We start from the raw sequence: 72,089 nt of genomic DNA on the forward strand, positions 1-72,089 counted from the left end.
TCAGCACTTACGTACCTATAACACTGCGGGTCCAACCTAGCACCACTGGTCTAGATCCCACGCTTACCAGTCCACACTAAGGTGTCTACAATGCAAATACCCATGCATCAATATTTAAGCTTTAAAAGCCTTAAATAAGCTATTCCATACTTCTAAATATTTTTAGGAAGCCAAAGCTATACATGCGTCCGTCGTCAACCTTTGCTGTCTCTTGCCTCAAAACTAGGCCACAGCTCCGCTACGATGCCTGGACCTCTATTTCACTTTCGGATTCCCAATAGGATGCCTAAAATTCCCTAGATCAAAGTTAGAAGTCTAAGAAATTGAGAGAGAAGAGGGATTTGGTGCGCCTAAAAATGAATCTCGGATCCCCTATTTATAGACGGATTTCGGATCGTCCGAACCCAGTTCGGAGCCTCCGAACATGACCGGAGCATCCGATCCTGATTTTGGATCATCCGAAGTCCCATCCACACGTAAACAATGACATCACCTTGCTGACGTAGATGATGATGTAAGCCCTAGTCCTGATCGGATTGTTCGAACCTGCCGACGGAGCGTCCGAACACGTTTGAAGCCTCTGATCCTGACTTCGGATCCTCCGATCTTTCCTAAGACTTGGGACCTTCTTGGCCATTTTCAAGCATTCTGGATCCATTCCGGACTCCGTAAATCCATCTGGAATTGCCTTAATTATGTTTTACTTAATCCAAACATGATCATTGGATTTATTACAATTAATCCTTAATTTTGGATACGGGTCACTACAGATTTAGTTGTCGGAATTCCAAAACTCAATTTAAAATTAGATTCCGTTTGTGATACGTGTAATCTTGGCAAACACACAAAAGAATCTTTTAAAATAAAAAATTTTGTATCTACTTCTATGCCCTTTGAACTTCTCCACCTAGATCTATGTGGTCCCCCGAGGAACGCTAGTCTAGGAGGAAAGTTTTATGCATTTGTTATTGTGGATGATTTCTCACGCTTCACGTGGACATTGTTTCTAGCCCACAAAAATGATGCATTTGATTTTTGTTAAAACTTTTGTCAAACGTGTTGAAAATGAAAAAAATCTTTCAATAAAACAGATCCGTAGTGACCACGAAAGTGAATTTCAAAATGAAAAATTTACAATTTTTTGTGAAGAAAAAGGCATCGGTCACAATTTTACTTGTCCTAGGACTCCTTAACAAAACGGGGTCGTTGAGAGGAAAAATAGGACACTTGTAGAGATTGCAAGGACCATGATATCTGAGCACTCTCTACCAAAATATTTTTGGGCTGAAGCAATGAACACTGCCTGTTATATCATCAATCGTGTATCAATAAGGCCAATTCTCAAGAAAACTCTTTGGCAATGTTTGGTTCAATGGATAGGATTATTGAATGATTAGTAGACGAATGATAAAAGATATGATAAGTAAGAATTGGTAATTTATGGGGAAAATAATATTCTGTTTGGTTTAATTTTTAGGAATAAGATTAACAAGGGATTATATTTGATGTACCAAAAATACCCTTCATTTTCTTTTGTAATAATTAAATTAATATATCTTTTTTTCAGTTTTCCCCAATCTTCTCCACCTTTTTTCAGAATTGGTAGTTTTTCGTTTGAAGGCCGACATTTTAGATTTCCCAAAGCTCTCTGTGTCGCTTTGAACCCAGGGCAGGAAGATCTCCAAATCTTTGCAAGTTTTTGTGTCAATCGTTTCGATTTCTCTGGTTCAGCTTCATTCGAACAATAAGTTTTTCTTGTACGTTTTACAAGAATTCGATGTTTAATTTTTATCATATGATAAATATTTAACTTGGTTTTGTTTAGATTTTGATTTGTTGATGTTGAAGCTTTTTTCTTTTAACACACGTTCGAGATTTACATATTTCATTCGAACATAACCTATTTTAATTTGAGCTGATAATGAATAATTTTGAAATAATATAAGCAATACTCGTGATCTTTTTTAAGCCAAATAACACACAGTGCATTATATAATAATAAATTCTTTGTGTCCAAAATTTCAACTTAACCACAAATTTTTTTGTTTGGTAACTTATTTGAAATACAATCTAATGTTTAACACAGCTTTGATGGAAGTGAAGACACCCCCACAATGTGAATGTGGCAATGGGTTGATGCTATTACGTAAAGCTGGTGAACATTCAACCGGCCTGGGCACTATTACTTCATATGTCAAGCAGGTTTGAAACATCAAAACCGATTTTTTTGGTATGATGAGCTTAATGTGGGAAACGTTTATGGGAATGAGGAACCATCTTCCAAAAACAAAACTGGTTCTAATTGGTCACCAAACCCGACTTCTCCTTGTACTAATAGACTGCATCGGCACACATCCACATACCCTGGATCTTCTAGTGCACAATCTGTTATTGTGGACAATATCGATGGGGTGGACACTCCACCGCATGTTGAAACCCAACCGGTGCAGTCAGCTACCACAGTTGGGATCCAGACTAATGCAATGGAGCAAAAACCTTTATCTGCGGCACAAGTTTGTTGTTGTTATGGGTGCTTTTGCACATTACTTAGCATAATGTTATTTATCCTCCTTCTTATTGTTATTTCTAAGTAATTACACATCACACGTGGTGTGTATGGTTATTGTTATGTAATATCATGGAGGGTAATGTAGAAGCCGTGGAATAGCGATGTTTTAGATGTTTTATGTCATTGACTCCACCTTAATGTTCTCTTTTTTTTATGAGATATCATGTATTTGGATATTTAATATTGGGATGTTTTAATATAAATTGTGGTGTTAGTTTCATTTGTGCCTGGGTGTATTTAGATGTTTTAAATACTTTCCAATGTAATTTGAGCATTAACTCATAATATTTGTTAAGTTCATCTCCAAGGTGGTCTGTAATCGATTCCTCGGATATGCGCAAAAGTTCGAGAAATTCGAGAGTTTTCAATATGGTTGGCCGTATTGGAAAGTTGGAGTTCATCTCACAATTTGTTACTTGCATTTTATCCTTTATGTTTCTTATTTAATCTTGGTTTATTAGGTTGTACTTTGTTGCAGATTGGGTTTTTATTTAACTATGATCGATTGCATCTACGAGGAGTTTTGCATTCATGCTGAAACCTTAACTCAAAGTAGGTATTTACCAACTTTTCTCCCATATGTGTCATTCATTTATTAAAGCCCCAGAACTGCAAGAATACGAAAAGTAATGAAAGATTGAATAAAAGTGCCAGCTTTAAAATGTACTTCTGGACATTCCTATATTATAATTGTGCTTTCATGTATTTATTACTTTTGAAGTTGTCACGTAGAATCCCCTATAGTATGTATGTGTAGGGGTTGACCTAATCTGCCTACATTATGAAATCCATCCATTTCTATATCTTGGAAGGTATGCATTTATTGTGGTAGATTTGTGTATAATAAATGATTTTGTTTCTCTATTAAAGGGGAGGATGTAGATGCATATGCGTACTACAATTTACCCCAAACTAAAAGTTTCTTGTTCATTCAGACTTTGCAGGTACTTCAATGGCGGAGAGTTTCACAAATTCTTCTCAAGCTTCTGTGACAAGAAAGTATGAAATACCTATGGTTTCCCTCTTATCGGACGAAGAACTAGATGTCCCAGCACAACCTCCAAACGCATCAAAAAGTAAGAAGACTGAAGATATGCCTTCTTCAGTGTGTTCGAAAACAGCAACCCCCAAATCAAAGTCATTTGACTCTTTGGTCGACATATACTATGGAGAAATGACCAAGCATGCGCCAAGCAAGAAGCACATCTTTCATGGAGAAACTAGTGTCGTGAAAAAGCGTGTTGCACCTGTGGCAACCAGTAAGTGTGAACAAGTTATCGTCGTCGATACGTTGGAATGATTGAGTGACTGAAGTAGTTATACCCTTACCTAAGTTATGTACTCAAACCATCTTTTTTGTTCTTTTGGCATGTACCCTAGTCGTATGTCTATTCGATGGTTATGTGGACAAGACAAGTATTTTATTTTGGTGTGCCATAGTAGGTGGGGTGTAAACTTATTTGCATCATTTTGTTATCAAGCTTTCGTGTTTTGTGTTGAAGAATTATTAGTTTTAAATTCTACTTTTCAAGTCATTATAATTTTTTTTCGGTTTTCATAACATGTAATATGTTATTGTTTGTCCATACTAAAAACCAAAAAGTTAAACCTATGTAAAGGACTTTTTGGGTTCAAAATAATCTGAATCTCATCTGATGTAATGTAGATATGGCTCACCATTTTTGAATTGGATTAGTATGTGGAGAACACATTTATTGTGGTCTATACTTTCATTGGAGTAATCGGCATAAGTGCAACAATGATTATGAAATACTGCATTACATCATATAGAACGGCATAAGTGCAACAGTGATAAATCTTACATTCGGGTCTCGTGTAAAAGACAATTAATTACTGTCATTTCTAACACTGCAACTTATAAGTTTTTCATGAAATATTGCAGTACATCAGATTGAGATTATCGGTTTAAGGACAAAATAAATTCAAATCGATCAAAATAATTACATTGAAATCCAAAATATCAATCCAGAAGTGTTGCATCAAACTTCATGTAAAGCTGCAAATTCCCATAGCAAAAGTTCAGTGCATCCAAAAAATGTCTTCAATGCGACTTTATATCTTCAACCATCCCTTAGCAACCGTCTTGCTAAGCTCAATCTTTCAGCATGACCATATCGTAAGAACAATGATAACTTGGCATGGTTGTCCACCAATAACTCCGTGACAGTAACTTTCTCGTCTTCGGTCAACTCCGGAATGGTTTCCATCACCTTCAAGACGCTATCTTGCGCAATCGACATCTTCTCATCCGCTGCATCTTTCTCAGTAGTCATTTGTTTGATTAGCTGTGTCAGTGTATCTTTGGCGACGACAATAAAACTGGTTATGGCTTCGACAATCGCATCATCGTCATCAACCATTTTCTTACGTTTCTTAACCTTCGATTTGACACCAGCAGCTGGTTTTGATAAAGGTATGACAGATTTGGACATTGACTCGGCGTCTCCCTCGTCTACCACAACTATATCATCCAGGCTCATAACAGCTATGTTTGGTTCATCGGGACTCATGGAAAGCACGTGTTGAACTGTAGAAACAAAGTGGTCACGTGTCTCGCCATTTGCCCGATCATTTCCAAATATTTCTACCCAGTCATGATAATAAGTCCACCTCTTATGTCTAAAAGTATGTAGATTGATGTCTGCCTGCAAGTTCAAGAAAGGAAAAACATTGCCTAAAAGAGTTATGTACAAAAAGTGTCGTGTAATGACATAAAAAATACCTTAATAAGTGCTTCCCATGTGTCGCTTGAAGCTTCAACGGTCTTCTCGGTTTCATTCCATCCAACGCCACTTTTACTTAATAGTGCTACCAGAGTACCGTATAGTTTCTTCCACACGTGAACTTTGGAGTTAATATGCGGATTCCCACGCAAATTTGTGTCAGGGAATGCTGATTTCAAACGAGTTTCAAGAAAACCTAAGTACCCTGGCCGAAATCCATTTCCGCTCTTCCAACCTTCAACAGAAGCCTCTTTCAATGCTTGTATCAAAACATGTTCTTCACGTTCACTCCATGTACGTCTCGTCTTATCAGTCTTTTTTGCTTTGCCAACACGGCTCTCGACAGTAGCTCGGCTTTCCATTCTTATGAAGTTATACTCCTGCGTAAAATACAACCCAAAGACTAATGAAATAAAAAAGTCTTCCTGTTATTGAAAACAAAATAACACAGTGCTCTAATATGCTAAACTTCATAAATGAAAAAGAGATCGAACACAACAAGGCCACCACTTCAAAATTGTTCAGAAATAAAAATGCATAAATGAAACAAGTTCAATACTTCAAAGTTGTTCACAAAGTAAACATCATCAAATGCAACAGATACACCACTTCAAGGTTGTTCAGAAACGAGACCAAATCCAAAGCAAACAATTACAACAGTTGGATATAATTAATTAGAGTTATTCCACATTGACATAGCAAGGTTCTCCCTCCAAGCTTCCCAGACACCCGATGACTCAAAGTTGTCGATAAAATCCTCTTGTAACTCATGGCCGGGACTGACAACCTCATTGGTCACTTCATCGATGGGATCTTCGGGCATTTCAGACCTGATGAAGTTATGTAACAACATACATGCCAATATGATCCTATTCTGCGTTTTCAACGGATAGAATGAAGGACTTTGTAGTATGGCCCATCGTTTTTTCAGCAAACAAAGGCTCTTTCAATCACGTTTCGAGCTTGAGAGTGTCTCCAATTGAATAATTCCTTGTAATTTTGTGGGCCAAGTGCACGGTTTCCCCAAGCATCCCTATGGTACCTTACTAATCTATAGGGAGTCAAAAATCCCTCGATATTGGCATATCCGTTGTCACATAGATAATAGCAACCTATAAATAACAAAATACTTATTATGCTATAAAAACAATATATACGATTCGAAAATTAAACCGAAAATCATAGTAAATAATATTATAATATATCATAATAAGTAACAAAAACTGAGATGATGAACAACCTCTTGGAACCTTAAATACATCGTCGCCAGTCAATGCATCGCGAAGAACTCTAGCATCTACAGCAGATCCTTCCCACCCCGTAAGTGCATATATGAATTTCATGTCATGGTCACAAAACCCAAGGACATTCACTGCAATAGTTCCTTTTCTTGTTCTATATCGTGCCTTCTCAATGGTAGGTACATGTACGCTGACATATGTTCCGTCCAACGCTCCAAGACATCCCTTTAAAATATATTAATATAAAATTTATGGTTATGATTGTAGCTATACTAATATGTAATAAAAGTTTCAAAAGCCCAAAATTAAATAGTACAAGGAAATGAACAATGGTTGAGGTTACCTTGAACCATTTCCAAGATTCGTCAGTGCAAGTATCATCAACAGGAGAGGGCTTGACCAACAATATAGGATGTAACATGAGAATTGATTGCAACACTTCATGGAAATAAGTGCTTATTGTATGCCCACTACGTACATAGTCATGACCAACAACGCGATTTTTCTTGTGATGAGCCAATATAGACAAAAACATTGCAACCTTCTCCTCAATACGGACATATCTAGACTCAACTAGCCCTCCAACATGAGTTAACAAGAAATACAAACGTGCAAATGCATTTCTATTCATTCGTAAGTTTACCACGCACTGAACATCCCCTATTTCAATAATCCGGTGCAAATGGTTCATTTGCACATTTATTCTCTGCGTCATGTTGTACGAAGCTGCTTTTCTACGAATATCATGAAGTCTTTTTGCGCGTTTTTTTGTCGATATCGTCTCAACAATAACAAAATCAAGAAGGACTGACATAGGAATTGGTGCAGGTGCAGCATCACAAAAAGTACAATGTGTCTACGTTTAATGGTCATCTCTCAAGATACTTCTCACTACACTAAATTAAATTTCATAAGGTGATTAACAACATAAATATAAAAAAAAAATAATACAAGGAGAACTTAAAAAATTCTACAATGCAAAGTATGAGTTACTGGTTCATCAATAATTATGTATGTATGAACACATACGTATATATATATTTAGCATTCACTTACAAATTTGAAGAAAAGAACACATCAATAAATGAATATATTCAATGTTCACATGGTAAGAAATTTGACACAACTCACAGGAAACAAAAAATTTAAAACAATAACTAATACAAGCCATAGCTAAAATTATTCCCCCAGAATCGTTATCAGAATACAATTAGGAAGGCAAGATCAATATGAATTTATGCTGTGAAGTAGACTGAGAAAATAAGTTATTTGTCTATGGCAACAAATCTTAAAAATTCCAGCGGTATATATGAGTGCAAAAGAATATGAAGTGTTCCGTGCGGATGAGAAATAACTTCCTCACGAGGTAATAGAAAAAATAGAAAACGAAGCGATGGAGCAAACAAAACACTTCCCAGAAATTAGAAACCGAGGAAAAAACAATTTACCAAATTTCTATTTTAAACAAAATTAAATATGAATTTGTGAATAAAGATTTTCAAGAAATATACCGACACAGCAACCTTCCCCTGCCTTCTGCAATTTTCACAACCGTATAAAATAATGCAAGAAACAACAATATATTAGCACCATAACCCATCCAAAATCTCACGAAAAATATTTATGGAGTGGATTTACCTACCTTCGAAAGATTCACCGTGGGAAGAAGAAACCCTAATGAACCCACTATGCTTTTCTATTTCGGGTTGCTTGGTGTATCTTTCTCGTATGTGGTTTTGAGGCGAGTGAAGAAGGGTATTCTTGAAATTTAGAAGAGTGATAAACGATGGGAGAAATTATACCAGGGGTGGGGTGGGTTTAATTAACCAACTTGAGTACCACCTTATCCTTCCTAGAGTTGATTGAGTTGTATTACTAAAAAACTTACCAAACAATAGATAAAAATAAAACTCACCCATAAACCTAGCTAATCATTAGTACCAAACATTGCCTATATGAACTATGGAGAGGGAGAAAGCCTAACATTTCTTATTTTTGGGCTTTCGGATCAAAGTGTTTCATCCATAACAATGGTAATAACAACCTTGGTAAATTTGATGTCAAATCCGACAAAGGTATTTTTCTTGGGTATTCTACTTCTAGCAAAGCCTATAGAGTTTTTTAATAAACACACACTATTAGTAGAAGAATCCATGCATGTAGTCTTTGATGAATCTGTGTCTATTATTTCTTGCACTAAAATTGATGATGTAGACCTACTTGAAGAAGATATGGCTTCCTCAAGCCTAAATGATGAAAATACTACTATTGAGGAAACTCCTCTTCCGAAGGAATGAACACTTCACAAAGAACACCCAATAAATCTTATTATTGGTAGTCCTTCGAAGGGAGTAATCACTCGTTCATCTCTTAATAATATTTGCAATCATCTTGAATTTGTTTCTCACGTTGAACCTAAATGTATTGATGATGCATTATTAGATTATTCTTGGATTATAGCCATGCAAGATGAACTGAATGAATTTAAACGTAATGATGTATGATTTCTTGTTCCTAGACCGCATGATAGATCGATCATTGGTACTAAATGAGTTTTTAGGAATAAACTTGATGAGCATGGTACAATTACTAGAAATAAAGCTAGACTTGTAGTAAAAAGATATAGTCGAAAAGAAGGCATAAATTATGATGAGACATATGCGCCTGTTACAAGACTAGAATACATTCTCATGCTACTTTCTTTTGCTTGCTCTAGAAATTTTAAGTTATTTCAAATGGATGTCAAAAGTGTTTTCTTGAATGGTGAATTAAAACAAGAAGTTTATATTGAACAACATGTTGGCTTTGTTGATCCTTTATTGTCTGATCATGTTTATAGACTAAATAAAGCTTTGTATGGTTTGAAACAAGCTCCTAGAGCTTAGTATGAAAAATTGTCTATTTTCCTTATTTCAAATGGTTTTTCAAAAGGAAAGATTGACATTACTTTATTTACCAAAAATGTTAAAGATGATCTCTTGATTGTGCAAATCTATGTCGATGATATAATTTTTTGTTCTACTAACGAAACTATTTGCCAAGAATTCTCTAAGCTTATGCAAGATCACTTTAAGATGAGCATGATGGGAGAGCTTAATTATTTCTTTGGATTGCAAATCAAACAGTGCAAATATGGTTTCTTTGTAAACCAAGGAAAATACATTAAGGAGCTTCTAAAGAAGTTTGGGATGGAGAACTCAAAACCATCATCTACACCAATGAGCACATCAATCAGACTCGACAAGGATGAAAATTGTAAATATATAGATCAATCTTCTTTTCATAGTATGATTGGCTCCTTACTTTATGCAACTTCTAGTAGACCTGAAATTATGTTTAGTGTTTGCTTGTGTGCACTATTTCAATCATGTCCAAAGGAATCACATTTATTCGCCTTAAATGAATTTTTAAATATATTTCAAACACCCCAAATCTCGGCTTATGGTATTCCAAAAATTTATTCTTTGATTTAAAAGCTTACTGTGATTCCGATTTTGGTGGATATAAGGTGGATAGAAAGAGCAATAGTGGAACCTATTTCTTTTTAGGAAACTGTTTGGTTTCTTGGTTTTCAAAGAAGAAAAATTGTGTTGCGTTATCAACGACCGAAGCTGAATATATGGTTGTCGGTAGTTGCTGTGCGCAAATTCTTTGGATGAAGCATCAATTGCTCGACTATGGCGTTTCATTTTCAAAAATTCCTATTTTTTGTGATAACACTAGCGCCATATGTTTTACAAAGAATCCGATTCAACATTCGCGCACCAAACATATTGGCATTCGTCATCATTTTATTCGTGACCTCATCAAACGAAATGAAGTTGAACTTCAATATGTTGACACAAAAAATGATCAGCTTGCTGATATTTTTACAAAACCACTAGATGAAAACATTTTTATTCGTTTGCGTGGTGACTTGGAATGATTGAGTTGTAATCGCATGTGGACATAAATTTAATTTAATGTCATGTTGAGGGGGAGCATAACAATTTTAGAGCAATTTAATATTGGATAATGCAAATTAATTGTATTTATTCAATACTATACGCTCACATTTTGTTAATTATATAAATTACTGTGTTCTTAGTGACTTAAGTGTAATTCATATAAATTTAGGAGTCGAAATCTGCAAATCTTCTTCACTCATTTTGGAACATCCGAACTATGTTCGGACAATCCGATTATAACCCGCAAATTTTTTATCGACGAAAACGACTCTTAGATTTATATATTTGTTGTATTTAAGTTGTCTTTGTAAATTTTTTGCTTATTAATGAAATTTTTATTACATTGTGTTTATTTATTCTTGTGCTTTTTGATTATCACAAAAAGGGGAAGAATTAGTTTGGTTAAATGCATAAAAGGCTTAAAGGGGATATAAAGGAGAGAATAAAATTGCATATTTATTTCCTATATAACCAAGTTTTGTGATTATAAAAAAGAGGAAGATTGTTACGCCTTAAACGTATACAAATATCATAGACAAGATTAATGTTTTTAATGCGATAACTTATCTTGTTTTGATAATTACAAAACTAGGTTATTTTTACTAATCATTTACAATGAGAATTTGCAGATTAGATTTTCATTGACAGATAAATTCTTGGAAGCTATTTTGAAGCTGTTAATGAATTTCTGAAGTCTTGTACTGCTCATAGAACATACGCAATGTTCTATAGATAGTACGCAACATTCTGACAATGGATATGAGGAAAAGTAACGAGAAGAAGCGAAAAGATAGAGATGCAAGTTCAGAAAATTACTGAGAATTTTTTAAACATCTAAATCCAATATACACCGCTCATAATAAATTTTATGATGTTTTAAAGTTGCTGTAAAAATTTTAGCTCGATCCAACGGTTATATTGTGAGATATGATTTTTTGAAGTTTTCCGCGCAGTATGCAATGACGTCGAACGGACACAACGATCTCAGTCAAAAGGACGCAACGGACGCAATGATCTCAACCAAATTTGCACTATAAATAGAGGCATCCCGAGGTCATTTGGAATCAAGAAACTAACCTTAGAGTCTCTCATCCTTCAAGAAATATTCAAGCAATCTTTCAAGCATTTAAAACTTATTTTGAGTCCCTCAAAATATATTTGTATCGAGTTGTAATAAACGCTTGAAAGTTGTTGTTGTATTCACTCGAGTGTGAAGCCCAAGTTGTTTCGAGTTGTGAGGCTATCCTTGGAGCCCTTAAGGCCAAGTTGTATCGAGTTGTAAAGCTATCGGCACGGTGATCGTATTATTGCACGACTATCCTTGGAGCCATCAAGGCCAAGACGTTTGAAGTGCTAGTGGATCCTTGGTTAATCGACCTTAACCAAGAAGGGGAGACGTAGACGATTTATCGTTGAACTTCCATAAACATATCCTATATATTTTACTACTTTATTTACTTTACCGCATTTATCTTGATTCCTTTAAGTCTTCTGCTTGCGTAATTGCATAATCGCTTTAAATTGCTAAAGTTGCCAATATAACCTAAACCCCCCCTCCCCCAAATTAGGTTCTAACAATTCCTCTTGCATATCTTCTATCCAATTATTGTCAGTCAAAGCTTCTTCTATTTTCTTAGGTTCAAATTGGAAATGAATTCAGCATGCAAGAATTCATCAAGCATCTGTCCTCTGGTTCTCAGAGGTGTAGATGGATTACCTGTTACCAAATTTGGTAGATGAGTCTTGGTCCACTTGTAATTTGATCCCGTTGATCTGTTGGATGATGTTGATCTGATTGAACTGGATCCTCTGGTTTGGATCTGTTGTACCATTATTATCATGTAGGTGTTCATCTGGTATTTCTAGTTGATGAATGTCCTCGAACTCAACTGGCTATATTGGCTGTACTAGGTGTTCTAGTTCACAAAAGATCTCTTTGTTTCTTCTGATATGGATTTCTACATCCTCATCTGTTTCTATTGTTGAATCTTCCAATCTGTTGCAAATATCATTTATACTTGAAGACTCATTAGAATTAGATGTTTCTTAAAAAACAACATGAATTGATCCTTCAATTGTCTGTGTTTTAGTATTAAACACTCTATAGGTTTTGCTAACAGATGAATATCCAAGAAATAGACCAGCATCTGATCTGACATCCAGTGCAGTCAGATGAGTCTTACCATTGTTATGTATAAAATATTTACAACCAAAAACTTTAAAATATGATATCACAAGAACTTTGCCGTACCAAATCTCATAAGAGGTATTTCCAAATCTCTTACAATCTCTTACTATTCTATTAGGAAAGAGGGTAGCATAAAAACCGATCGGTAGGTTCGATATGGCATGCTAAAAAAAAACAACAAATATATTGTTATTTGACACGTTTTGGTATGGAAAATTTTTTAAAAACAAAAATTTGGATAAAAAGGAACGGTTGCACTCTTCCACTCTTTATCGTGGGTGCATGGACAATGGAAAACAGGACCAACCATTTTCTTTTTACCTCCCATTTTCAGAAAACAATTTCTTTTTCATTCATTACTTTGAAATATTATTTTATTGTTTTACATTATCCAATTCTGAGAAAGTTTTCGATTTGCATTTCCAAACACGAATTCATTTACGATTTCTCCGACGCCGATCAAGATTTATTAATAATGTCGCCGAATAACTTACAACAACAAACTGAAGTATTCAAGAATATTAAAATTGCCTTGGACCTTTCATTTCTATAAGTATCTTTTCTTCTCGGATTTTTCTTTCTTTGGGACTTATGTGGTATCTACGTTTTTAACTTAACAATTTTTGTGGATGTGTGAACTGTAGATAGTTTTGAATTCCCAGAAAAAAGAATTTGAAATTGAACTTTGGTCTTAAATGCCGAGTAAAGTAACCAACGACACTTGACGCCTCATATACGGACGCTTCGGCATAAACTTTTGCATTATTCCTCTTCTCTACAGGCTTACAAATATTTAATATAAATCATTTTTTCTCAGTTTCATTGTCGGCAAAAGATCGGAGATTGAAAGGATGCAAGCAACAAGTTATAAAGAGCCGCATGCAATAACCGACGCCTCATCTACAAAAATTTGGGTATAAACTATATGTATTTATATTCTCAGCGTCAAGATTCTGTAATGCGCAAATATTTTTTTATTTTAATAAAATAATTATAATTAAATTGCGAAAACTGTTTTTAGTCCCCTGCTGTTAAACTAATTTATATTTCTTTTAATACTCTCATAATTTTTTATTAATAAATTCTTTTGTATATACACGGATAGATTAATTTTATGTGTGATGCAAGAAGAGGCAATTTGAAAATTTTTCCTTTTAACAATTTCAAATTACTTTGTATGGAGCAATACTTTGTATGATTTATAAAATTGTGTTTTTATGTAGTAAGGAGATAAAATTTTACCTTTGTTTGGTTATTATAATTTATAATGTAGTTAAATGTAGATATGACATGCAAATGTGGATAATGGAAGCGTGAAATATTTTACTGTAATTACATTACATGAAGAAGCAAGATGGCACGACTGTATTTTTATTATATACGCAACTTCTATTGGTTTTCCAAATTACAATAATTAATTAAAACATTTAAACATGATAATTGCATTTTCATGATACATGAAACACGTGTTCTTTGAGATTTTGTTGATCTGATTTCATTATTTTATTGAGTGATAAATGGCTGATTTTTTATGAAATATAATTGATTTGGGTGATACATCGGTGATGATAGATAGGTTATTGATTTACTCATGCATTATTCTATACACGAATTCGTATGCTTCATATATTATGTTACATATGCAACGCGTGTACCCCATCTGCTAACTCTGAATAGCAGACGACATACAAATATTTTAGTTTCTATTCTTCTTATTGTTTTTTCTTTGAGAGTTATTTCTTTAAATTTTACGAGACATAATATCAAAAATTTACGATCAAAGCGATGTATATGCATCTGTCTATGGATACCTTTAAATTTCATGGTTGATTACGCAATGTTGAAGCTAGCGGATAAATATAAATTTTATTCGTGTGATTTCATAATTGATCAATATTATAAATGTTATTTAGTTCAGAATGAAATTTTTGTTACTTTGTCGTGTTTCACGATTTTATTTTATTTACACATTTTAATGTTTCTGTGTTTTCTTTTGTAGGTGTCTTAATTCCAAGTTTTCAAATAATGATGATGACTACGTGATTTAATGTTGTTTTCTTCTTAGTAGCCTAAAATTTATGTTCTCAAGTTTTTTTTAATTAGTGAGAATTAATTTTCATGAATATTTTTTCTTGCAATTTTACTGTTGGTGCATCATGAGTATGTTAATCGTTTTCATTGTCTATTATTTTGCTAAAAATTACAACATCATGATATTGGATTTTATGCATCAACGACTCTTTGGTTACTACAATTACTACAAGTCCACACATCAAAATATAAAATGGAGTTGAGGGAAGTTTAATTTCATAAATTTAAATGCAAGAATCTTTGTCACGTGTAACTAAAGAGATTGCTTATTCCGTTAAACATGTATATATTAGGATTGTATTTTCAACTTTTTTCCGTTCAACACATTTTTTAAAGGTACATGATGTTTATATATGTGTTTTAAATATTTTAGTTATCTTATTTGACTGCATTAAATTTATTTGGGAACATGTATTAAGTTTCGCCTAAACATGTTTATCACATTTTTTCGTTACACACGCAACGCGTGCGTTGGGTTTCTAGTTTTTTATTAATCATCGATATGTTCTGAGTATAACATGTTGTATTTACAGATTCTGTCCAAAATTGTTGTGAAATGCCAGAGTCAACAAGCATTGTTCTAGAAGCCTCTTTGATAGTGCGATTCTTCCTTTCTGCAACACCATTTTGTTGATGTGTTCTGGCTGCAGAGAATTCATGTTTGATTCCCTGATTTTCTAAATAAGTAGACAGAGTTTGATTTGTAAACTCAGTTCCTCTGTCACTTCGAATTTTGTCAATCTTTTGATATTTTTCATTTTGAAAACATTGAAATTTTTTGATCAGATGAGTGGCAGTTTGATCTTTTGATTTGAGAAAAATCACACAAGTAAATCTTGAAAAATCATCAACAATAACCAAGGTGTATTTCATTCCCCCTAAGTTCATTATAGGTATCGGACCAAAGAGATCTATGTGCAGTAACTCTAAGATTCTGGAATTAGTTACAACCTTTGTTTTTAAAAGTCGATCTGAATTGCTCACCAGACTAACAAGCAGAACAGATCTTGTCTTTTGGAAAACTCAATCTTAGGTAGACCAGTAACCAAATCATATTTACTCAGATTGGCTATTGCTTTGAAGTTAAAATGATTCAATCTCTTATGCCACAACCTGTTCTTGTTCATATTTGAAGCAATCAAACAGATAGGATCACTTGGTTGTGTAGACCAGTTAACTCGATAAGTGTTTCCACTTCTTTCACATGTCATAATGGTTAGTCCAAATAATTCTTTAACAATACATGTATGTTTGTGAAATTCCACACAATAATCATAGTCACATAATTGACTTATGCTAATCATGTTGTACTTTATATTTTCTACTAGCAACACATGTTTGATAACTATCTTACCATGGAAAAGCCTACCCTTACCCATAGTCATACACTTTGAGTTGTCTCCGAAGGTGATTTTTGGTCAGCCTTGAGAAAATTCAGATAGCAGTTTGATTTCTTCAGTCATGTGTCTGACACAACCACTGTCCAAGTTGTTTGACCAGCTCACTCCTTTTGATCTGAAATAATGAAAAAATGATTTTGGTACCCATGCCTACTTCGGTCTACGCTGGATTAATCCTTTGGGAATCCGTACTTGGATTATACTTACAGATTTTCCATAGTATAGACCCCTAAGATTTGGTGATCTATCTGTTACCTTTCTTGCATTGTGATGTGGGTGCCAAGTATGATAGTCAGACTGATTTTTCATATTAGGCTTCCAATACCTCTTAAGAATAGGTTTGTTTTTTAAATATGGTCTATGTTTTGCCATCATAAAGTTCTGTCTTTCTTGACCATTTCCAAACCTATTGGGTCTGGTCTTAGTCATTCTTGATTTTGAATTTCCAGGCTCAACATATCCCAAACCCTTATGAAAAAGTTTGCTATGTTGAGTTATTGGAGGTTTAACATGAATTTCAGGCTCAAGGTGTTCATATATCATGCTGAATCTAACAAATTTCATATATTTGGAATTGTTCTTATCCAGACATGACTGAGTATTGATTTCAGATGAACTGTTGTCATTCATGTTGAAGTCTAAGCCAGTTCTATCGCCAACTTGCTTTTGCATTTCATTCAGTCTATCTAGTGAAATAGAAGACTTGTTCTAATTGTTTACTAAGTTCATCAATCTTTGATTCCCAGATAAAACAACTTGAAGTTCACTTCTCATGTCTGTGTTTTCTGTCATTAACAAATTTATTTGAGCCTTTAGACTGTCTGATTCAATAGACTCAGTAGATTCCATTTGACTGACTTATTTTTTGTGCTCTTTATCTGTTTTGACTTCCTCAAACTCATGAGATAGTCTTAGATACTCAATAACCATTTCATTTAAAGCAGTGATAAGATCGATCTTCTCTAGTAAATTCATCTGAGGTAAAATCAAATACCTCGTCATCATCTAGGGTTCTGTATCATCTCCTACCATCAAGCATTTGACAACTTCATTATCTCTTTCACTTGAAGGTGTCTCTGAACAAGATGAATCAATATCTGATTCGGCCGACTTGCTGTTACTTTATTCAGCCATCAGTCCTTTTTGCTCCTTTTTTATTCTAAAATTATTTCGTTATTCTTTGGAAATTTCCTTGTGAGATGTCATCTTCTCACACTTCTTTGGTTTTGTACATTCAACTATGAAATGTCCTTTCTTGCCACAGTTATAGCAAGCTTGATCATCATTGATCGGTTATTTTCTTCTGAAACTGGATTTGTTTGTGCTCTGGAAGTTCTTGTAATTCTGGAAGTTCTTGTGATTCTTTCTCATGAACTTCCCAAACTTCTTGACAAAGAGAGACATAACATCGCTACTAAGTTGATTTGCAGTCTTGATATATAGTATATGGTTCATCTAATGAAGTCAGAGCCTTAGTAACTTGTGGAGTAGATGGTTCTTCCTCATTGTGTACTCCCAGCGCAAACTTATAAGCTTTGAAATCTGCAAACAAATCATGAAACTCAATCTTATTGTGGTCTTTAGATTCCCACATAGAAATTGTTTTAACATCTCATTCACGAGACAGAGCTCTCATGACTTTTAGAGCAACTTCTCTGTCACTATAGCTTTTGCCCAAGGCATTCATCTCAATCATTATGTTGGTAAATCTTTCATATTTGAATTCATTCATTGTTTCTTCAGGCTTCATTTTGATGCTATCAAAATTCTGAATAGCCACCATGAGTTTATTTTATTTCGTCTGGTCATTGCCTTCACATAGTTGTGTGAGTTTTTCCCGTATTTCCTTTGTTATGGTGCAAGTTTTGATCTTGCTAAACATATTCTTATCCAAAGTTTTGTATAAAATGTCTCTTGCCACATTGTACAACTTTGCTTTCTTTTTATATTCGGTTGTCCATTCTAATTTGGGATTTTCAATCATTTGAGGAGCACCCTCTCATAATCTTCATTGGACCATTTGTGATGATGTACCACATATCATCATCTTGAGTAGATACACATGTCTGCATACGAATTTTCCAATCATCATAATCTTCCTTGGAAACATCGGGATTTTGTTAAATGACGTCATGACTTATCAAGAGCAGTTCAAGTTTAAGAAAATAAACCCTCTCTGATACCACTTGTTAGGATCGTGAGTGTGTAGAGGAGGGAAAAAATACACACTTAAAAATATTTTGAAAGTTAGAGTTGATATAACAGCCTGAAGTAAAAGTATTTTTGCTTAAGCCAAAATTTTGCTCGAAAGAACTGATCTGATCGAGCGGAGTTAATCTTCCTCGCAAAATTGAATTGTAACACTTAAGGCAGACTGAAATAACTAAGGCAGATCAAAATATGTAAATGCAGTAAGTAAAGATAAGAAACACGAGATTTTATGGAAGTTCAAAGCTAAAAATTTTACGTCTCCCATTCTTCTGTTTTCAAAAATATTTTTAGTAGAAGAGTTTGATTTACACAACGAATAGTACATCCAATCCAATCAACTATTGAAAGGAACTCCTAGTATCAACTTCTCAATACAGATCACAATCTGTCTGAGTTACAAGTATGAATTCTCAGTGAAACGTTCTTTGACAAGCTGATCTAAATATTACAAAGTGATCTTTAATCAATTGATCTGATGTAAGAAGTAATCTTGAATTCAGTATGTAGAACTTTGATCTGCTACTTGTCTGACTATTTGAAATTTTGCAAATGAAAACTTCTTAAGAATTTCAAGAGCAAAGATTGGAAAAAAAATTATTGATCTCTGAGTAGCACCGAGTATTTATAGTAGCTCCTTCTGCAACGTTCAAAAAAGTAGCCGGTAGAATATTTGTCTCTGTTTCATCTGACATTGAAGCAAAAGATGACACGTGTCCTCGTACCTTTCCAAATATAGTGGAGGATTTGAATCAGTACCGAGTACGGAGGCTAGAGTTTATATCCCAACAACTTTATTTGTCTTCTAGCTGGCTTGCTGCGTAGCTTTGATCTGATCTGTTTGTTAGATCTGTTCTTATCTACTTATCTGATTAAGATGTAGTGTTAAAGAGATGTCTTTGTTTCGGGCTCGTGTAATCAGATGACTTGATATATCCAGATCGATATGTTGATTCTATTTTAACCATAAGATCGATCATGTAAATTGTTCTTGGTTTTGTAAATTGATCTGCTTATACATCAATCAATCTGCTCTTTTGTCAAATGAGATGCTTTGTTCATCACCAAAATTATAAAGTTTGTCTTTATCAAGTACAACTCATCTAAGTGTTATTAACTGAACCTTTAAATGAATTATTGGATTTCTCATTCCTCAAAATAAGAAATAAACAAAGTTCGATTTGTGAGTGAGAAATGAGATATGTAAGGAAAGTTATAATCGCCACAATGAAATAGTGCACCTACATAGTTTGTCACTATAGTTTTGCAACCAAAAGATCAAAATATTTTTTCACCTATTATTTTTATATAATATTTATAATAATTATGAATCCAAATTATCAATATTTTGAGTTGTCTATGAAAATAATTTATTAATAAATAAAATATTTGAAATTCTTATATGAGTAATAAATATCTATATAAATGTGTTAGCCTAAGTCCGAGGAATGCAACACTAAAAAATGGACTTGTTCATCTTTGATGTACACAAATCATATAACGAAGATATTAATTAAGACAATGGATTAAAGTATATATCCACATATATTAAATGATATAGAGAATATTAACAATAAATGGAAATATTTTCTAAACATGAATTATTTTTCTTTTGTATTTTTTTCCAATTTTGAAACTAAGATGGAGAAGAAAAAGATATGTGTTTGGCCAGTGGTTAGAAGTTTTATTCTCCCTACCAACGCTTTTTCGGATGAACCTGTCGCACAGTGAAAGAGTGGGTGCCCGGTGAGCCAACTTGTGGCTAAGGGCTTTGATGACTCTTTGTATAAACAATCTTTTGTTTAATATTATTTACACTTTTATTAATGGCAATGACTTTATCTTTCTTCATATTGTTATATTGTGATATACTATTGTTGTTTTGATAAAGACCTTGAATATACTATAGTGTATGTAAGATGTGGTAGAACATGGGGATGTCTATCATGAAACACATCTTATAGTCACTGTATATTCTAAACTGTTCCTAGTCGATTGAGCCGTCCGATAATAAGGATAAGGATCGCTCGAGTTTGAGACTAGCATTTGCGATTCAGAGTACCACGTTTCATTGGTAAGGAACATAGAGATGTTCGAAGCATGCAAATGGATATTCATATGATGAATGATCGAACTACCCTATCCGGACTTTCCAAGTGGTTATCACTTATCGAGTGGATATAGTCCGCGGTTTTGGTTGTACACCATTAGTCCTTACTACTTGAAACATCATTGAGACTCTATATGCTAGTACTGTGCTTTGACTCGTTTACCGACTCTATTGGGGTCATCAGGTGTCGGGATTGGGTACAGTTACAACACATATAGGAGTCGATGCTTTGTTGTCAAGGATTCACCACATACTTGCGAGTGTGGATATCCTATGCGATCTGAGGAGATATTAGTGTGACGAATCTCTGGCCAGAGTACTTGATGTGATTTAAGAAATGGTTTCTTAGTAGCACATGCGATGTCACTATTTGATCTTCAAGATGCATTGCATAGTTATCGAATCTCGAGCGACTCTCGATATACCAATGGTTGTTGATTCGATCGGGATATATGGATGAAGGGACCGTACTGTACGCTAACCAAAATCTATTGGTTCTTGTAGGTACTATCAGTGATACCTAGGGAATCATGGGGCGATGTTGCTAGACGCTCTTACCATGATTCGATGTGCAAGTCGAAAATTGTTGTTCCGAGTCACAAGGAGTTGTGAGCCCAAGGCTAGCTGTATCCCTGAACCATTGAGGGTCACACAGTGTAATGGATTTTTAATCCCCGTTGAGATAGTTAAATTTAAAGAGTTAAATTTAATGAACAAAGAAGTTGGACTTCTTATTTAAGAGTAGAGGAGTAAGATTTCCTAAAATGACATAGGGATGGCCATTTTTGGAAATCACTGAATTCGGATTCAGAAAAATTTATCTTGACTTTAAAAGGTGCAGAAATGGTTTCTGTGCACATTGGTGAAATCGGTTTATCAATCGGAGTCACGATGAATTTTATATTAATTTCTGAACATGCGGGCTTTGCTTGTCGGGCTTGAACTTATGACTAATGGGCCCTAAGCTGTTAGTGGCCTACATTATAAATAAGTTATTGCAGTACAGAAATTACACACAACAGGTCACAAGGATTTTTCGAAAACCCTAGTTTATTTTAAAAAGGTGGCCGTCCCCCCCTCTCCCTCTACTTGAGAAAAATCCAGCCTGTGATTTTGAATTACAGTCTGGTTTAACGGATCAAATTCGTTAATCTCTTCGTAGAAAACTTCTGATAGATTTTCTAGTGCAATCTATCAGAGGGATTAAATATCCGTTCGTGGACCTGATTGAAGAACAGTTCGTCCATCAGTTCCAGGGATATACAACAAGAGCAGAGAAATCTGTTGGTGTCCAAAATCTCGATTCGAGATTAAAGGTAAAAATTTTATAATTGTTATTTAATTTTTACACACACAATTTAATCGTAAGGTTGATACCCATTATGGAATCGTTCCATACAAAAATTTTAAACTTCCGCTGCACCGGGTATCAATCATAATTGATCTGAACGCCGTGTTCTCCAACACACAGGACTTGCCAACTGCAGTTTATCTGGTTAACGTGGTTTGCCAGCTATTGTATTAACCTAGGGGTTTACTCAGTGCGCACCTAAGGATAACGGCTATGGGTTCCCACGTGATAAAAAAAAGTAAGAGAAAGTGTAGGACCAGTGTTTGTCGTTTTATCAAAAGCTATAGCTGGTGGTAATGGTGTAACTTAAAGCCTTTAAACCGTACAACAAAGTAAGTGTTGTGGTTCGATCGCTCTATATAGCAGAGACAATTATTGCACTTCAACTAATCGACCCGATACTACTACTGAATTTTTTTAAAAATACTTTACTTTATTTCTTTACCTTAAAATATTATTTATACTACATATACACTCATACATACATATATATATATATATATATATAATATACTTAAATAATTTTCCATAAAAATATTTTGCATGTACATAAATTAATTTAAAGTAAATATTTAAAAATAATTAATATCCATGCATGAAAATATCATAACATAAAAATTAAATAATATTCTCTCATCAAATCCATGCATACATAAATCTCATGCATACGTCAAAATCCTCAAATCCCTAAAAATAATTAATATTTATGTGCAGAATAAAAATAATAGCCTATTAAAAATCCCTTAATAAATATCGTATCATAAGATTGAGATGGTCACGGGCAAGCTAACAGCACTAAATACTCAGACGTTATCACTGCCAGTAGGGACCACATCCTCATTTATAAACTCATGTTCACATGCACCATTTAAATCTAGTGAGTCTAGAGGCTCAACACGTTCTATCCATATATAACAACATGAAACCACATGCAAACACATATAATATAAAATATCATACATATAACTTATACATGCATGGTTTTAAAAAACATTGCATACTGCTGCATCTTAAACATCATCATCATCATAAACATTATCATCGTAACTATATACTTAATACTTATCAAATATGACATGTCTTAAATTCTTTAAACATTATAGGTTGTATCCATGGTGGCCTTAAACTTTAACGATTGATCAATCATAAAAACCAACATACGTGGTGGTGAGGTCTCCACCTCTATGCTGTCACTTCACCAATACTCAATGCTGGACATAAGCTCATTATAACATAAACATTATCAAGAAGGTCATCGGGCCCAGGTATCCCGGCCTCCAACCACATCACTTTTCACCTTCACTTCAACTTTCTTAAAAACTTAATTTTCTTAACATGCCCTTAAACTTCACATTAAAAAAAAATTCTTAGATGCATGCACTTAAAAATTCTTCATAATTTCTTTATTTCATGAAAATTGGCCCATAAATATATATTTAATTTATTTTCTTAAAAATCATACTTATATATAATAAAAATACATGCATGAATTAAATATATATTTAATTTATTTTCTTAAAAATCATACTTATATATATAATAAAAATACATGCATGAATTAAATATATATTTACGGACTATTTATTTTCTCCAATGACGTGTTCGAGCTGCTGACCTCTTAACTTAAGCCCATAAATTTCTAGACTAAACCAATAACATCTTAACCCATTATAATTATCCTATTAATCACTTAGACTGGCCATTAACTTAAATTTAGCCCATTAAATTATTCTAGCCCATTAATAACTTAAACTCATTAACACTTAGTCTGACCCATTAATAACTTAAAGTAGCTCATTAACTTAAACTAGCTAGCCCGTTAACACTTAATCTAGCCCATTAATAACTTAACCCAACATAACTCGGCCCGATAATTCACATGGACCAATAGGCCCATGACAAACTAATGAGCTCACTTAAATCATTAATCTAAGCCCAATTATGCAACATAACCAATCAAACCCATGGTCCATTAATTAATCACTTAAACAACTAATTAAATTACCCGAGCCCGAAATAAAATAACCAGAACTTGTGCCCATATATATTGACCCTCAAACATCCTAACCCAACCCGGAAACACCTTGCCCGAGCACCCTGACCCAGCTGCCCAACCTGCCCAAAATCTTGAACCCAGATTCAAGTTTGAATTAAGAAAACAAGATCAAGACTCTTTTTGGAGATAAGGATTGTTCACGCTTAAATAGAAGAAGAGCGTAGAGATTCAGACGGCTTGGTGAGAAACGATAGAGAGCGCAAAAAAAGAGAGATCAAGCCATAGATGAGAATTTGAGCGTACAAAATAAAAGAGAGAGACGAGAGAGCTTAAGTGTAGAAGACAAGGAACTTGACTTTCTGGAGTGCTTTCACGTTGAAGAGTCCTTGTCTATTTGTTGAAGTTATTTTCTGTAGATGCCGTGAAGAGTTTGAGAGCATGTTGATTGAGGATTGAAGATCGAAGATTGAAAGCCTTTTTGCTCTCGTGTTTTGGCATCTAGGGCCAACTCTATTCTCTTGATTTTCTTGTCTACCTTCAGTAGACTTTTAGGAGTTGGTTTATTTGTTTTATTCTTTATTTTCTCAAATGTTTTGAGAAAATTGATTTTTACAATAATTAACTAGTTTTAGGGTTTGTAAAACTCTTTGATTATTTTCTAGTGAAAGTTTTGTCCTGAGGCGCTGCAAGAGTATTTTATACTCTTGCTTAAAAATCTGAGTCTGATTTATTTGGTTGCTTATCTATTTTATTCATTGCTTTCAAAAATTCTGATGCATGTTAATCAAGGTGTTATTGAAGATGTTGTCAACACCTTGTGACAACACCTGAATCTGTTTTATGTGCAACCTTTTATTACTTTAGTACTTGTGCATATTTAGTACTCTTGAGTATTTATATTGTTGGTTTGCTGTTACTATTCACGTTTTAATATTTTCGCTGCATGTTGTGTAGGATGTTGTCAACACCTAGTGACAACATCTGATTCTGATAATTTTTATGAACCATGATTTCCTTACAAACTCTGAAGCAAAATACAAACTTCAAAGTGGTAGAATAATAAATAATAATGCAAAAAGTTAATAAATTAAGATGGAATTAAATAGTAACTGTGATGATTCTATATATGCAAAGAAATGAAGAATAATTTGATTAAATTTCAAGGAACAGGAAAAAGGTGAGATATTACCATTTACCTCGCTTTCATATCCATCATGTAAGAGGTAAACCTTCATGATATTTTGCCTCTATTTTCTTGCTCTTGACTACTTTGCTTATGATTAGACTGGTTTGCACGTCTACATAGAAATATTTGTGCTTTCGGCTGATAGAAGCAAATGTTGTATGATGTAATGATAGATAGTTGTTGCTTTGTGAACAGAGGTAATGACAAATTATCGTGATTCCTACACACTCAAAGAAAGCAAACGGCTACAAAACGAGAAACAATAAATACAAAATTTATCTGCAGACATATTATCGAACATGTTGTAGGCATAATATATCTATTTCATTGCATTATATAACATGACAGAGAAAGATAACAATTGTATAAATCAGAAACCGGTGGTGGTGTACTGCAAAAACAAATATGGTTTCACTCCAACCCTGGACGCTACGTTAAAGTAGCGTCCAATAATTTTGAGCCCTGCGTCAAATTTGACGCAGGGGTCTTTCACTTTTTTTTTTAATTTTTTATTGTTATTTATTATTTATATAATAAATATTTTTATTAAATTAATATAAAATAATAATAATTTAAAAATAATATTTTAAATATTAATAATGATTTGTAATTAAGGTATTACTTATAAAATAATGATTTGTAATTAAGATTTTAAATATTTATTTTATTTCATCATTTAGAATAAATTTTGTTTAATTTCTTATAATATATTATTATAATAATACGAAATTAATATATTTATCATTTTAGTAATATTATTGTAATTATTATAGTATAATATTAATATAATATAAATTAAATGTAATATAATTAATTAATGCAAATGTATAAATATATATGTTTATAAATAAAAAAAGTAATATAAAAAAAGTAAAGTAAAAGGAATATTTCGATAATATTCTTTTCAGAGTAAGATTTGAAATAAGTGAGTTGGAGATGAATGTTAAATTTGGTGCAGAAATTGCACTATTTTAGAATAGAGCTGTTTTAAAATGAAGTTTTGTGTTGGAGATGATCTAACAACGTTAAAATCACAAAATTCATAGCCAAGAAGAGAAAATTCGGCTTATAAAATCACAAAATCCATAGCCAAAAAGAGAGAATCGAGGGAGGAATTCACACCGAATGGCTCATTCATTACCGTACGCAACAGAATGGTTTCTCTGCCATCTCGCTTTTCTGAAAAAATGTTTGGAAGCGAGAAATGTGATACGTGAAGCGTGAAAGCTGACAGATTTGTGAGAGAAAAGAAATCGATCGATGGCTTTTGGAGAAGAGAACAGCGAGGACGGTTGTGAGATGGAGACAGTTTTTCTTTTTACCCACGTTGTGAGAGAGTAGGAGGCAGTTTGCACTATAGTGTGATTGTGCGCAGAAAACTCATTTGGGGAATTTATTTTCCACTTTATTTAAATTTAACATCAGACCATACCAACCTACCAATTCGATTTTTAAGAAGACCTCAAACTTAATATAATATAATATATATAAAGAGATAGAAATAGACAACAGAAAGATATATATATACACACATCTATATAAAAGCTATTTTTGGTGTACTTTACTAGAATTAGCTTGAGGACACCCAACAGATGCTATAACTATTTTATGTCCGATAAATGGAACCAATTTAGTTATGATGGTCGCTCTTTTCTGGTAATCATGAGGAATCAATCCTATTCTCGTCTCTAAATTAAATGGCAGCAGAGAAACTTTTATATATGATTAATTCATGTAAATATAGAGAAGAGACACCAATATTAACAACAGTTAACAGAAAACCTTTCCCACCTAATGATTCACCATACATTTCTTTAGCTTTACTCCTACTTGAAAATCACATCAAAACAATCTCTAAATCGAATGTCCTCTAAACCATCAACTTTTTCATTAATATAATATTTATTGAAAAGGATGAAAATGTAACTTTTTTTATAAAAAAAAAAAAACATTTTATATTCTGTCTTCTGTGCTATCTATTTGCCTGTCCTCCTATATTAATTTAACCGTTTATGTTATCTACATTCATTTCCAGATTTCACATCACCGGAGATTTATGTGATGAGCACCCCACGGCCTCCGCGAGGAGAGGTACCCTTGTCGTTGATTATCTACGCCTTTGGTGGGTTGACCTTTCTCGCGCTTTTATACGCTGAAAGAATCAGCTCTTTTTCTTCCATCGCCGTTTTCAGGTTGAAGTCATGTGCTAGAAGAAATTCTGGTAACAATTCTGATGTTGCTGTGCTGTGCATTAATTCACTTGATGTTAGCGTTTTTTTTTTTTTTTGAATGACTAAAGTTCTAATGAATTGTCCTATGATGGTTTCATAGATGGGAGAGATCTAGACGTCGATGCATTGAATTATGCGGGCGATAGTGATCTGTTAGAGTTCGACGCTGAGGAGTGCAGTGTTGTGCATGGAAAATGGGTGTTCAACAGTTCGATCAAGCCGTTGTATTTCGAAAAATCATGTCCTTATCTGGATAGGCAGGTTACTTGTCTCATGAATGGAAGGCCGGATTCCGACTACAGGCACTGGCAATGGCAGCCTGATGACTGCAATCTGCCGAGGTTTTTTGGTTCTCTAATCTATATAATTGCGCGGTTAATTATACATTGAACAAAAGAGCAAAGCATTTTTTTTTGTATTGGTGCATCATATTTCTTGGTATCTGTCCTGTTTATTTTTGTCCAGGTTCAATCCTAAAATAGCACTTGAAAATCTTCAAGGTAAGAGACTAATGTTTGTGGGAGATTCTCTACAAAGAGGGCAGTGGCAATCTTTCGTTTGCCTCGTAAATTCGGTCATACCGGAGGGACAGAAATACATGAAACGAGGCCGTCTGCACACGATCTTCAAAGCCAAGGTACTTCAAACATGGCCAAAACAAGTGTCCTAAGAGGATAAGTTTTGATCCCTTGTGTGTTATAAACTGATAATTTCTTATCAATAGGCCTTAAACTTATGTATTGAACTGGTAATTTTCCTAGAAATTCAACGCGACCGTCGAGTACTATTGGGCTCCATATCTAGTCGAATCCAACACGGATTACCCTGTACTAACAGACCCGAGGAAGAGAATTGTGAGAGTTGATTCAGTAGCCAAGCATGCCAAACATTGGATAGGAGTCGACATCCTCGTGTTTAGTACCTACGTTTGGTGGCTGGGCGGACTCAAAATCAAGTCACTGTAAATTCTCTACCTGTATATGTACTTTAAGTGTTAAGCAAAATGGCCAAGATAAAGAACTTAACAAGAACTGCAAATGCTTAATGAAGCACAGATGGGAACCGTTTCCGAACGGATCAAAAGAAGGGTACGACGAATTGGACGCTCTTGTTTCATACAGACTGGGACTCCAAACATGGGCGAATTGGGTGGATTCAAACGTAGATCCTAACAAAACACGCGTCTTTTTCACAACAATGTCCCCAACTCACCACAGGTCAGTTCATTCATTTTGTATCAAGAACATAAGCTAATAAACCTGAAACTAGAATAAATGCTCTCTATAATACAGTATGCACTTTTAGGCAGCCCTGTTCTTGTTTCAGGAGTGAGGACTGGGGCGACGACCAAGGGATAAAATGCTTCAATGAGACGAGCCCCATCGGGAAGAAACGACACTGGGGAACCGGCTCAGACAAGCGGATAATGCGCGTGATGGACGATGTGATCGGGAACATGAAAGTCCCTGTGACTTTGATCAACATCACTCAGCTATCAGAATATCGAAAAGACGCGCACGTATCGATTTACACCGAGGTTGGGGGGAAGTTGCTAACAGATGAGGAAAATGCTGATCCATTGTATCATGCAGATTGCATACATTGGTGTTTGCCAGGAGTTCCAGATGTTTGGAATCAAATACTCTACGCACATTTGTTGTAGCAGAAGAAAATTTTATTAAAACAAAGAAAGTAAACCAAAAAAAATTTAAAAAAAAAAACAGAGAATCATGTAACTTAATGAGCTTTTTCATCGTAATGTACGAACAAAAAATTACTTTTGTTTTAAAAAGAGATACTTGGTTATAAGTTTAATGCACGAAAAATGAAAAATAATGAGAAATAATCTGGTCAGTTTAAACTTTAAATTAACAAAATCAGAGATGAAAATAAAGCATATATATCAAAATTTATAAGTCAGGTTATTTTTTCATTTTATAAGTTTTACATTAAGTCATTCAAATGATTTGAACCACTCTAAAAAAAATGATTTGAACCAAAAAATTGTGAGTTTTGTCATGCAGTTATCTTGAATGAAATAATAATTCTCTATAATACTTTTTTTTTAAAAAAAACTAAAAGAGCCAAAATATGGATTTTTCTTCTATTTCTAGTTTTATAAAAATATTCCATCTGTCTCATTCCTATAGCCTACATTTTATTTTTCATCCTCTCAAATTCATAGTCTAGTTTTTATATTTAATGTTATCTCTTTTACTCTTTTACCAATTTACTCTATTAAATTAATATAATTAACTATTTTTTAAGACAAAAAATCCTATTAAACGGTCTCAAGAGTCTTTTTTTTTTACACAAATATGGGTTATTCATTAAAAAATATTATATTTTATGCCAAAAGTATTACTTATTATTATAAATATGAGTAGGATTGACCCGTCTCACGGATGAGACCGTCTCACGGATGAGACCGTCTCACAAAAGTGTTACCTTTTTTTAATCTAATTAAAACTTGACAAAAACTCTTATGAGACGGTCTCAAGTGTTATTTTTTTAGACGGATCTCTTATATGGGTTATCCATTAAAAAATATTATATTTTATGTCAAAAGTATTACTTATAATTATAAATATAGGTAGGGTTGATCCGTCTCACGGATGAGACCGTTTCACAGGAGTGTTACTCTTAAAATTTTATTAAATAAGAGAAAAATCGAAAATACGTTTCTAAAATTTACTTTCCCAAACAATTTCTTAATCTTACCATCTAATAAAGTTTCAACTCTATATAAAAACTGATTTGGTAAATTTATATGTGTAGATTAAAATACCCCTCAATTTTATTGACTGATAAAAACAATTATCGTAATATCCATGATCCATTCTAAATCTAATTTCTCATCCCAATACTCATGTTCTCCCACTAACCCTTATTTTTTATACATTATATTTCACACACAATGTGTGTACCTCGATAGTTAATTTGTATGAAAACACACACTTGTCCTTCACAATAAGACGAAGAGAATAACATTTGAAAAATACGTAACTCTTTATTTAAAATCAAGCGTTAAACCTCAATGAAAATTAGTCTAAAGCAATATCACGAAGTTCGACTTAATCCATATTTATTGTAAAAACTAATTTTTTTATATATAATAATATATTTTTCATAGACCGCATCGAATTAAAAATTAAATTGATTGGTGAAACTATTCAACTATTTTATGTTTTTTTTTTTTTGGAAACTGCAATTTACCAAATAAAAAATTATTTACCGGATTAATCCGTGTTGAACGGTACTAGACACTAGACTAGTAGTTAGTATATATACACAAGAAATGGAAGAATTAGGGCACAATCAATTAATCCCAAAGTAAAAGAGGCAGTACACCAAGAGATAGCAAGTGATCGTCACCCGATTCCTGAATTGGGATTTAGGGTTCCTTTTTCCCGAATCGCGTTCAGGTATTGGAATCTCGATGTATTTTCATGTTTGTATGCTCCTGCTCTATATATCTAGCTATTTTTCTTGAATCGTGTGATCTTGAAAATGTCAAAGCTGCAATTTTTCATGATTCGTTTTTGTTTTCAGATTTGAAGAATGGCTGGGGGTGGAAATTTCGTTCACAGAGTCATATCATATGTGGCAAATGAGCTCATTGTCAATGGACTCGCCAACAAGTACGTTGCTTTTAGACGAAAATATTTTACCTTGGTGGTTTTTGTCGCTCTTTTCTTTTGATCTTTGATTGTGAAAATGAGGAGATGCAATTTTCTGTAGCAAATCGAATTATGTAGTTTTCCTGAGCAGTGTTTGCCGATGATGACTTCCGTAGGCTTGTAATGATTTCCGTGATACTAATGACAGCTGTCTGTCGTTAAATTTTATCTGTCTGAGGCTCGTTCTTGTGTTTATGCATATATTTTAAGTGTTTCTAAAAAATTGTTTAACTGGATAAAATGAATGACAAAGATCCTTGCATCTTGGGATGTCATTGATATTCGAGTGAATGATTGTTCTGAAGTTTCCTATCCTACTTCTCCCCAGTCTTAGTTTCCAGAGGTTTGCGGTGAGGACTTCAAGGCGGGTAGAGGAATTTTCCGATATTGGTATTATTCTTATGTTGCTTTTGATTGAATTTTTTGGCTTTCCATGGCTGATTCCTCTGTTACCAAACTCTGTTTTGCTTCGTGCAGCTGCTCAAAAGAAGAAAGAACTAGCTGAGCAAATGAAGGACGTAACAAAGAACTTTGAGGTATGGTGTTCCGTGTTCAGAGTATAATGGTTGTTTTTTCGCCCGATGTTTACGTAGAACTTATGTGTTAAATGTTTGATGGACGATCCCTTTTACCTTTGTGCAGTCATTTAAGAACCAGTGATGCATGTGGATGTTCCTCTACCGGCACAACAGTAGAAGGAGCAGTACTTTGCTATGTAGTATATGTTCAAGGTGTATGATTCTCCCACCGAATCTGCTTTGAAGAGGGGTGTGTGTTGCTGTAGCATACAATTATTCCAGTTAAAATAAATCGATCTCGAAGATCGAACTGTCTTGTCAAATTTTTATTGGAATGTAAATAAATAACACTTCCTATGTGGTGGTGTTTCACAGAGGTTGCTGTCGCATATTGGTTACAGTTCAAGTCATCACAAGTCTTGAATTCCAAACAGATTCTGATTTATAAACAGATTGATAAATGTACAGAAATGTTGTACGATCATTTTGATTATGTAATTTATGCTGTTTGTCGGGTAGATTTCAGATGCTACCCTGGTTGCCCACGGAAGAATTTTAAGAGATAAATCAGCATAAATACTAGTGAAAGAATGTTAGTGTTGCGTTGTTCATGATAATTATTATTTCATTATGCCATAACAGGAAAAAATCCACACCTTTGCATTTTTTTCGAGTGTACTAATTGAAAATGTTCACGTTCATTTGGCAGGTCTGATGTTACAACATTACAAAAGCAGTCGGAAGAACTATCCACCTATTCTCAACAAAAAAAACACCCGCGGACTATGCTTCATAGAAGTTGGCGTCTTCCACGAACTCAATTCTAACTCGGTTAACCCTTCTTAGAGCCACCCGCGACTGAAAACAAAATCTCTAGCCAGATCATACACCTTTCGCATGGTTTTGCACCAAAGCCAATATATTCTGTATGGTTGGCTACGGGACAGCTGCTTGGAGTTTCCAGCTCAGTGACTACCAGCAAGTTGTGGTTTAAAGGCCAGTTCCTGGTAATCAATCTTGAGCCCTATTTTTTATCACATAAGAATAAGATAATAATTTGAACTTCGGTAGTTTGGTTTGATATTGTCACATACATTCACTTTTCAACTTTTCGAGTAAGGCATGTTCTTAGCTTTAAATAATGAAAAACCATATCAAGATAGATTTCCTAAATATATTCAGATTCGTGGCTCGGTTCCATTCTGGATCCTACTTTGTGAAAGAAAACTAAGATGCAAATACATATATACCTTCTTTCAGGTTGAGAAACTAGTAAATGGCTGGTGTAAAGATTAGTTGAGCGACTCATGGGTCAATAAACTTGGGAAAGTTTGCCCTGCCAAGGAATACCAGTTGCATTTCCTCCCTCCATATCTGCAGTGGTGAAGAATAATTTGTTTGAAATTTTACGAGCTCAGACTTTTTCAAAAGGAAATAGGCTGTGGAACCAGTATAAAATTTCAAGCACATACCATGTCTCGAAATTCAAGCCTTATATGAGGGACGTTGGTCCTACGAATGTCATTACCATCTGGCCCTTGCTTGAAGTACTCCTTTCCAATCCAGTGAGACTGATGATTCAACAAGTAGAGCAGTAAGGACAGAGCATAGACTAGCAATGGCATGCAATGATGAGGGATCTTGATGCAGCAAGATATATTCTCATTGCAGATAACTATAACAAGCATTGGACAGATTAGTTAGCCTTTTGAAATTCTTTACAGTAAGTTGCTTCAGCCTGGTCTGATTTTCACAACAAATTATTACTTGAGTCAGAAATGACATCTTCACTGCACCTTCCATAAATCTATCATCAAATAGTTTACAGTTACTCGCAACTCAATCCCATCGTTCACATCAAACATGAGCTCGATTCATTCACACAATTCAACTCAAAATTTGAGGTGTGCTTTCAAAAGGTTTATAAATACAACTTATGGCACTTGGAAAAAAGCAATATAATATCTACTCAGATTGTTCTTCCTATAATCAGTGCTAAATTAAACCCCGAATAATACATACACTGAACCTAATCCTAATAATTTCTGGAAAAACTAAATACCTTCAAGGCGTGCGAAAAACCAGACTGGTAGACTGAGTTACGGGCAATCTCACATAAATCACAAGAACTTAGCTTCCATACCTGTAATATTACATCGTAAATAGTCCAAGAAATTTTTTTAACAATAAAACACAATTCAAGGGAAAACCAGATTCTATAAACTTACCGAAGCAGCAATACTATATTCTTCCACCAAGGGCTCTTTTGTTAAGTGGATTTGTAGTGGATCATCAGTTGAGAGCGATACATTAAGGCCCCGTAGGAAAAACATGGGAAACGGATTGCGATGATAGTCTAGGAACAACGAGTTGTTGCTCAAAGGAGACATAGCCAAACCAATCTGAAAAGTCATGTTAGTTCCAAACCTTAGACAACTATGGTATAACGATGACCATAGCTCACATCAACGCTTTCTTCTCCTTACCTGGGCAAGGTAGTATAAATATTGAAGAACTGGAGATTTTCTTAGATTGATCCCATGGGCAATATTATGAGCTGTGAGAAATGTTGCTGCAAGGTGGTCTATGTCACCAGCCTGATCATGTTAAAATAATAAATATCAGAATAGTGTACCCGATCCAGGTGGTTCAAAAAGAGAGAAAAGGAGCCAATGCTCACCTCTCCGGAATGGGGACGGAACTTAATAGTTGTCATACCCTTGGATTCACGTAGCTGAAATCTCCAATTAAAAGTAAAAAAAATTCGAATTCAGAATAAATGGCCCATAACATAAATGCTACATACAATGATGGCATTATGGGTTTGAAAAAATACACTCTACGCCACCATAATCACCAAATCGTACGCACACAGCAGATATAAAACAATTTATGGAATCCTTGCAAACCACAAATTATATATCCACTTCTTATATGCAAATATGAAAAGGTAACAAGTTCACAGGCAGGAATAGATCTCTTGAGGTGGTTGGTGTTTCTCCATACACCACAATGATAACCTGATAGCACCCACACAGCACATTTAGATCAATTAACGGAACCACCGCAAACCACAAATTATGTATCCACTTCATATGTGCAAATATGAAAGGGTACTGAGTTTTCTGGCTGGAGTATATCATCTCTCGAGGTGGTGTTTCTCCCTTTGCCTCCACCGAAGAGGAAAGAAAAGAAACTACCTCATCAACAAACATGAAAACTTGTATTGCCTCCACCGAAGAGGAAAGAAAAGAAACTACCACATCAACAAACATGAAAACTTGCTAATACAAGTAGAGAGGTATTAAACAATGTTTCTTCCGTTCATGAAGGTACTTTTGAGCATATAGAGCGAAAACAAGTGGTGAATTATACGCTAACCTTGTTCAGAGTGTACAGGTTAGCATAGCAGTAGTATGCATAGTACGAAAACGCAGGATTAAATATATTGGTCCATTGATCTGGAGTAGGCATGTGTTTTGTAGGTCGTCTTTCAGGCTTGCTTTCATCATCTACTAGATCCAATCCAACAACCTATAAGACAAAAGACAAAGGACTCCAGAATAAATCCAATGAGAAACTAGGAATATGATACTGATCTTGAAGATTAGAGTTACATTTGGATGAATTCAGTTGGATTTCAAAAACAATTTGAGAGATGAGTTTCAAATGATTTCATTTTCTGAGAATTTGAAATCCATCACATCAAATTAATGAATAAGTTAAAATGGAAGGAGAGGAATTTCATGGAATTTCGGAGTACCAAACATGTACGATAGAATTACCACTAGGTGTTTGTAAATTCCAACTAAGCTTAAACATATTCCAAGATGCTAGTAGCATCATATTGGAAATCCATATTCATTGCATCACAGTGACGATGTAAGATAGGGAAGACAAACCTGTTTCAAAAAAACATGCAAGTGTGGATGTGAATCCGGATCGACAGTAACCTCAAATAACGGGAGAAAGATGTTATCAAGGATGTTCTGAAATGAAGTCACAATTCCCATCGCCATGTACACATTGTATAATCTTGGAAGCTGGAAAATTAATTGTCATATTGAGAAAAGGATTACCCACAGTATGGAGAGAGAATAGGGGTCTGCTGACATGCAAGTATGAAGTGAATGCAACAGAAGGGATGAAACATGTTCTTTACCTGAATCAACCACACAACATTCTCACTGTACAGGTTATTATTTACTATCCAACTTGCCAGTTGGTCCCACTCACTCATCTTTCTGCCATATATAGATATTCTATATTCGGCCATCTGCACAAAAGTAACAAGATAAACACAAAAAAGTAATAAGTAGACCTTAAGACACGTAATGCATGACTATTCAAATTGCATAAGCACATATATTATTGTATCCTGTAATCATAAAGACCAGAGACAAACATTTTCAAAACTGTATGCTACATCGCCAGTACTTCATCTGCTTCTCGGAGAATAAATGGAATCAACGCCAAAACGATGAAAGGCATATAAAATGAGCAAGGCATCAAAGCAAGAAAGCAGTTATGTATTTAAAAATACAAGCATAAGTTAAAATGAAACCACCCATGTTTTCATTTAAAAGAAGAAAAAGAAAAAAAAACACCCATTACCACAAGTGACTCTAAGTGTTAAACCTAGCATCATTTGAGACTTACAAAAGTAAGTCAACTCTTTCCCACCATCCAAACCCAACCCACAAAAATAACAACATGCTAACTCATAAGGAATCAAGCCTTCAGTGATGGATAATCCGTCGATAGGTAATTAGAAACCCACTTGGTATTTGCTTCCAGTGAGATCTGAAAAAACTTCCTTAGTCACTTCAGCAAGGAAACGACCTGCCAGCAACAAGACAAGTTAAATCAGAAGTTGGCCAACAGAATTCTACCTATGATAGAAAAACAGAACATCCTACACATTTGAACTGGAGTAAGGACCACCATGGAACAACAAATGACTATGTTATAAATTACATGAGAAGAAAGAAGCAAGTACCTTGTATAAGATTATCCTGTTTCAGAAAAATCTCTCTCAATCTACTCTGACCGCAGGGGTTATACTTCAAATTAAATTTGTCAAAACGGTGAAAGGTGCTTTTGTCAGCATGAACATCTAATAGGTCAACATTCAAATCATACCTGTCAATTTTTATTTAAACAAAAAATCTTTAACCAAGCAATAAATAAATAGGAACGAAGGAAATGAGGTATGAACATGCTGAAAAAATTTCATTAAAAAAAACAATATCTTCCAAAAGTTATGTAACTATCTTTTCTTGGCAACCACAATCATTAAATCTGCATCCTCCTTACCCAGTTAAGTCCAAGCTCTCGAACACCTCACTCAAGGTCAGGTATGTACCATCTCGGAATATAACAACCTGAAAATGTTCAACGAAATATGCTGTTAACATGAGTATATTACACAAATATTCAACCAATGATGCTTATAAGAAATAAGATACAGTTATTTTCCTCTTTTCCTTGATCATGACAAATAAGTAAGGCAATATTATTCCTAATGTTGTGGACTGGTATTAAAATCGATAAAGGGAGACATTGATTTCATAACAAAAGCATTACCTCATCAGGCTCCTTCCTCAACTTCGACTTTATAAACCTTAAAAGATGTTTCTGATTCATGCAAGCCGAGTGATGGACGTGAGTATCAACTTTTCGGACATTATAAAAATCTCGGTGTGGTGCACTTTTTTGAGCCAGAAATTCATTTTCCGCATTAAGCATCAGATGAAGGTTGAATTTCTGGAGTCAGGTTCACTCAGGTTATCAATTGCATGAATACGAATATCGATGCTAAGCAAATTATTGAGTAATTTAGTATCAGAGGATGTATAAACCTGTTCTAAAAGAACTAGCCTATGGTGACATAATGTTCGGATATTTCCATCTGCTATAACCTTAAGAAGGTGGTGCAGGTCAGTGAAAAAGGTTGTAGCATCAGCCACATGAAAAAGTTTCTCTTTTGCTGCAGGGAGAGATATTATAAGGAAAGAGGATGAAAAATAAGGAGGAAATAAATTAATGCAGTATGGTCAATTTTTTTTTTTATCTTACAATCCTTATTGGCATAAACATGGACCACTCCATCTTCCATCTGAAAATAGTGCTGCGGACATTTGAGATGAAAGAAGTTAAAAAACTAATTGCAAATAAAATAGCAAAGACAATTTTCACAGAAAGGAACGATCGAATTTTGGATGGACAAGATCCATCACCTAAGATCGATATCGAAAACATTCATAAATATAGAAACTTACATCAGATTTTTCTTCAGGGAAATGAACAAATGGGTTCGGATTTGGCTTGGGGGTACTGGGATCAGATATAATTTCCTTCTCCCATGGTGTAACGGCTTCTCTAAATACATAACTCTTCCGCATTTCAAGGCAATCTTGAAGATTACGGTAGACCTCCACTTCATCAGCAGATGGTGTCTCTAAGATAAATCACATGGAAACAAAGTCCATAAACACAAATGCATTCAGATCAAAGCACCAATTTTTGCAAAGAAAAGTAAAATTTCATACAAGATGAAGGCGATGGATTATATATTCTAATCAAAAATAAAATAACTCTCCTATTTGTAGGTAAAACAAGAAGCCAAAGGAGCTGCACAAAACCCTCAGATATCAAAATATTAAACAATACACCATGCTTTGTAGCATCATCTTATATAAAAAGGCCCTTTCTGTCCTTCCACAATTCTTAAGCATTTTAAAAAATGTTAACTGGCAATATAATAACCTTCTTGACATTCAATTCTTACTGTAGAGAGAACAACTGGAAATGCAGACAAAGAAAACAACCAAATGCACATGCATTGAAAAAAGAGGAAATATTAAGTTAATGCAACAACGGGCGCAGGTTTTCCCTTTGAGCAACACCAATATAAACTAAGAGACATGCTTGGTTACTGAGCCAACTGATAAAATAGCATCACAAAAGAGAGGAGGACAATACCGGTGGGAGATATTCTCAATTGTACAAAAGTCTCGTGCTCTGGTATTTTCCTTAGAATATCGGCAGCTATAGGATCAGATTGAACACCATGCAAGTCGCCAGATACACTATGGGAGCGCATCATGCTAGATGTAGTCATGGGTACTACCTCAGTATTAGCGTTGATATGGACTGGTACGATCTGATATGTGCTTTCACATGCAGAGGTTAATCAAGGGATCAACAGTTACAGGACATTGAAAATCTTCAAAAGAATGTAGCAAGAATTTGCACGTGTTTGTGCTTGTGCATGCAGGAGAACAAAGTAATAACCAGAGCAAGCATTTTTCTATTTATGTATTCCACTTACTGCATTTCCATTAGTATGAATATATGACATGTCCAGCTTGGAATTATCATTCATATTATCTTCATCATCTGAACCTTCTACACTTTCAAATGCAGCAGCACTTACAGCAGGTGATTTGGGAGAAGTGGGCCGGATAAGATGTGCAACTCTTGTAGTTGAATTTACCTTGCCAGGTTTCCCTGAAACACATTGCCATTTCACCACGAAGGGATTAAAAAGTTTGAAGAAACATTTCTTTCACTTTGTTTAAATAAGCAGACTGAGTAATGTTAATGGAATGATTTAAATCGAAGGAAAATAGCCAACTGTCACGACACAATATATTTTATACTTTTGACGTCATGCTCCAATGTTTTCCAAGGACCCCCTTCTACCTTATTTAAAATTTTGTGTGTGATTCTCATCACCCACTTCCATTTATTTTCCTTTTCAGTCATTTGGTGTTTTAAAAGATGCATTGTGGGATTCCAATAGGGGCCAGAAAAACATGATTTGAGGCGAACCGCAGAAGCCAATTAATTAAGTTAATAGCATCTTCATCCACATTTTGGGGATAAATATCAGCTATAGAATCCTATTTATCAAACCAGATAAGTAGGAATAATACTTAAAAAACTCATCCCTTTGTCTTCTACTGGATGAACGTTTTTCAGCGGTGGAGCAGTTTCATTGAACTAAGATATTAACAAATATCTCAATGCTTAGGGTGGAAATATCTCAATGCTTAGGGTGGAAATATCACAATCAATAAAAAAGATTTTCTACTTCAATTAGCAAAACTAGTACAAGAATAGCAGCACACAGCTTCTCATTTGGACAACAATTCCTCCCCAACCAAATGATGAAGATGAACAAGAATCCAAACTCAAACTCGTTCCAACTCAGTCAGAAACTAAAGGAACCAACTTTGAAAAATAAGAGAAAAACGGAAAGTTAATACTACCAGTAAAAGGGGGAAAAACGAAGCTCGTGGATCAACTTGCTCCAGGAGGAAAAAAGAAGACGACTTTCGGTTTGCCAAAGTATCATAACTAGCTCATTATCAAAAAACTTTAATCGCAAAAAGAGCGCACGGAGTTCGCTTCAATTTATCATTAAGGCAAAAACAAAATCCAACAATTCGTACCTTCAGGGACCACATGAAGCCTAGGCAAACCCCCTGGAACAGCATCCACGTACAATGGACCATTCCTGATCCTATCCTCCATCTGACCTCCGCCACCACCAGAGAACGCCGTCACATCCGGCATAGACGCCGACTCCCGCCGGTCCCTCCCTTTCCGACGCGTTCGCGAGGGGTACTTCTTCAAATGCTTCACCAAGTCACCGTCCTCCTCCTCCACCACCGCGCCATCGTCTCTCTCCCTCTCTATCGCCTTCGCAAACTCCAGCAACTGGCTGAGAGTCTTCCTGTGCACATAGTACGCCGAAACCGCCACAACCGACGCCCCGAAGAACGCCGCCATTGCTAAATGCAACGAGTAAGTGTCCATCGCAGTAGAGAACACACAAGAATACGCAGATTTCTTGGTTTTCGATGGAGAATACTAACGAACAGTATAGAGATGAGCTCTGGTTGTGTAGCGTCAGACTAGACTAGAGCTCGCACTACTTATACAGAGGGACGGAGAACTGTAGGAAGAGCACCGAACAGAACTGTACATTTTATTCAATCTGTGATGATTGGATAATAAAATAATAATAATTAGGAAAAGGTCCTTATTTTTCAGGTGACCGATACGGATAATCGAATTATCTTTTGTTTTGTTGGGAGCGAGAGCTTTTGGTGCTGTGCGTACAGTGAGATTTTGGATGATTGACGCGTTCCCACCATTTTTTTAAAAATATTTTATTCGCTATCCTTAGTTAAATAATTCCACGTTTTTCTATCAATAATTACGGGAAATTTTTAGCCGTCCCATAGGTAGTGCCCGATTTGGCAGATCCAATTGCTCGGGTCATTTTGCACATCACATCATTGTGATGTGTCATAGCCCGGGGCCGTTGGATTGCCCTCCGGGCACTATCTCGAAGGACGGCATAGAATTTCTCAATAATTACATCGCCTCAACTATTTAAATTTAAATTATTTTAAGAGAATTAGAATTGATAAAAAAAAATTGAGATGATCTTAAGGTTTATTTTATTTTACAAGTTTTTTATATTGGTTATTCATTAAAAAATATTATATTTTATGTCAAAAGTATTATTTATTATTATAAATATGAATAGAATTGACTTGTCTCACGGATGAGACCATCTCACAGAAATGTTAGTAACGTGAATTATATTAAGAGTTAATTGGTAAAAAATCTTTTGTCATGTGTTTCATTATAATAATTCAGTTTTTTTAAGAATATTTTTTTGCACTTCTTGATTCATAAAAAAATTGTATATACCCTCTGGGCTCAAAAATCATATTCGAAGATAAAAATAGGTATACAAAATTGAAAATCAAGTATAAATATATGAAATTTCAATACTAACTGTTTCAAATTTGGAATAAAAATAAGTTTTTTTGGACCATCTTCAACCACAAATATCATTTTGATGCAAGTTTTGAATGTGCAATTTTTGCACCAAATACAACATTCATCACCAACTCATTTACACCAAATCTTACATCAAAAAAAATATTCTAAAAATATTCTTTTTATTTCACATATATTAATTACTTTTATTCAACATATTTTTACAAATTATATAATTAATATTGTTTTTATAAAAAAAAATATTTTATCGTTAATAAATAATTTTACAAATTATATAATTAATATTTTTATATAAATTAATTTATAGATAATACAAATTAATATATGAAAATTATTAAAATTGATAAATATGGGTACGACTTCAAACATAAGACGACCACAAAATGGATACAACTTCAAACATAACACGAATACAAAAGGGATACAACATCAAATATAACACATACAAATTATAAACATAATACAAATATAATTTCAAACATAATACTTAGACCGTTCGAGTACAACATCAAACATTTGAACTATTATATTCATCCTACAAATGATCAATTAAAGCATTCCGCAGAGCGAAGTGAGCATCTTTGTCTTTTATTTTTTTATATCGACTGAGAAATTCTTGGAACTTTATATTCTCATCGACAATCATCTCTACTTCTGGAACATGTGTTTCTCTCGCATCTTGAATGGGTGCACTGAGGTCGCGTTCATCGTCGATAATCATGTTGTGCATTATGATACATGATGTCATTATGTCATGTAAATGACGTTTCTTCCAACCACGTGCTGGGGATGCCACGAAAGAAAATCGTGATTGAAGAACTCCAAATGCACGCTCAACGTCTTTTCTGCAGGATTTTTGCTTCATTGCGAAATATTTCTTTTTTGGTCCGCGTGGATCATGAATGCTTTGCACAATAGTTGACCATTTCGGATAAATACAATCAGCTAATTAATATCCCATATCATATTCTTTTCCTCCAATTTTGTAATAAGCAGTATGAGCAATACATTGTGCAAGTTTGGAGAATAAACCAGCCGTCTTCAACACATTTATAACATTATTGGTTCCGGGCATCCCAAAATATGCATGCCATATCCAAAGATCATAATTGGCTACTGCTTCTAAAATGATAGTCGGAGAACCACTACAACCTGCATATTGGCCTTCCCAAGCCGTTGGGCAATTTTTCCACTTCCAGTGCATACAGTCAAGACTTCCCAGCATCCCTGGGAAACTTCGTTGTTCACATATATAGAGTAGTATGGCAACATCATCTGAAGTAGGTGATCTCAAGTATTGTTCTGCAAAAACTTCTGCTATAGCCCGATAAAACTGTTGCATACACTTAATTGCAGTAGATTCTCCAATTTTGATATATTCATCAGTGGCATCCGCGGGTAAAGAATATGCTAGCATTTTCAATGTGGCTGTTTTTTTTTACATAGTCGATAGACCGAGGCGCCCCACACCATCATTTCGTTGTCATGATTCTTTACACCATCAACGATACAAAGGAACATATTTTGAGACATTCAAAATCGTCTTCGAAACATTGTTTCATTATATGTTGGATTTTCAGCAAAGTAATCATTGAACAGATTACAATCGACGATTTCCCGATCACGATGGATGACTACGTGACCTGGAATCGAACCTCCATGTGTGGCTCCTTGCTCTTGTTGGACGATGTATGGAGCAACCAACTCTTGCTCTTGAGCTATGACATTTAAAACTGCTTTTCTTTTATTTGTAAAATTCTCAACAACATTCATCCAATCGTTCTGTGTTTCATCTTCTTTGCCCGACAATGAAGATGAGCTAGAAGACGATACATTTGAATTGGATTAAGAATTCATTTTTAAGATAATGAGAAGGTAAAATGAGTGGTGTGAGAAAATATGATAATTCGATCACATTATATAATAGTTTTTAAGAATATAACCGTTGGATGGATTACACTCGGATCAAAATCATGACCGTTGGTATAGATTTCAGATCTATATCACAACCGTTGGATGGATTACACTCGGATCAAGATCGTGACCCTTGGTATAGATTTCAGATCTATATCACAACCATTCAAATCTATATCACCACTGTTGGATGGATTACACTCGGATCAAGTCGTGACCATTGGTATATATTTCAAATCTATATCACAACCATTGGATGGATTACACTCGGATCAATATTGTGACCCTTGGTATAGATTTCAGATCTATATCACAACCGTTGGATGAATTACACTTGGATCAAGATCGTGACTGTTGGTATAGATTTCAGATCTATATCACAACCGTTGGATTAGATTCCATCTGATTGTATTTTCGGTATAAATAACCTACAGCAAGATCATTATCATTACACCTACAAAATTCAATATTATCATCTCTTTCAAACAAGATAATGACATCCAATACTAGAACTGCTTCTTACACCATTGAAGAAGATAGGATTCTATGTCATATGTATCTTGATATAACACAAAATCCTATCATAGGTATCAATCAATCAAAAGATCAGTTCTGTAACCGTGTTGAAGAAGCTTACAACAGCAGCAAACCAAACAGCCTACAAGCAAGTAACAAAATATCACTGCAGTGTCGCATGAAAACTATACTTCGTCAAGTTGGAAGATTGAGGGAATGCATTCGTCAAATTGAAATTGTAGTACCTAAAAATCCAATCTACTAATATGATATATTAAATTAAATAAAGTTATTATTATTATTTTTAAGTTTAATTGATTTAAATTCTTTATTTGCATTATGTGTTAATAGAATATTATTTATTTATTCAAATTATTTTATTGTGCAACTTATTTATTTTTTAAAAATATTTTAAAGGTATAAGCTTGCTTATTTAAATGATTTTAATTTTAATTGTTTAGTTTATTCATTTAAATAATTTTAATTTTTTAGCTTAATTATTTAAATACTTTTGATTGTCCAACTTATTCATTTTAAATAAATTGTGTTTAGCTATTTGTTATTTTAAAATAGTTTAAATGCCTAGATTATTTATTTCAAAGCTTTTATCTATCCAAATCATTTTTAAGACTTTTTTTTTATTTTCCGCTCGTGTATTTATTTAAATGGCTTTTAATCATTCGTCTAGTTTGTTTAAATAATTTTAATCGCTTTGTTTATTATTTAAATATTTCACTTATTGTTGTGACATCAAAATATTTAAAGTGTTGATTTTAATTGCTTGGATTTAATTGTTTAAGTTTCCTTTAAAGTTTAAGTTCTCAAATACAAGTTATTTATTATTGAGATTTTTGAGTCAGTAACTTCCGGTTCCGGTGTTCGGCGATGGTGGATTTCGGCGGTAAGTTCCCAAGATTTTATTTTAAAAAGTTAAGTTGGGAGTTAGGGGTGTAAACGAACCGAATCGAGCCGAATAATGGTAAAATTTTAAGGCTCGAATTCGGCTCGATAAGAGTATATTCGAGTTCGAGCTCGATTCGAAGTTCGATAATTTCAAATATTTTGGCTCGAGCTTGGCTCGAAATGAAGTTCGAGTTCGAGTTCGGTTCAAAATATTCGAACTTATTCGTGAACTATTCGGATATTATGGTTCGAAAAGCTCGAAATGTATATATTTATTATATAATTATATTAATTAAATATTAAGGCTCGCGAACTATCGAACAGAGTAATTTCGGATCGAGCTCGGCTCGAAAAAAAGTTCGAACATGTTCGAATTTGGTTCGAGTTTGATAAGCTCGAATACGAATCAAATATTTATCGAGTGGGCTCGTAAAGCTCACGAACAGGTTCAGTTCGTTTGCATTCCTAGGAGGAATGAGGAAATTAGGTGAGAGTTTGAAAGTTAGAAGATTCCGGGTATCAGAAATCATTTTTTTTATATCGCAATATTGGGCTTATTCTTTAACTTTTTCAAAAGTTAGAATTTTCTTAAACTTGGATTAGTAAAACCCAATATAATATTTTTAATTTGGGGTTTTTAAACTTAGAAATTTTATTAGTGTAAGTTAGTAGGCAAAAATTGTAGTACTTTAAAGTTGTACTTTTAAAGCAACACTCACACCTACTTTTATATACTTATACCTATGCTTACACACACATGTACACATTACACACTCAAACTTTTAAACCTAAAATAAAACATAACACAAACCCTAGCCCCAAAAACCCCAAGTAGCCGCCTCTCTCCCTCATTTCTTTCCCTCCCCACTCGGCCGCCCCTTCTTGGTGTTCCAGCCGCCGCCGCCGCCTTCTTCCACCACCACCGCAGACGCCGGGAGTTCTTCTAGGGAGGTCCACCTAGTTGTTGGTCAAGTTGTTCAGCTTCTTCCCCCTCTTGAATCTCGTTTTTTTGGGCATTTGTAGCCAAGACAAGTGTAAGCTTTTCCTTGGGCATTCAAGCAAACTATTATGTTCTTGTACCCAACCCCTTATTTAATTTCGAAATGCATGAGATTCTCAACATGTTAGGGACGGTTTTTAATGTATTTTCAGCATGGTATTTTGTGACTTTCAAAATTTATATGAGCATGGATTTTAAGGAGTTGTATGGTGATTTGTGATTTGAGGCATGAGGTGTTTTGAATGCATAATGGCATTTTTTTGAAATTTCAGAAGTTACTTGCCCTATAATTCGAAATTTGTATGGTGTTAGGGCTGATATTGAAGTGTGTTTGGAGCATTTTGATGATTGTCATTGGACTTGATTGATTGTTCAAAACGTTGATGCATTTTGGTGCATGATTTCGTTGTTTTTGAATCATGGAGTTAAAGTGTGGTTGAGGGCTGCCAATGTGCTTGGGTTAAGTCCTAAGAGATGTTAATAAGTGTTTTTGGTGGGTTGGAAGAAGGTAGAAGTAAGGAAAAAGGGCTTGGGATTGTTCCTCAAAGTAGAAGTGATGTACGGTGATGTTTTCTTTGGGCAGGAGTGTCTGAATTCGGGGCAGGGGAGGCATCAAATCAGGTCTGGTCGTATCATGGGCTGGTCCTAGGTCAAGGTTATGATGTTGTGGTCGCGTTGGTATAAATTGGGCTCGTTTCGGTTAAGATTTAGCTATGTAAGGGTCATTTAAGTTGAAGGGTCGAAGCAGAAATTTTAAGAGCAAAGTGTGAGCTGTTGAGTGATTGAATAAACTGAATGTGTTGACAAGCAATGGATGCGTGAGGCCTGGTCCTAAGTCAAATTTAGGATGTGGTGGTCGCGTCGGTTCATTTTGGGAGCAAATCGAGTTAGTATTGGTCAAGTTAGGAATTTCTCAAGTTGAGGTGTCTAGTGCAGAATATTTGACAAGTTTAAGGGGCTGTCCAGAAATGGTTTTTGTTTGGATTTCTTGGGCTGTCAAATGAAGTCACAACCTAGTCCTATGGTTAGTTTGTAGTGTTTGGAGAGTGTCGGTTTGAGCGAGGTCGAATTCGGTTAAGGTAAGATTAGTGAGTATAATGACTCAGCAAGTATAAACAGTGTAATAACAAGGGTTTAAAAATACCTGCAGTAATACTCAAAGTACTGTACATAATATACTTTGCAACTTAAACTGAAAATATGCATGATACAAGAGAATGAGACAACCTGTAAACAATGAACTCACGCCAACTCACGCTATGAGACTTGAAACTTTCTTAACTTAACATGAAACTGAACTTGAAACTGAACATGAGACATGCATAAACTTTCCTTGAAATTTACTTTCTTTTCTGAGAACTTAGATCCTTGGATTGTGACCCTCTGTTTTTTATCAATCAATGGCTGCAGTGCACTATGCCGACAAGACTCCGAGATTTCTCCCGACGCGACTTGCCCCTTTAACTTTCATTTGGTAAGGATCCCGAGATTTATCCCGATCTCACACTACCCGTCTATTTTGGTAGGGATCCAGGGATGTCTCCCGATCTCGTACTACCCGTCTATTTGTCAAGTGAGTGAGGCATCCCCCAACCCAACATTATCCTGTCTTGTCACAATCAACTCACTTCGTTCAAAAAATATTTTCTTTTCCTTCTTTGACTCGACTCAAAATACTTAGCATGCATGAATAAAAGCGAATTTCTTTGTAAACACTTGCTCGGATCAAAGACGAGACTCAAGCACACAAGTATGCAACTTTAGGAATGAAACTCGACACAAAAATATGAATATTAGGTGAGTGAGTGGCTGCCCCTAGGTGAATTACCCAACTTTAACTCAAATTCTTACAAACAAGGCATAACCCAAGCAATCAAACCGAAAATCCCTTAACTCGGTTGTTTGATTGTCAGGTGAGGAGGAGTATTTAGAGACCGAGGGGCAGGATCCTCGAGGTTGAGGCGCCGGCGGTGCAAGGCCCTATGACCATTGCTACTTTTAACTTCCGCATAAGTCTATGTTTGTAATAAAGAATTTTAGCTCGAATAATTTCAGTGTTAGCCAGGATATGTTTCCCTGTGCTTAAATTTTAGTCTTGGAATTTGTTATCGCTATTATTGCAACCGTGCGGGGTTGCCTTTCCTTTTGTAGTTTATGATTATCGCAGTTTTGATTTCTTTTTATCACGTTTATTTCCTTATGTTAGAATTGCTGTGTGGGACAGGGTGGCTTTGTTTACTTTCAAACAAGTCATGGCAAAATTTTTATAAATCCGTATTTTTCTTTATTATTTAATTAAATTTAGAGGTTAGAGTCGTTTCAGTTGGTATCAGAGCACGGTCTTGGCTTAGGCTGAGCCTACTGCCGATTGCCGAAACTCAAGAAATCTCACCTCAAGGTCTGTAAGTTTTAATGAATTTTATATGGTAGTCGTAATTGATTTATTGCTTTAAATGTTTTGATGTCATCCTTTTAAAAATATTTTCAAAACTAGAAGTTTAGTTTGTTTAAATGCGTAGTTTAATGTTTATTTTTCGTTTAAAAATTTGTTTCAGTAGTTTAAATTGTACCATTCAAATGTTTATTTTTATAGCATGCGGTTTCAAGTTAAACGGAGTTGGTGTACAAAAATTCCTTCCAGTTTTGGACAATACGTGGATGTTGTTTGAGTTATTAGGTGGTGTTAATAATATTTGGTGTGATTGTAGGAATTTGTCAGAAACATTAAACTTGCGCATTAAGAAATATTAATTGATGTGTCCTTGTAGTAATTTACTCTCTTATGGATGGAATTTAGTCGGATAAAACTAAGTGTATAGTTTGCTTAGAAATTTATAGATGTATGCTTTGTCAGTTAAGTTGTGAATTGAACTAGTGTGAAGACTTGAGATGCGTACTTTGTTTTATATTATTATGGATAGTTTGAGTTTTTCTTTTGTTATTTGGGCAAATATGATTTCGAGGATTAGTGAGTCGGTTACTATGAGCCTTTCAATTTTGTGAACTATTATTCCTATCATTATTTTATTATTCTTCAATCGTGCCTGTATCTATTGCAACATATACTTTTGAGTATTCGAAATTTTTTTGCTTATCCTTTGTTCATTTATGGATTCGTATGACATTAATCAGCGTTGAATTATGCCACTTTGGCATTGGTTGAGCTTCTTAGAAAAATCTTCTTAATGTTTCACACTTTCTGAAATTTTATTCGGTACTAGAGCCACATGTTGATGTGAGTAAGATTCACTGTCTTTTTTTTTTGGTAATCTACTCATGTTGTGTGACTGACATCTGATTTTAATTTGAGACCGTTGTTCTCCCTGATTATTAACTTGTGTGGACTTCTTTCGACTGAAGTCACACAGATTGCTCTTAATTGTGCTTTGATTGTTTGAGCATCATTTCATTACCCACAGATGAATGATTACGAGATTTGGATCTTGTTGGCCCATGTTCATTATTTATGGAGCCTCCATTATTATTCATTCACCCCTAGAATTGAATTATGAGTGAGTTGTTTTCACTTATCTAGATTTTTATTTTCAGCTCGTTTGTTTGTAATGCTTGCATTATTTCATTTTACATTAAGCAGCATTACTTGTATGTCTGTTTTTTTTTCATGATCCATCATGATGAAGATTTGGGTGGATCATAATTTCAATTATTATTTCAAATTCTTGTGTTGAGAATTGGCTCGTAGCTGCTTAGTAAGCGTTTAGACTGTTGGAATTTAGCATTTATACTAGATAAGTCCTAAGTTATTGTTGTGATCCTAGGAGTGGCGACTATCAATTGTATCTAATTTTAGTGAGTAGACTGCTATGTAGTAAATTAATTGAATGGGTTGTTTCAAATTTTAAACAGGATCGTTAAGATTAAATAGATGATTTTGGTGAGCTGAATGGGTGAACAGTTGCGAGATAGGAAATAGAGCTATCCCTAGAATACTTTCGAGTACTTTACATTTGCATTATAAGACTTTGTGATTGTCGACCGGTAAGACTAATGCACCAACTATGAGAATAGAATGCTGAATAGAACATTCAGGTAGTATTTCTGGATAAGTTATAGATTTATTTATTGGTAAAATACTGAAGTACTGGAGGATCAATTAGAAAGCCTTTTCGATCAGGTTACAAACTCTTCGAGGTGTCCAATTGTATACTAACTTCTTGAATTATGAATTCAGGTTGTACATATAATAATTTGGAAATTTTTGGATTTTCAGACTTGTTGTCAAGTTGTACTAGGGATTTGAGATATGTCTTCAGGCGATACCTGAGAATTATTTGGTAATTAGAGACGATCTAGTTCCATAAGCGATTAATAGCTCATAGTATACTTTGACTTGAAGTATAATTATGGATTTCTTAGTCGTTGCATCTGGGATAAAAAAAAAAGGTGGATAAATCTGTTAGGAAATTTTAATCAAGAGTTGAGCTTTCGATAAAATCAAATATGCTAGAGATGAACGTATAAATTGGTGAGTGGATAATTGAGATCTGTTTAGTCACCTATTTGGATTCTATATGTTATCGATTATTACCTTGAGAGTGAACAACAATGGATTTTATGGTTATGTTTTCTTTTCAAGGATTAGATTAGATTTATTTATAGAACTGGGTCAATCAATCCTAAGATGAAGAGATTCCACTTGTAAGCTAACCGAACTAGAGTTGTTGCCTAAGAAAAATTTTCAATCGCCCGTAGAAGCGTTGTGAGTTGTGGTAACTAATAAGAGATCGAGCGTAGTCCATGAGCATTAAGCATAACATTGCGAATAAGTGGCGTAGGCCTTTAGAATTTCGATTTGGTTATTAAATTGTCCTTGAAGGTATTGTTGATCCTTAATGATATTGATTTGGGTATAAAAAGGAAATTAATTCATTTTGTCGGTCCCTATGTGATTTTAAAGTGATTCGTAATTTGTTTTATTGTTTGATCATATTCTCGTTGTGAAGAAGCCTTTAATTATGGTAAAGATCGACATAAACTATTTATTGGTTTTGCGGACTTTACTGCTTGAAGCTGTGATTAGGGATTTAAGGTCTTCGAACTAAGGAAAGTATCAGATATTTTAGGACTTTAAGTGGCGAACTAGAACTTTTAAAATCACATTGGAGCAGCGATTTGAAATATCTCTTAGGATATAATCATTTGGGAACAAATAAGAATTGTGAATATTTATTGCAGTAAGAGTTAGTATGATCCTTCATGATATAGATATCAATAAGTATCAAAGTACGAAGCGAAAGCTATTTAGCGTCAACTTTTGTAGGGGCACGGTAAGAAAGTTAGTGCCGATCAGGTCTAATGTATCTGAACCTAGTTAGTAAGTCTTGAATTTCGAGGACGAAATTCCATTTAAGAGGGGAAGGAATTGTAGTACCTAAAAATCCAATCTACTAATTCGTATATATTAAATTAAATAATGTTATGATTATTATTTTTAAGTTTAATTGATTTAAATTCTTTATTTGTATTATGTGTTAATAGAATATTATTTATTTATTCAAATTGTTTTATTGTGCAACTTATTTTTTTTTTAAAAATATTTTAAAGGTATAAGCTTGCTTATTTAAATGATTTTAATTTTAATTGTTTAGTTTATTCATTTAAATGATTTTAACTATTTAGCTTAATTATTTAAATACTTTTGATTGTCGAACTTATTCATTTTAAATAACTTGTGTTTAGCGATTTGTTATTTTAAATTAGTTTAAATGTCTAGCTTATTTATTTAAAAGCTTTTATCTATCCAAATCATTTTTAAGACTTTTTTTTTATTTTCCGCTCGTGTATTTATTTAAATGGCTTTTAATAGTTCGTCTAGTTTGTTTAAATCATTTTAATCGCTCCGTTTATTATTTAAATATTTCACTTCTTGTTGTGACATCAAAAAATTTAAAGTGTTGATTTTAATTGTTTGGATTTAATTGTTTAAGTTTCCTTTAAAGTTTAAGTGCTCAAATATTTTAAGTTATTTATTATTGAGATTTTTGAGTCATCGACTTCCGGTTCCGGTGTTCGGCGATGGTGGATTTCGGCGGTAAGTTCCCAAGATTTTATTTTAAAAAGTTAAGTTGGGAGGAAGGAGAAAATTAGATGAGAATTTGAAAGTTTGAAGATTCCGGGTATCATAAATCATTTTTTTTATATCGCAATATTAGGCTTATTCTTTAACTTTTTCAAAAGTTAGAATTTTTTTAAACTCGGATTAGTAAAACCCAATATAATATTTTTAATTTGGGATTTTTAAACTTAAGAATTTTATTAGTGTAAGTTAGTAGGAAAAAATTGTAGTACTTTAAAGTTGTACTTTTAAAGCAACACTCACACCTACTTTTATATACTTATACCTATGCTTACACACACATGTACACATTACATACTCAAACTTTTAAACCTAAAATAAAACATAACACAAACCCTAGCCCCAAAAACCCCAAGTAGCCGCCTCTCTCCCTCATTTCTTTCCCTCCCCACTCGGCCGCCCCTTCTTGGTGTTCCAGCCGCCGCCGCCGCCGCCGCCTTCTTCCACCACCGCCGCCGATGCGGGGAGGTCTTCTAGGGAGGTCCACCTAGTTGTTGGTCAAGTTGTTCAGCTTCTTCCCCCTCTTGAATCTCGTTTTTTTGGGCATTTGTAGCCAAGGAAAGTGTAAGCTTTTCCTTGGGCATTCAAGCAAGCTATTATGTTCTTGTACCCAACCCCTTATTTAATTTCGAAATGCATGAGATTCTCAACATGTTAGGGACGGTTTTTAATGTATTTTCAGCATGGTATTTTGTGACTTTCAAAATTTATATGAGCATGGATTTTAAGAAGTTGTATGGTGATTTGTGATTTGAGGCATGAGGTGTTTTGAATGCATAATGGCATTTTTTCAAAATTTCAGAAGTTACTTGCCCTATACTTCAAAATTTGTATGGTGTTAGGGCTGATATTGAAGTGTGTTTGGAGCATTTTGATGATTGTCATTGGACTTGATTGATTGTTCAAAACTTTGATGCATTTTGGTGCATGATTTCGTTTTTTTTGAATCGTGGAGTTAAAGTGTGGTTGAGGGCTGCCAATGTGATTGGGTTAAGTCCTAAGAGATGTTAATAAGTGTGTTTGGTGGGTTGGAAGAAGGTAGAAGTAAGGAAAAAGGGCTTGGGATTGTTTCCTCAAAGTAGAAGTGATGTAGGGTGATGTTTTCTTTGGGCAGGGGTGTCTGAATTCGGGGCAGGGGAGGCATCAAATCAGGTCTGGTCGTATCATGGGCTGGTCATAGGTCAAGGTTATGATGTTGTGGTCGTGTCGGTATCAGTGTTTTAAAATGCGTAGCGTTGGTCTGTAGCATTTTTATCCTGTGATAGCGTAGCGTAAATAGCGCAGTGCATAGCGTAAGTTATTCGTGCACGTCAATTATTTAATTAAAAAATAGAAATATGCTTATATAAGTAAATAGATGAGATAATTAGTTATGAAATCATAATAATTTAGAAAGTCTTACAACTAAAATGACATAATCTAAAAATAATCGGATCTAGGGTTCATCTTTACCTCTGAAATCAGCTCCAGAAAGTTTCAATTTTGAATCGGCTCTAAGTTTTCTTCGCGTGAGGACTTCTGAATCGGTTCTAGGGCTTGGACGTGGGAATCGGCTTGGATGTACAAGTTGTAGGTCAAATAAATGAATTTATGGGCTTTTATTTTTAGGCCCAAAAAGCGTGGGCTATCACCAGAAAAGCGCAATAGCGCACGCTATTTGCTTCCAGGCGCGCCTCGACCACAAATAGCGTGCACTATTGAAGCAAACCGCTAAGGACCGAGCACTATATAGCGCTCGACATAAAAAGTGCGCTATAGCGGGCTACGTAGCGCGCTATAGCTCTCTTTTGAAAACACTGGTCGGTATAAATTGGGCTCGTTTCGGTTAAGATTTAGATAGGTTAAGGTTCATTTAAGTTGAAGGGTCGGAGCTGAAATTTTAAGAGCAAAGTGTGAGCTGTTGAGTGATTGAATAAACTGAATGTGTTGAGCAGCAATGGATGCATGAGGCCTGGTCCTAAGTCAAATTTTGGATGTGTTGGTTGCGTCGGTTCATTTTGGGAGCGAATCGAGTTAGTAGTGGTCAAGTTAGGAATTTCTCAAGTTGAGGTGTCTAGTGCAGAATTTTTGACAAGTTTAAGGGGCTGTCCGAAAATGGTTTTTGTTTGGATTTCTTGGGCTGTCAAATGAAGTCACAACCTGGTCCTATGGTTAGTTTGTAGTGTTTTGAGAGTGTCGGTTTGAGCGAGGTCGAATTCAGTTAAGGTAAGTCGAGTTAAGGGCTTTTCGGTTTGATTGCTTAGGTTATGCCTTGTTTGTAAGAATTGGAGTTAAAGTTGGGTAATTCACCTAGGGGCAGCCACTCACTCACCTAATACCCACATTTTTGTGTTGAGTTTCATTCCTAAAGTTGCATACTTGTGTGCTTGAGTCTCGTCTTTGAGCCGAGCAAGTGTTTACAAAGGAAGTCGCTTTTATTCATGCATGCTAAGTATTTTGAGTCGAGTAAAAGACGAAAAAGAATATATTTTTTGAACAAAGTGAGTTGATTGTGACAAGACAGGGTAATGTTGGGTTGGGGGATGCCTCACTCGCTTGCCAAAAAGACGGGTAGTACGAGATCGGGAGACATCCCTGGATCCCTACCAAAATAGACGGGTTGTGTGAGATCGGGAAAAATCTCGGGATCCCTACCAAATGAAAGTTAAAGGGGCAAGTCGCGTCGCGAGAAATATCGGCGTCTTGTCGGCATAGTGCACTGCAGCCATTGATCGATCAAAAACAGAGGGTCACAATCCAAGGATCTAAGTTCTCAGAAAAGAAAGTAAAGTTCAAGGAAAGTTTATGCAAGTCTCATGTTCAGTTTCAAGTTCAGTTTGATGTTAAGTTAAGAAAGTTTCAAGTCTCATAGCGTGAGTTGGCATGAGTTCATTGTTTACAGGTTGTCTCATTCTCTTGTATCATGCATATTTTCAGTTTAAGTTGCAAAGTATATTATGTACAGTACTTTGAGTATTACTGCAGGTATTTTTAAACTCTTGTTATTACCCTGTTTATACTTGCTGAGTCATTAGACTCACTATTCTTGTTTGATTGCCAGGTGAGGAGGAGTATTTAGGGACCGAGGGGCAGGATCCTCGAGGTTGAGGCGCCGACGGTGCAAGGCCCTATGACCGTTGCTACTTTTAAGTTCCGCATAAGTCTATGTTTGTAATAAAGAATTTTAGCTCGAGTACTTTCAGTGTTAGCCAGGATGTGTTTCCCTGTGCTTAAATTTTAGTCTTGAAATTTGTTATCGCTATTATTGCAACCGTGCGGGGTTGCTTTTCCTTTCGTAGTTTATGATTATCGTAGTATGGATTTCTTTTTATCACGTTTATTTCTTAATGTTAGAATTGTTGTGTGGGACAGGGTGGCTTTGTTTACTTTCAAACAAGTCATGGCAATTTTTTTATAAATCCGTATTTTTCTTTATTATTTAATTAAGTTTAGAGGTTAGGGTCGTTTCAGAAATTCTCAATCCAGGTGGTGCATCTAATGAGGATATTTTGAGTATTATTTTTATATTTTTGTGTTGTCTCATTCAAACTCTTACATGATTTGAGTTTTTTTGTGAGCAGTTGAATAAAGCAAAAGATCTCTTCATGCAAGATCCAAATTACAACAAAGGATTCAAATTTGATCATGTATGGCCAATTTTGAAAGATATTGAAAACTTCTCGAGTGACATCCATCCATCTAGCTTCGGACCTCAAATTTATGTCACAAATTTGGATTCGTCACAGTCAGAAACTCAGACACCAGAGACTCCATTATCAGGTTCTCAAGGAATAAATTCATTTTCAATTAATTTAAGTAGTGATGAAAATGTATGTGGCACTTCATCTGATCGACCTATTGGAGTTAAAAAGGCAAACTTAAAGAAAAAAAAAGATGACAACATTATAGAATTATTATCTACGATGAAACAAGGGCATCGTGAACTTATCGATGTACTAGAAAAGGGATCCACTAACAAAATTATGATATTAAAATGCTTGAGCTGCATAACAATAGATTAAAATTAGAAAATCAAAAAATTAAAATTGAAACTCAAAAACAAGAATTGACATTGACTGCCCTTCAAGAGGAAAATAGAGTTCTGTATATGGATGAGCACAATTGGCGATCCAGAATTGCGTGAAATTGTTCGAACGGAATGATAAAAAATTATACAAAAAAGAAAATAAACATCTGAACAACAAGATCGTGACATGTTCGGCAAATATTTGGGTGATATTGGAGGACCTGGATCCAATTTACCACCACATTATTGATTATATTTTTAATGTGGTTTTGTTCTAATTGTTGTCTTTGTATTTGTGTTTTGAATTATGTGTTCCTGTTGCACGTGTATTTCAATTATGTATATGTAGTTCAATTATGTATTTCAATTTGTATTTGTATTTCAATTAGGTGTATTTCAATTAGGTGTTACAATTATGTATCTGTAGTTCAATTATGTATTTGTATTTCAATTAGAAGTATTTCAGTTATGTATTTCAATTTGGTATTTGTAGTCCAATTTGCATTTTTATTTTAATTATTGCATTCATATTACATAATTTAATTATTTATAAATCATCATTTAATTATTTAAATTTTATTTAAATAAATAAATTTTATTTTTTATTTAAAATAAATATTTATTGATTATACAGATTGCCTAATTGTTGTGGACCCAAAGCGTCGACGCATAGAGGATTTACTGGTATGGGCCTTCAACCTTTTGGATCATCTGGCCCAAAAGACAGCTTATTTTTATGCGAACCAAAAAACTCTGGGGAGGCGGGCTCTGGTTCCCAGGCCCGCCGGGCATTATGAAATTTTTAAGTTGGAACTGTCGTGGGCTGGGCAGCCCACGAACAGTTCAGGAGCTCTTGGATCTTGTATCCAAGTTTAAGCCCAATTTGGTCTTCTTAATGGAGATCAAAATTGTAGTGACCCTGCATGGAATCACCTACTAAATGGCAACTAATAGCATGCATTAAACTTAATAAGCAAAATGCTTAACAGAGTAAAACGTGCGGAAACATAATCCATAAATTACATATCAGCTTAGTAATAAATCCAGGCTTAATACTGTAATAATACAACCATATCGAAAAACTTAAAAGTAAACATTATACAACTATATCGAGTCCTGCTGTATAAATAACTTCTCAAGGCTCCTGCTCCCTAGTCCTGCCTCGAACTACCAGATCCGTTCATCCTGCGACCTGCCCCGTGGAATAGGGTGTCCAAGATAACAACTAGGACGTGAGCGCTAACGCCCAGTACATAAACATGAGTAAACATATGTATATAATGCATGCAACATGATGACTGGTAAAGGGTCATCGAAAAGTCATGCTCAGTACCGGCGCCACATGAGTGCTGCCACCGCACGGATCAACCTCTGGGTGCAACCACACTCGTCTAGTACACCAGAGTAGTCAGACATACATGTCCCCGCCGTTGCGGTACTCTCAGTGACAGACTATCGAGTATAGAGCTGAGCGGCTCTATAATCAGGTATATCAAGGTATAGGCTCAACGTGTATATGCACATGACATATGAATATGAAAAACTGTAAATCATATATCATGCCATATAATAATGCCAAATAAATGCAACATATAAACATGTATATTCGCTGGCAGTCTCAGTCAATGTGTACGTACCTCTAGGCTAGTTCAAGTATAGTAGGATCCTAGGTTCCAAGCCTATATTCAAAAGTTCATCGTATCACTACACAAGTTCTATAAGCCTTAACTAAGCTAATAAGTACTCCCAAAACTTAAATAGATTCCCGGACCATACCTTCGTCCGTAGATAGCCCTTTGATGTCGCTGACTCTGGATTACTATAACAACTTCTTTGTTATTCCAAAATCTCACTATTATCGATAGGGCCCTCAAGTGTATAACTCACATTATATAACTGATCGAAGAAGGAAACTCGGAATTCGTAATTCAAAATGAACTCCGGAGACCCCTATTTATAGACAAATTTCCAGACACGAACGTTGCGTCCGTTCCTGCATTTTTAACACTTGTCAAAACTCGTAGCTTAGTCATCAATCCACCTCATGCCTGCATGTCTCTAAAGGTTCGTTGCGTCCGTTCTGAGGAACGTTGTGTCCGTTCTTGGTCAGGAACGTTGCATCCGTTCCTCCATCGGACTTTTCGTTCGTTAACTTATCTTTTTAGTTTGATTATTCATGTAATTACTTAAATCGAGTTGCGGGTTACTACATTCTCCCCACCTTTAGATATTTCGTCCGCGAAATAAAATCTAAAGCAGTAATCATAATGAAACATCAAACTTATGTCTTATTACAACAACTTTAATTATATCTTTTACATGATGATCAAAAGTACAAAGCAAACAACTCAGGATATTCTGCTCGCATACGGCTCTCGGTTTCCCAAGTTGCTTCCTCAACGCCTCGGCGTTGCCACTGTACCATCACAAGTGGTATAGTCTTGTTTTGAAGAAATTTCTCCTTCTTGTCTAGGATACGGAGTAGTCGTTCAACATAAGACAGATCTGGTTCTAGCTGAACATCAGTAGGCTGAATCACATGTGATTCATCAGCTATGTATTGTCGAAGTAACGACACATGGAAAACATCATGTATACTGGAAAGATATGGCGGTAACGCTAAACGATAAGCAACATCTCCGATCTTCTCCAGTATCTGAAAAGGCCCAATGAAACGAGGTGACAACTTGCCTTTCACACCGACCTTCCTGAAAGGTGATACTCGTAGGAAATCATATTCACCAGGCTCGAACTGAAGTGGCCTGCGATAAATATTAGCATAACTGGTTTGCCGATCTTGAGCAGCTTTAATCCTCCTCTTAATCAAATCTACCTTGTCTAGAATCTGCTGCACCAACTCAGGACCCTCGACTTGACGTTCTCTGACTTCATCCCAGAATAACGGAGTACGACATCGTCGACCATACAATGCCTCAAAAGGTGTCATATCAATACTACTATGATAACTGTTATTGTAGGCAAATTCGATCAAAGGTAATTGATCCTGTCAAGATAATCCAAAGTCCATAACAGAAGAACGTAGCATATCCTCCAATGTACGAATCGTCCGCTCTGACTGCCCATCAGTCTCCGGATGATATGCAGTGCTCAAACTCAGAGTGGTACCCAACGCCTGTTGAAAACTACCCCAGAAACGTGAGGTAAATCGCAGGTCTCTATCACTAACTATGCTCACTGGAACCCCATGCAATCGTACTATCTCCTAGACATATAAGCGTGCCATGCGATCATAAGAATATTCCCGGTTGTAAAGAATAAAGTGTGCTGATTTCATCAGACGGTCAACAACTACCCAGATAGCATCACACTGACGTGAATTCGAAGGCAAGTGGGTGACAAAATCCATAGTCACGTGCTCCCACTTCCATTTGGGAATCTCAAGATTCTACAGTAATCCACCCGGTAGTCGGTGTTCAGCCTTGACCTTTTGACAAACCAAACATCTCGAAACAAATTGATAAATACTCCGCTTCATTCCTTTCCACTGGAATCTGGTTTGCAAGTCCTCATACATTTTCATACTTCCAGGATGAATAGACAATCGACTCTTGTGAGCTTGAGATAGAATATCATTCCTGAGCTCCGCAACATCAGGTACAACCACTCGATTAGATAAGCATAATAAACCATCTGCCTGAAAATGGAATCCAAATGTATTAACCCCATTGGCTAGACGTGCCAAACGCTGAGTCTTAACATCAGATATCTGAGCATCTTTGATCCAAGAATACAATGTTGGTTCAGATAGAATAGTATACAATCGAATCTCATTCCTCCCTTTCTTGTTCTTGAGCGTAAAACTCAATGAACAACTGATAAGTACATTTTGTATGCATTAGTTCATGATTTTTTTATGTTTATTTTGTGTGCATTTATATTGTTTTATGTGTGTGTTTATGTGTTTTAGTTTATGTGTGTGTATTTCACTCATCGGGTTAATTTTGTAGGAAAATAAATTGTTGAAGAGTGAATTATGGAGCAGCTTTGGTAGAAAAAATCAAATTTAATTTTAGAGAGATCCAAATCCGATCTTCACCATTCACAATACAGTTCAAGATGTTTTGAAGCTTTTGTCCAAATTTCAACTTGATCCGACGGCTATATCTGAAGATATGAATTTTTCAAGAAAACTGCGCGCAGGTGAGGATGTATGCACGGACCCCGTGCATGGGTCCGGATAAGGGTCCGTGCATCCTCGTAAAAAATTCGGCGTTTTCAGTTTAATGCACGGACCTAGACACGGACCCTTATCCAGGGTCCGTGCATGTCGCAGAATCACAAAAAATAGAATTTTTGGGAAATAAACTTTCAACTTTCCGGACTTTATTTCTTGGGCTTTCAAAGAAATATAAATAGAAGATTATCAAACGTGATTAAAGGGTTCGAATCGCATCAGATAGACGACGGCTAGGAGGCTTGGAGATTGAAGAACTCTCCATTCGAGTTTTTCTTCCTTTCTTCTTTAGATTATTAAACTTTTGTTGAATATTGTTTTCGTTATTTGAGTAGTTTTTCTTCAACCAAGACCGCGAGATTGGGCCAGACAATTTTATGTTGAATTTGTGGATTTTGATTTGGGATTTTTAGATCTTTATTAAAGTTATTGATTGTTGGATTTATATTTTGTTCTTGTGAATAATCTGATCAACTATTTACTTGCTTGTTAATTGATTCCAAGTCGACAGAGGAGGAATTGATTTCGATCACTCCAATAATTGACATATGGTTAAACCGACTAGAAATAGTATTCGGTTTTAGTATGCGGTTTTAGATGAAAACTGAATTATCACAAATATTGAATGCATTCATGTTTGATTAGAATTATGAAAATTAATCCGTCATAACTTGAATAGGTTTAACATGTTCTAGAAATAGACTGTTAAACAAGATAGGATAATTCGCCGTGATTTAAGATTAAATCTGGATCCTAGATTAGCCACTTGTTTACATAATTTGTTCGGTACCTGCATGTGTCTTGGTTGTCTCGTTTTAATTAATTTTATCTTCAGTTATTTTTAATTCTTATTTCTTATGCATTTTTTATTTTTAAATTATTATTTTTATTCAATTCAAAATCCTTTTTATTATTTTGTCTAGATTAAGCTAAATAATTAATTCTTGAGAATTGACTACAGTCCCTGTGGGATCGATACTTGGACTCTCAGTCCACTTTACTACTACTTGACCTAGTGCACTTGCTAGTAAACACCGAATTTGGCGGTCAACAACACTCTTGAACCAAATGAGATATTTCACTAGTTTGAAGTGCAGAAAGTCTCACCTGTCGACTCAAGGCATCAGCAGTAAGATTAGCAGAACCTGGATGATATTTGATTTCACAATAATAATACTTCAAGAGATCCATCCAGCGTATCTGTCGCATATTCAACTCCGCCTGAGTGAATAAATACTTCAGACTCTTGTGATCCATGAATATCTCAAATTTCTTGCCATAAAGATAATGCCTCCAGATCTTGAGCGCAAATACAATGGCGGCTAACTCGAGATCATTTAATGGATAATTCACCTCATGCGTCTTCAACTATCGAGAAACATAGGCAATAACATGTCCATGCTGTATCAGAACACATCCTAATCCTTGACCAGAAGCATCAGTATAGACAACATAACCTCCTAATCCAGAAGGTAGAGCTAACACAGGTGCAGTAGTAAGACGTCTACGCAGCTCATGAAACGACTCCTCATAATCCGAGGACCATATGAAGGTAACATATTTCCGAGTAAGCTGAGTCAAAGGCCTTGCCAACTGTGTAAAATTCTTGATGAACCGATGGTAATAACCAGCTAGACCCAAAAAACTACGAATCTCAGCAACCGTCATCGGACGAGACCAGTTCAGCACTGCCTCTATCTTACTAGGATCAAGAGATATTCCTTCACTAGAAATCACATGACCGAGAAACACTACCCGATCAAGCCAGAATTCACACTTGCTCAATTTCTCATACAACTGCTTATCCCGTAATGTCTGCAATACAACTCTCAGATGTTGTGCATGATCATTCTTGTCATGAGAATAGACAAGAATATCATCAATGAAGACGATGACAAATCTATCCAGATATTCTCGAAATACCTGATTCATCAGATTCATAAAGACTGCCGGTTCATTCGTTAAACCAAATGGCATCACCAGAAATTCATAATGCCCATATCTGGTCCTAAAAGCAGTCGTAGAAATATCTGAGTCTCGTACCCACATCTGGTGGTATCCCGATCTCAGATCTATCTTAGAGTAAAAAGAAATACCCTGTAGTTTGGATAGATTTGGGGTGATCCTTGGCTTCCTGATTCTGTTAATCCTTTTTTTATTACTGATTGCCTCTTTGACATATCTCATGTCAGAGCTAGTGCTTAAATTAATCCTTCTGATGGTTGCTGGGATGCAAAACTTGTCAAGACACTCTTTGTTGAAAGGGATCGAAACCTTATCCTTTCAATTCCATTGAGCCTTCTCCCTCATGAAGATAAATGGATTTGGACTTATGAAAAGAATGGTATTTACTCGGTCAAAAGCGGATATAAGGCTCAACTTAGTTCTAGGGATTTATCACCCTCAGTCGGAATTACCAACTAGAATCTTATTTGGAAGCTGCGTCTACCTGCTAAAGTGCTTAATTTTATCTGGAGGGTGCTTTCTTCTTGTCTCCCTACATTGATGGTCTTACATTCAAAGCAAGTTGATGTTCAGGTGGCTTGCCCTCTTTGCCACAATGTGCCCGAAGATGACTTTCATGCTTTAGTATCCTGCCCTTATGCCCAATCAACATGGAGCATCACATCCTTAGGAGTTTCATAGCAGCTGCGTCGATTGTTAACTGGTGGAACTCTATTGCCATCAATCAAGACACAAAAGATATTGAGATCACATCATTAGTCATGTGGAGCATCTCTCAGAATAGGAATAATGTGGTTTGGAATAGGAAATGCTCTTCTGCAATTAATATAGCTTTGAATCTATATTCCCAATAGCATGATGCTCATCATCATTCACCTTCTATTCTTCAGTCAGTTCAAACGGCAATCTCATAGAACATTTGGTGAAAACCTCCAAGAAACATTCTTAAATGTAATGTTGATGCAACTATTCTTCCAAATCCTCCTCATGTTGGCTTTGGATGCATACTCAGAGACCACCATGGTATTGTTCTTGCGACATCCCAAGGAAGAACTCACGGTTTTCAAGACCCAGCAATAGCAGAGGCTCGTGCCATAAGGGAGGCTCTTAGTTGGTTGAAGAATTTTCATTTCTCCTCTATCATCGTGGAATCTGATTCTCTAGTGGCAATTTATGCTCTCAACCACCCTACTGCGGATCGTTCTTATTTTGGTCTTATCATTGAAGATTGTAAACTCCTTGTTCAAGGAGTCGCATCTTGTACTTTGTTTTTTGCCCGTAATCAGCGAACCAGGCCGCTTATGCTTTGACTAGAGCGACTGCTTCTATGTCTGATTTTGTAGGAAGGATTGATTCACATCCTACTGTTTTTTTGAATGTAATTATACCGGACTTGTTATCTTAATATTATATATTTGTTTTCAAAAAAAAATATTTATTGATTAAATAATTAATATAATTTATTTTTCGAATATTTAATTATTAAAACAATAAAAAAATTATTTAATTATTATTTATAAATATAAAAAACAAATAAAAGGATTAAAAAAATTTAAAAAAATAAAAAGATGGAATGCGCCAAATTTGTGCAGAATCTGGGGGGCGCTATTTTGGCGCAGAGAATAGCGCCCCTATTGGAGACGCCAAAATGGTGTTTTGGAGATGACCTTAGCATAAAAATTTTTGTGTTATATTTCATTTCTCTAAAACTGAAACTATAAATAATGATTTTGTACTCAATTTGAGACAATTGATACCATAATTATATAAATTAATACGTAAATTAAATATTTTTGTACATAAATTTCTTAATTTAGTGCACACAAATTGTTAATTTTCGTGATTCTCATTATACTAATGTATGTACTGATTAATAATAGGGGAAAAGATCAATAAATCCCTAATAAAAACTTGATATTTGCTCTCAGTTCCCGCATCGGAATTGTTTTGTTGCAACTCTGTGACAAAACACTGTCATGTGTTTAAGCTCTTTGTCTGAGATAAACTATGAAATTACCCTAAAAAATATTGAAACACATTAATGCCCATTTGAAAAATAAATAATATTTTAATAACAATTCTCTCACCTTCTAATCTTCGGTCTCCCCAACCTCATTCTATTTGATCCTTAATAGCTAAACTAGCAATGATTTGTACAATTAAGTCAAATTTTGGAGCCAAAAAATTAGGCGAAAGGAGTTCAAAGTGAAGAACTGTCGGATTTTAAAAATCTTTGTGAAGAACCGTCATCAACACAACAACTTCAATGTAAGATTATTATTATTTTTTTGGAAAATTAAGAAACTTTTTAGATGAAATTTCATCTTGATAATATTTTCTGTTTTTTAATCTTTTCTAATTGAGTGATTCTTTGATGATTGTTTTTTATTTTTTTACAATTGAGTGATTCTTTGAGGTTTGTGTTTATTGTGTAGTCATACATCGTTTGAATTATACATATTTGATGGTAAATATTTAGATTTTACTGAATGCACGTTATGTTTTTATTGATTGTGTTGAAAATAAAATCTGGAAGTGGTTCTTACAACCTTGCACTTTTTGTTGTTATGAATATATTAACATGTAGTGTAATTATTTTTATCCTTTGCAATTGAGCTATTCTTGGAGATTTGCATTGGTTTTAGTAATTGTATTAAATTTTTATTTCATCGTGTGAATTGTACATATTTGTTGGTCAGTCTCTAGTTTTTCAGTCTGTATGTGAAAATGAAGCTCATTTATTGTAATTTTGGCATAAAGTAGCTGAAATTTATTATTTTTGATTATATCGATTTTTTTCCTAATCATAATGATTTTAATTCGACATTATGACTTAGATATTGATAATTTTATCATTATCATTAAAATAAAAATGAACTGCTTGAATTTGTTATTGTGTGCTTTTTTGTGTGTAATGTGTTACATGAATAAATGTGAATATTCTTCAATTTTATTAAAATTTTCATACACGATTTTATCTTTTTAAGCTCAATGTAAATTATTTTGATTTCATTTTAGGTGTTGACAAATTACCACTGACATAACAAAAAATATTGGGCTTCCATAATCAAGAAAGCGACGTATGCTCCATCTTTACACTTGCACATGAGAAAGCGGTTATTGGAAGTTGGCTCGAGCACGACCTTACCTTCAAGGAGATATACACGTTCCAGTGGAAGTATTGTTGGTTTAGTTTGATTTGATAATTTTGTGGAACACACTGTTGTTTTATATTTGTTTTTAGTGTACTCTTATGTATTGTCTTCTCTTGTGTTGTCGTATCGTGTGAAGTTATTTCGTAAGTTGTAGTTTATTTAGAAGTTGTTTGGCTGGAACGTATTTTTGTGTTTATGGATGATGATATACGCTTGAATGACGTGTACTTTCAGTGATTAATTTATGAAATGAGTTCCTTGTTTAATTTAGTTTTATTTGAATTTTAATATTTGATTTATGATTTGAGGCGCAATCGATGTTTGATTTATGATTAAGAAACATTTTATATATAGTGATGCAGTGCAGGTCATAATTATGTTACTTTTTGTTTGTATTGTGAGAGTTAAATGTAATTTTATTATCGTAAATCATATAGACTTTTTGTATTAAATGTATGTACTATAAGTACCACATATTAACATTTATGCGACTGGTCTCTGTCTTTATATCCTAGAATTTGACACATTAGAACATAAATACAAATTGGTATATTCAATACTCGATATTTTAATTTTAATTCATTTTAACTCAACAATATGAATCATATAGTGCCAAAAAAGTGAGTTTCATACTGCCTCAATAGAACGAATCATAAAAGTGTGTCATATTGCCTAAAAAACGAGTATTTCATTCTGAATTATCTATTTTTTTTTATTCCACAAATGTATGATATTGTTCCAAATATATTTAGAATTATCCCAAATCAGGGACAATGCATGTGTCTCGTATATTTGACAAAGTTTGCACATGTATAAAGAATGAGTATCACATTCCAAATTATCTATCTGTTTATTCAAAAATTATCCGAGATTGTTCCAAATATATTTAAAATCATATCAAATCAAAGACAATTCGAAACTAATTTACTATCACTTGAGAAGGTCAATCATAGTGGCCCAAAATTTTATCCTGAGAAGTAGAACACTATGTGCTCAATTAAGACGCATTTGTACTCTTCTAGCTCATGCGTTGTGATCGCATGATCACGCATATTCTTTTAATAGTATAGTTCAAATACATGTATCGTATTACAAATTGAGGTAATCGATGCCAAAATATCATATTAAATAGTTTTTAAAGTTAGAATTATATTTAATTATGCAATTGTAAACATTGAGCAATGAATGATAACACCACATGTGATCTCATTGAATAATGAACAATGCATTCATCTCCTACATTTGACAAAATAGTGCACATGATAAATTATAATGACCAACACAAATATAATTCAATGACAATTTAGAACAATCTCAAATATTTACGGTATAAACAAAGAAACAATTAAGTATGAGAGAGATTCATTCTCTACACATACAAAGATGTTATGATTTTGTGCATAGCACGTATTATAATGTTTATAATAATTTTTCATTGTTATATGAATTGTTGTCAAATTACATTGGTGTTGGTCATATAATATCTTGTGCACAACTTTGGCAAATAAAAAAGATGAATACATTGTTCATTATTGAATGAGATAAATATTGGTGACATTATTTATTAGATAATGACTACAATTGCATTATTAGATGTCATTATAAACTTAAAAAATTATAAAATATAATATTTAGACATTGATTAGCTTAATTAGTAAGATGAAACTTATGAAATCAAGTATTAAAAGAGCATGTCTGATCATGTTGTTTGGCACAAAACATGAACAATAAGAGTACAAATGTGACATAATTCAGCATAAATTGTTTCGTTGACGGGATAAAATTTTAGGCCACTAAGACCAACCTTGCCAAGTGAAAATAAATTAGGATCAAATTTTCCTGAATTCGGAATCATTCCATATTATTTTGGAACAATCTCGAATATTTATGGAATAAATAAAAACAATTGGGTATGAGAGAGACTCGTTCTCTGCACACACACCCATGAAGATGTTATGATTTTGTGCATAACACGTATTATAATGTTTATAATATGTGTCATTGTCATGATAATTGTCATCAAACTACATTTGTAATATCCGAAAAATCCAAAATTCTATTCATGATTTATTACAAAAATTTTAAATGAATTTTAAGTTATTTAATTTGATTATTTTTGATTTAAATGTTATTCTTAATTAAATGATTTTATGTGTTGTGTAAATGATTTAAAATTGAATAATTCATGTTTTAAAAATATTCGATTATTTATTGTGTTAAACAATTTTAATGGTTTTGTGCACTTTAATTATGAAGTGTAAAGTTATGATTTAAATTAATTGATATTAGGTATATGCCTAATATATAATTTTTATGTCTTGTTAAATAATTTAATTGTTTCATGATTGAATTAATCTTGGACTGATAAAACAAGACTAGCCTACGCACGAGATCGTAGGAAATAATTCAACGAGTATTTTGACTATAATATTGATATGATTTTATTTTTAATCATCGGGAGGAAAAATATTATTAGTACAGTCTAAAGCGTGCTAAACAGACTACATTTGATATAGCATTCATAATCACTGTTTTTATCACTATCTACTCCCTACCCCACCCATGATACCCATGTTTCCCCCAAATCAATCCTTTTGTCCCCTTCCTTCTCCATTCTTCACGTTGCATCATCTTCTTCTTTACTTTTCTTTTCTTCATTTCTTCTTTCCATCTCCATCTCTCAAACTCGTCACCCTATGAGCAGCTTTGGTATTATGGTCATAACTTCTTCATCCGATGTCCAAACTTCAATCCGTTTGAAGGGTTATCTTTCTTACATCCGTACCTTTGATTTGAGCTATGAATCCCTATTTTTGGTGGACGTTTCAGTCTAGATCAAAGCCTTCATGTAAGCTACCTTTGCACTTGATTTTTGCTGCAATTCTTCTTTGATTTTGTCTTTGGTTTTTGGTTTCTACTCACCATGTATATGTGTTATTTTGAGCCTAGGAATAGCTGAACAAATCCTTTCATATCAGCTCATTTCAGCCTCACTTTGATCATGTCTCGATTCCGTTCGGGTATGGCTAGATTTCTACCAAGGTCCAAGTTAATCTTGTTCTTCAAAGATCCAAGGCAAGTACAAATTTTAAAGGTTTTGAAACCACCATTCAAAATATATTTATTTTGATATGAAAAGATGTATGTTGAGATATGTATGCATGAATTTCAAGAATTTCAAGAGCATGAAGTTTTGATTTTAAGGGTTTGAAGAGCATGTTATGTGATAGTGTGAAATTGTAAAGCATAAGTCGTTCTTGTCATGTTCTTGAATTTGATTCAAGAGATACATGTTTCTTTTAAGTTTTGATATGTTCTTGATGTTTCAAGGGACGTTTTATTTAAATTATATAGCTAGAGTAGTAGAAAATACCATATTTTTAAGTATTGAGTTAGTTTGAGTTAAAGCTTTGAAATGTTGCATGTGTTGGATTGTCCTGATTAACAACATTCATTTCTATTTTGAAGATCAAAATTAGTGTACTGATTCAAATGATATGATGTCAATTGTATTGGAAATATAGCTTATTTATCTACAATTTTTATGTTTTGAGTTTTGTCAAAATCATTTTGAAAGATTTGCCAAAATTGCTCCAAAGTGTGTCGAGTGGTTTGAATTTCCGGCAGTGACACATCTCGGGAGACTGAACATAACTTTTTACTGCGAAATTCAATTGAGGTGAGGTTTTCTGAAATAGAAAGCGAGGATCAAGAGCTACAACTTTGATGTTTACCACTTTTCCATATTCCTAACGCATAATATAGTTTCAACGCCTGCAACATGATTCTCCAGAACAGGTCTCGCTCGAGTGAGAGTTAGTGCCGCTTGAGCGAGGATGGTTCTGTCCTAAAAAATATTTCCATGCATGTTTTTAAGTTCTAAATGTATGTTTATGATGTATTAAGGTGTTTTAAGTATGTTTAAGAGTTCATATGCAAAAAGTTTCAAGTTTTACGTTAAGAACGAAAAGAACGACTTACGTTGATCGATTACGTTATGTGATGCATGTACATGTTTAAGTTTCATTCATGAAACCTATGTTCAATATGAAAGTGTGATTTTCATCATCTATGACATGCATGAAGTTATTGAGTAAAGTTTTATGTTCATGAAATGAAAGTTATGACGGAAGTTACGTTGAAACAATAATGCTTCATAATGATATGATGAATGATAAGTTATGATGAAATGATAAGATGATGAGGCATGAATGAATGATGTTAAGATGAATCATGATATGATATGTTGATGCATGAAAATATTTTGATGTTTTATGTGTCTTTGTGGTGGCAATACGGGACTGGTACTCCGGTTTGGGCTCCGGAGGGACTTTCCAAATATGGCTCAAAGTAAGGGTTAGGTCCTCCGGGATGAGCTCGAATGTTATGAGGCTTAGTGTCATATGCTTGTTGATCAACAAGAAAAGATGAATGTTCCCATTATGAAGGTTGCCACAATTTCACATAATTCATCACCCCAAAACGATAAGTTTTTATGTTATGTTCATGGTTTATGTTTATGGATTAATGTATGTCCAAGTTGCATGATTTTATTTATTATATGTTAAGTGCAAATGTTTATTTAAGAATGGAATGGTAAAGGTTTGAGTATATGCATGAAGTCTATTTTCAAGATTTAAATTCAAGTATGTTGATGTCCATGTTTAAGTTCTTTGCATCTTTTAAGAGTTTTGAAGTTCACGTTCAAGATTTTAAGTTTAAAGTTTCAAGATGTTTACGTTAAAGTTCCTCAAGTTCAAGGTATCATGTTATGTATTTTCAAGCTATTTTAAGTTTAAAGTATTTTGAAGAAATAATGATATCGATATGCATATTTTAATCTTGTTGAGTCCTTTAAACTCACTATACTTGAATGGTGCAGATGATTTAGCAGTTTTGATTTAAAAAGCTTTGGTGGCACGGCTGAAGAGTCCAAGAGGCGAAGACATTGCATGACACAATAGTTCAAAAGCTCTGATGTATTTAAAGAGAAAATATTTACCTATGTTTATTTATGTTATGTTGTTATAATATTTTATGTACTATGTTTAAGAGTAATGATTTAATTTATTTAAATTGTCAATCTTTTAAAGATAAGTTTTGAGGATTTCAAATGGTTTGTCTTTTAAATATTCATTTCAGTTTGATAGTTGTTAAGTGAGTTCCTCAATTGCTTTCAAATGTATTTTATTTATATAATAATTAATTGAACTCACATTCCCTTTTTCTATTTAAATGTTAGTAGTAAGTTTTGACGTGTCGTATTTTAAATGGTTTTTGTTATTGAGTTGCATCAGTGTTTATTAGACTTCGTGAACACGGAGTCACGAGTTTTATTGTTAAAGATTTAGAATTTAAATTCTTTTGGAATTGGTGTGATGCACTCGCTGTATGGCTTTTAAGTTTAGAAAAATTTTCCCAACCTTTTCCGCAATTATTTTATTAAATGTCAAAAATACGGGGCGTTTCAACATTGGTGTTGGTCATATAATATCATGTGCACTACTATGACAAATGTAGAAGATGAATGCATTTTTCATTATTGAATGAGATACCATATGGTGATATTATTCATTGTAAAATTGCATAACTAGATGTTTATCCTTAGAGATTCAAGAAGAAAGTGTTGGATGAACAATTCGCCAATTTCTTGAGATCTTCATGAAACTTCATATCAATATCCCATTCGCCGATACTTTGCTGCAAATGCCAAACTATGTCAAGTTCTTGAAAGATGTAATGTCTAGGAAATGGAAATTGTATGAGCTTGAGACGGTGAACCTGACTGAGGAATGTAGTGATATCCTTTAAAAGAAGATACACAAAAACTAAAAGATCCTGTGAGTTTTATGATTCCTTGCACTATTGGTTCTTCTAATTTTAATAAAGCACTGTGATTTAAGAGCTAGCATTCATTTAATGCTCTTGTACAATGAATAATATAACCATATGTGATCTAATTCAATAATGAACATTGCATTCATCTTGTACATTTACCAAATTAGTGTACATGATATTATATGACCAACACCAATGTAATTTGATGGCAATTCATATGACAATGAAAACTTATTATAAACATTATAAATTTATAATATGTATTATACAAAAAATCATAACATATTTGAATGTGTGTGTGGAGAATGAGTCTCACTCATACCCAATTTTTTCTTTGTTTATACCGTAATTGTTCGTGATTATTCCAAATTAATACGAAATGATTCTGAATACGACACAAATTTGATCTTAATTTATTTTACATGACAAGGTTGGTCTTTGTGGTCAAAATTTTATCCAGGTAAGTAGAACAATTTATGCTGAATTAGGCCGTATTTGTAATCTTATTGTTCATGTGTTCTGCCAAACAACATGATAAGAAATGCTCTTTTAATAGTGAAGTTCAAATATAAGCTTAATCTTAGTAATCAAGCTAATCAATGTCTAAATATTATATTTTACAATTTTTAAAGTTTATAATGACATCTATTTCTACAATTGTAATCATTGTGACATTGTGCAATGAATAATATCACCATATATGATCTAATTGAACAAAGAACAATGCAATATTAATCTTCTACATTTGCCAAGGTAGTGCACATGATATTATATGACCAACATCAATGTAATTTGAAGATAATTCATACGACAATGAAAACTTATTATAAATATTATAATATGTGTTATGCATAAAATCATAACATCTTTGTTTTTATATGTGTGTGTGTGCGCGTAGAATGAGTTAATCTTATACCCAATTGTTTCTTTGTTTATGACGTAAATATTCGAGATCGTTCCAAATTAATATGGAATTATTCTGAATCCGAAAAAATTTGTCTTAATTTATTTTTACTTAGCAAGGTTGGTCTTGGTGGCCTAAAATATTATCCCGGTAAGTAGAATAATTTATGCTGAATTAAGTTGTATTTGTACTCTTATTGTTCATGTGTTGTTTCAAACATCATGATCAGACATGCTCTTTTACTATTGGAGTTCAAATATATGCGTTGTCTTATAAATTGGACTAATCGATGCCTAAATATCGTATTCGGA

The 72,089-nt window shown here is 34.3% G+C and overlaps 4 protein-coding genes across 6 annotated transcripts; 2 read left to right on the top strand and 2 right to left on the bottom strand.

The window, feature by feature from the left end:
* Positions 1 to 27,092: 27,092 nt before the first annotated feature.
* LOC140893175 (protein trichome birefringence-like 3) lies at positions 27,093 to 28,925 on the top strand. Of its 2 annotated transcripts, none has more exons than XM_073302241.1 (6): positions 27,093 to 27,274; positions 27,370 to 27,603; positions 27,728 to 27,899; positions 28,024 to 28,223; positions 28,318 to 28,479; positions 28,589 to 28,925. In XM_073302241.1, exons 1-6 carry the CDS (start codon positions 27,093 to 27,095, stop codon positions 28,923 to 28,925), a joined length of 1,287 nt encoding a protein of 428 aa, XP_073158342.1. The 2 variants fall into 2 exon arrangements, with proteins under 2 accessions (XP_073158342.1, XP_073158341.1); XM_073302240.1 differs by having other exon boundaries at positions 27,093 to 27,262; positions 27,355 to 27,603.
* Positions 28,926 to 30,545: 1,620 nt separating this feature from the next.
* On the top strand, positions 30,546 to 31,944 carry LOC140886817 (uncharacterized). Its single transcript, XM_073293684.1, has 5 exons — positions 30,546 to 30,687; positions 30,815 to 30,903; positions 31,271 to 31,332; positions 31,420 to 31,478; positions 31,585 to 31,944. The coding sequence occupies exons 2-5, from the start codon at positions 30,824 to 30,826 to the stop codon at positions 31,600 to 31,602; spliced, it is 219 nt and encodes a 72-aa protein (XP_073149785.1). The 5' UTR covers positions 30,546 to 30,687; positions 30,815 to 30,823; the 3' UTR covers positions 31,603 to 31,944.
* A 185-nt stretch (positions 31,945 to 32,129) lies between these two features.
* Positions 32,130 to 40,466, bottom strand: LOC140886816 (AMP deaminase-like). 2 transcript variants are annotated; one of them, XM_073293683.1, is made up of 20 exons: positions 39,920 to 40,466; positions 38,794 to 38,972; positions 38,445 to 38,625; positions 37,742 to 37,920; positions 37,539 to 37,590; positions 37,322 to 37,449; positions 37,047 to 37,226; positions 36,777 to 36,844; positions 36,460 to 36,602; positions 36,241 to 36,302; positions 35,623 to 35,736; positions 35,363 to 35,503; positions 34,842 to 34,994; positions 34,141 to 34,194; positions 33,947 to 34,057; positions 33,689 to 33,862; positions 33,523 to 33,603; positions 32,933 to 33,031; positions 32,711 to 32,834; positions 32,130 to 32,476 (listed from the first exon to the last, which is right to left on the bottom strand). In XM_073293683.1, the coding sequence occupies exons 1-19, from the start codon at positions 40,284 to 40,286 to the stop codon at positions 32,766 to 32,768; spliced, it is 2,535 nt and encodes an 844-aa protein (XP_073149784.1). In that variant the 5' UTR covers positions 40,287 to 40,466; the 3' UTR covers positions 32,130 to 32,476; positions 32,711 to 32,765. The 2 variants fall into 2 exon arrangements, with proteins under 2 accessions (XP_073149784.1, XP_073149783.1); XM_073293682.1 differs by having other exon boundaries at positions 32,130 to 32,484.
* A 1,768-nt stretch (positions 40,467 to 42,234) lies between these two features.
* Positions 42,235 to 42,702, bottom strand: LOC140889571 (uncharacterized). The gene has a single exon (XM_073297286.1). It carries the CDS (start codon positions 42,700 to 42,702, stop codon positions 42,235 to 42,237), a length of 468 nt encoding a protein of 155 aa, XP_073153387.1.
* Positions 42,703 to 72,089: the final 29,387 nt, after the last annotated feature.

This window comes from Henckelia pumila, chromosome 3 (genome assembly GCF_033568475.1).
Source record: "Henckelia pumila isolate YLH828 chromosome 3, ASM3356847v2, whole genome shotgun sequence".
Classification (NCBI taxonomy): domain Eukaryota; kingdom Viridiplantae; phylum Streptophyta; class Magnoliopsida; order Lamiales; family Gesneriaceae; genus Henckelia; species Henckelia pumila.

Excerpts from the sequence above, each read along its gene's own strand:
- LOC140886817 (XM_073293684.1), top strand. The coding sequence starts at position 30,824 with ATGGCTGGGGGTGGAAATTTCGTTCACAGAGTCATATCATATGTGGCA. Across the intron at positions 30,904-31,270 it reads GTCAATGGACTCGCCAACAA|TCTTAGTTTCCAGAGGTTTG; the intron begins GTACGTTGCTTT and ends ACTTCTCCCCAG. Across the intron at positions 31,333-31,419 it reads AGAGGAATTTTCCGATATTG|CTGCTCAAAAGAAGAAAGAA; the intron begins GTATTATTCTTA and ends TGCTTCGTGCAG.
- LOC140889571 (XM_073297286.1), bottom strand. The coding sequence starts at position 42,702 with ATGCTAGCATATTCTTTACCCGCGGATGCCACTGATGAATATATCAAA.
- LOC140893175 (XM_073302240.1), top strand. The coding sequence starts at position 27,093 with ATGAGCACCCCACGGCCTCCGCGAGGAGAGGTACCCTTGTCGTTGATT. Across the intron at positions 27,604-27,727 it reads GATGACTGCAATCTGCCGAG|GTTCAATCCTAAAATAGCAC; the intron begins GTTTTTTGGTTC and ends ATTTTTGTCCAG. Across the intron at positions 28,480-28,588 it reads ATGTCCCCAACTCACCACAG|GAGTGAGGACTGGGGCGACG; the intron begins GTCAGTTCATTC and ends TTCTTGTTTCAG.
- LOC140886816 (XM_073293683.1), bottom strand. The coding sequence starts at position 40,286 with ATGGACACTTACTCGTTGCATTTAGCAATGGCGGCGTTCTTCGGGGCG. Across the intron at positions 36,303-36,459 it reads ACAGGATAATCTTATACAAG|GTCGTTTCCTTGCTGAAGTG; the intron begins GTACTTGCTTCT and ends TGTTGCTGGCAG. Across the intron at positions 33,032-33,522 it reads GTTTTTCGCACGCCTTGAAG|TCTCACTGGATTGGAAAGGA; the intron begins GTATTTAGTTTT and ends TTGAATCATCAG.